The 72,089-nt window shown below is 34.5% G+C and overlaps 2 protein-coding genes across 3 annotated transcripts; one reads left to right on the forward strand and one right to left on the reverse strand.

Annotated features, from left to right (window-relative positions):
* Positions 1-14,618: 14,618 nt before the first annotated feature.
* CSN2 (casein beta) lies at positions 14,619-22,427 on the forward strand. Of its 2 annotated transcripts, none has more exons than XM_055315290.1 (9): positions 14,619-14,655; positions 16,523-16,585; positions 17,327-17,353; positions 17,457-17,483; positions 18,541-18,564; positions 18,661-18,705; positions 19,809-20,345; positions 21,138-21,179; positions 22,099-22,427. In XM_055315290.1, the coding sequence occupies exons 2-8, from the start codon at positions 16,535-16,537 to the stop codon at positions 21,141-21,143; spliced, it is 717 nt and encodes a 238-aa protein (XP_055171265.1). In that variant the 5' UTR covers positions 14,619-14,655; positions 16,523-16,534; the 3' UTR covers positions 21,144-21,179; positions 22,099-22,427. The 2 variants fall into 2 exon arrangements, with proteins under 2 accessions (XP_055171265.1, XP_055171266.1); XM_055315291.1 differs by having other exon boundaries at positions 18,664-18,705.
* Positions 22,428-31,923: 9,496 nt separating this feature from the next.
* Positions 31,924-45,519, reverse strand: CSN1S1 (casein alpha s1). Its single transcript, XM_055315293.1, has 16 exons — positions 45,487-45,519; positions 44,033-44,095; positions 43,463-43,495; positions 42,968-42,988; positions 42,515-42,553; positions 41,468-41,491; positions 40,274-40,297; positions 39,202-39,234; positions 38,378-38,401; positions 38,215-38,259; positions 36,927-36,965; positions 35,397-35,414; positions 34,878-34,919; positions 33,726-33,883; positions 33,077-33,118; positions 31,924-32,272 (listed from the first exon to the last, which is right to left on the reverse strand). Coding segments are annotated over exons 2-15 (552 nt in total). The 5' UTR covers positions 44,084-44,095; positions 45,487-45,519; the 3' UTR covers positions 31,924-32,272; positions 33,077-33,117.
* Positions 45,520-72,089: the final 26,570 nt, after the last annotated feature.

The following is a 72,089-nucleotide window of genomic DNA, read 5'->3' on the forward strand; positions in this document are numbered from 1 at the left end:
CACCTGCACCCCAATGTTCACAGAAGCAATGTCCACAATAGCCAAGCTATGGAAGGAGCTCAGTGTCCTTCAACAGATGAATGGATAAAGAAGAAATGGTATATTTTTATACAATGGAATATTACTCAGCCATCAGAAAGGATGAATACCCACCATTTACTTCTATGTGGAGGGAACTGGAGGGTATTTTGCTGAGTGAAATAAATCACTTGGAGAAAGACAATTATCATATGGCTTTGCTCATATGTGTAATATAAGAAATAGTAAAAGGGACCATAAGGGACGGAGGGGAAACTGAATGGGGAAAAATTAGAGAGGAAGACAAACCATGAGAGACTCTGAACTCTGGGAAACAAACTGAGGGTTGCTGAAGCATAAGTGGGGGGTGAAGAGGGGTGGGGTAACTGGGTGATGGGCAGTAAGAAGGGCACATGATGTGATGAACACTGAGTGCTATAGTATATGTTGGCAAATTGAATTTAACTAAAAAAAAAAGAAATAGGAAAAAATAACTTCATTACTACTTGTAATGGCAGAAATTTTGTCAGTTTGTGCACTTATAATGTCTGGCATGTAGTTTAGGCTCTATAAATATTTCTTACATGAACAAATAAATTTTACAAGATGGTTTTAGGCAACACACAAATAAATGGATTTTTTAATTTATATTAATGTGTATTAGAAAAATATTCATATAAGTACATAGTAAACCTGTGACTCAGGTTATGATTATATAAAGTTCCTATTTAAAAAAACTATTTAAATAGTGTTGTTTAAAATATTGAAATATATCCTAGATAAAAAATGCATACAGCAAACATTTGAAATGCCATGTTGGGGTAACAGAAGCTTACAATAATGCAGCACACTCGATAACAAGGTCTCTATTGCTTTAGAGAATTTGAGAAGTTAAATAATTAGTGGAGCTATGGAGGAATAAACCTGTTCATTTAATTATTCAAAAAATTAAACCAAAAGGAGTGGGTTTTTGTTTTGTTTTGTTTTGTTTTCATAGCTAAAAAATGTACTTGTTTTAAGATTACCCCTATTGTTTAGATGCCAGACTGTACTATAAAAGAAAAAAACTTAATTTTCAACTAGTATGTATTCAAACATATTATGCACTTTTTATATACAATAATTTATGTAAATACATACATTGGTACTATTGCTAAAAATAAGTATACCATTTTAGTTCTTCCCAATTGTTTTTTTTTTTTTTGGATATTTTTTATTGGAGTTCGATTTGCCAACATATAGCATAACACCCAGTGGTAATCCCATCAGGTGCCCCCCTCAGTGCCTGTCACCCAGTCACCCTATCCCTCCGCCCACCTCCCCTTCCACTACCCCTTGTTCGTTTCCCAGAGTTAGGAACCTCTAAGGTTCTGTCGCCTTCACTGATATTTCCCACTCATTTTCTCTCCTTTCCCCTATGATCACTTTCACTATTTTTATATTCCCCATATGAATGAAACCATATAATGATGTCCTTCTCCGATTGACTTACTTCACTCAGCATCATACCCTCCAGGTCCATCCACACTGAAGCAAATGGGGGTATTTGTCATTTCTAATGGCTGAATAATATTCTATTGTATACATAAACCACATCTTCTTTATCCATTCATCTTTCGATGGACACCAAGGCTCCTTCCACAGTTTGGCTACTGTGGACATTGTTGCTATAAATATTGGGGTGCAGGTGTCCTGCCTTTCCACTGCATCTGTATCTTTGGGGTAAATCCCCAGTAGTGCAATTGCTGGGTCGTAGGGCAGGCCTATTTTTAACCCTTTGAGGAACCTCCTCAGTTTTCCAGAGTGACTGCACCAGTTCACATTCCCACCAATAGTGCAAAAGGGTTCCCCTTTCTCCACATCCTCTCCAACATTTGTTGTTTCCTGTCTTGTTAATTTTCACCTTTCTCACTGGTGTGAGGTGGGATCTCAGTGTGGTTTTGATTTGTGTTTCCCTGATGGCCACTGATGCGGAGCATTTTCTCATGTGCTTGTTGGCCATGTCTCTGTCTTCCTTTGTGAGATTTCTGTTCATGTCTTCTGGCCATTTCATGACTGGATTATTTCTTGGGTGTTGGGTTTAAAAAGTTCTTTATAGATCTTAGATACTAGCCCTTTATCTGATACGTCATTTGCAAATACCTTCTCACATTCTGTAGGTTGTCTTTTAGGTTTACTGACTGTTTCTTTTGCTGTGCAGACCTTTTTATCTTGGTTAAGTCACAATAGTTCATTGTTGCTTTTGTTTCTCTTGCCTTCATAGATGTATCTTGCAAGAAGTTGCAGTGGCCAAGTTCAAAAAGGGTGTTGCCTGTGTTCTTCTCTGCGATTTTGATGGATTCTTGTCTCACATTGAGATCTTTTTGAGTTTATCTTTGTGTATGGTGAAAGAGAGTGGTCTAGTTTCATTCTTCTGCATGTGGATGTCCAATTTTCCCAGCAACATTTATTGAAGAGGCTGCCTTTCTTCCAGTGGATAGTCTTTCCTCCTTTATCGAATATTAGTTGACCATAAAGTTCAGGGTCCACTTCTGGGTTCTCTATTCTGTTCCATTGATCCATGTGTCTGTTTTTGTGCCAGTACCACACTGTCCTGATGACCACAGCTTTGTAGTACAACCTGAAATCTGGCATTGTGATGCTTCCAGCTCTGGTTTTCTTTTTCAATATTCCCCTGGCTATTTGGGGTCTTTTCTGATTCCACACACATCTTTAGATGAATTGTTCCAACTCTCTGAAGAAAGTCCATGGTATTTTGATAGGGTTTGCATTAAACGTGTACATTGCCCTGGGCAACAATGTCATTTTCACTATATTAATTCTTCCAATCCATGAGCATGGAAATTTTTCCATCTCTTTGTGTCTTCCTCCATTTCTTTCAGAAGTGTTCTGTAGTTTTTAGGGTATAGATCCTTTACTCTTTGGTTAGGTTTATTCCTAGGTATCTTATGCTTTTGGGTACAATTGTAAATGGGATTGACTCCTTAATTGCTCTTTCTTCAGCCTCGAACTCCAATGAAAAATATATATATATAAAAACAAAAAAGAGATAATGATGTCTGAACAGTTGAATATTAACAATAAAAAGCCACTGTATTATAAAAAAATGAGAATGATATTTTTAATTCATGTTATGATGATATGAGTTAAGGTGTTGTACCTCATGGAATGTGGAGTAAATGTCCTTCTGAAAAGAAAAGAAAGATAAGTCAGTTCATTGGTTTAACTCTTGATTTAAGAACAAACTATCAGAGACAGAAATGCCAGGATAGTGTTCTTCAGTATAAAATAAAATAGTAGGTAGGAAAACACAAAATTGAGACAAAAAGTACAGAATTGTGAAAAACAAGTGAAGTTAGTGGACATTTAACAACCTTTTTTTTTTATGAAAGTCACAGAGAGAGAGAGAGAGAGGCAGAGACACAGGCAGAGGGAGAAGCAGGCTCCATGCACCGGGAGCCCGACGTGGGATTCGATTCCGGGTCTCCAGGATCGCGCCCTAGGCCAAAGGCAGGCGCCAAACCGCTGCACCACCCAGGGATCCCCATTTAACAACCTTTTGAAGAAGTTTTGCTGTGACAGAGTGGCTCTTGTGTGGCCAAGAGGTACTTTCTAGCCTTTGATCCTTCCACATAGGTCTATGGTTGGTAAAACAATGAAACAATCACACTTTCATACTCAAATACAAAAATCAACACTCATTCTGAGTGACTGAGAAAGTCAGTTCTGTTTACTGGAATAAGATACATTTCATCAAATCAAAAATTATCAGAATAATGAAAGCAAGTTTTACCTGTCTGGGAAGAAATGTCCATATTCCCGACCCACTTATGTTTCTGCAAAATATATTTAGTACAATAATGCTGAAACTACAAACAAATGAACAAACAAAAAAACAACTACTCTAAATTCTTATGTAATTTAAATATGTTATGACTTACTTCCTAGAAGATATTAGCAGATTCCTCAGGGAAAAAAATTTGTATGATTTATTTTCTTATTATTTTTCCATATATCCAAAAGAAACACAGAACCACGATCATTTTCCGGAAACTCCAGGTACAACATTTTGCCTATTTCATGTAAATATGAACATACTATAAAGTCAATGTTTTTAATAGCATAAAGTCAATTTTTTTCTATGTATCTAATGAGTAAGGGACAGGAGGGGCTACATAGGAAGAGATAGATAGGGAGCTATGTGATCAAGCTCATGGAAATCTAAAAAATGCTGGGGTGTAAGGAAACCAGAGAAAAAGCAACAACCCAGACCACCCTGCCCTAGGTGTGGGCAGGGAGGCTGTCTTCTTTATGACAGTCATCTGTGACCAACAAAAAATAACCAGACCCTAAAAAGAAGTAGGCCAATTAAGATGTTATCATCAGTCCTTACTTAAACCAAGATGTCACAAAAATAATAAGACCACATGCTCCCTGGTCAATTCTAAATAAAAGATTGTCAGTGGAGGCACATGTTTGGAACCCTATTGGGACTCCTCTCAGTCCTGGGATTTTTTTCTGTATCCTTGCTTAATAAACTCCTATTGCTTTGCTCACTCTCCCTTGTCCACAAGAGTCATTCTTCGACTCTGTGAAACAAGAACCAAACTCTTCTGCTTCACTAACTTGTTATATTCTGGAGAGCTGACTCATTTTCTTCTCAGGCTGAGCTAGAGTTGGAGTAACTACAAATTTTTTGCAAAAATCAACAGGATCTATGGGAGGAAATTTTTTTTCCCTCAAATTGCTTTCCTCTATTTTAGAGACAATGCATTTAAGCACAAAAATGAGACAAATCCTCCAGTGATACTGGGATTAACTCTTTAATGAAACCAGAAAGGAGTATTTTATACTTCATCTCTGTTTACAAGGTATATTTAACATGAAGGCTTGAGTGAAAAGATCACTACTATTAAATGACCTCCAAAAAATGAAAGGGGAAGATTTTGAGGATTCTGACAATGCACAAACTGCTCTGGTACATTTAGAAGCATGTGTTGTTGGCAAACCTCTCCAAATTTGCCATAGTCTATGACAATTGAGCATTGAATCTCACAGAATGTAGTATCTGTTACTTAGTTCCAGAATATTGTATTGCTAATGAAGCTCCTTATTTCAGTAGAGGTGAGGACCTCTATGTCCATCCAGATAGGAAAAAATAAAAAGAAAAAAATTTAATTTTTTGGGTTTATTCATAAAGCCAAATTGAATCTCTGGGCTTTATTTTGTTTTGTTTTTGTTTAATGGGAAAGACCTTCACTATATTTTACCAAGGGAAACATTAATTGATGAGAGTTCATTTGCAAAATTGTCTACTAAATATAAATATTCAAAATTCTGTATTTGGAGTAAATTATATTCTCCTTAATACATTTCTTATTTTTTCCAATTGTTTGGGCACTTGGGATTTTAATAAAGTCTATTAACTTGTCACATATTTTAAATAGAAAAGGGCATGTGTGAACTACTTTAGATAATACTAACTTCTTCAGTAGAAAAACGTGTTTCATCTAGTTTTTCTATTTACATTCCAGTTAATAACATGGAACACATATCTCCTCTTACACAAAGTCAAAATTGAAAGCTGAAATAATTTTCTTGGTGTGAATACTTGATATATAAATCCAACACTAAGTTCTTAGAAAATCATGGCAAAAATAGTTTTTACTTCCATTATCTTATACCTGTTAGTGGCTTCATTTTATTCTAGCTGAGTAAAAAATGTCATGAACATAAATGATAGAAGCCAATACTGGAATGAAAAGAAAGAAGAGAATAGTTATAGCATAACAGAGGGGAGAAAAGAGTAAACCAACAGATTGATGTGATAATTACTAATACTTTCTATTTTATTTTATTTTTTAATTATTTTTTAAAGATTTTATTTATTTATTCATGAGAGACACACACACACACACACACACAGAGAGAGAGAGAGAGAGAGTGGAAGAGACACAGGCAGAGGGAGAAGCAAGCTCTATGCAGGGAACCTGATGTGGGACTTGATCCCAAGACTCCAGGATCACGCCCTGGGCCAAAGGCAGGTGCTAAACTACTGAGCCACCCAGGGATCCCCTTTCTTTTTTTAAAGAAAATCTCTACACCCATTTTGGGGTTCAAACTCATGAATGTAAAATCAAGAATTGGATGCTCTACTAACTGAGCCAGTCAGGCACCTGAATACTTTAGGAATAATGTATTTTTCAAAAGAGGTATGTACATTGGTTTTTAGACATAATATTATTATAGTGTATAGTGTATTATAGTGTATAGTGTATAATATTATTATACACTTAATAGTCTACAAAATAGTGTAAATATAACTTTTATATGCACTGGGAAACCAAACAAGTCATTTGGTTCTCATTATTGCAATATTTGCTTTATTGTGTTGGTCTGGAACTGAACCTGCATTATCTCCAAGCTATGCCTGTAATTAGGAATTTCCTTTTTATTAATGAAATAAATGGTGTTTAAAAAAATTAAGTGTTATTGTTTTGATGAGAATTAGTTATTGTATGTATGTGTTGAATTACTAAATTGTACACCTGAAATCAATATTATACTATTTGTTAATGAACTGGAATTTAAATAAAAACTTTAAACAAACAAACAAATAAATAATAAAAAGAAGAAATAAAAGGAAAAGAAATATTCTTAAAATGTTGATTTAAAAAATAAAACAAAAGATTTACTAATCTCTGAGCATCTGCCATTCTTCTAGACATTGTACTAAACATGTTATGTGTATTATCTGAACAAGTATTATAAGGTAGATTTTCCCACTGTTTTACAGATGAATTACAGAATTACAGAAATTACTTAATTTCTAAAATCTTCATTTTGAATGCCCCACCATCAAAAAGCAAGATCTTGAAACATAATAATAAAACAAAATCAATACAATATAATCCCAGTTTCTATTTGTCAATTCTGTTAAAAAAAAACTGGTAAAAAATAGTACATAAGAGTACTGTGCTAATTAGAAAAAAAATATTACAAATACCGTATTTTAATATCTTTAAAAATATTGTTTGTATTTTTCTGCTAAGTAATATTATTTGGCTTTATAGACATTTTTCACAGGTAAAAGTAGGAGAGAAAAGATGTATGAAAATATACCTTATTTTCTAAAAGGAAGACAAAAAATCCAGGCAGTGGATAATGTCAATACTGTTTAAACCTTGTTTCTCCATAATATGGTAGTTGTGTGGTTTAAAATACCAGTAACTCATTTAGATTCTAAGAATTACTATGATCACCTATTATTTTCCTGCCCAATTTTTGTACCCACATATTCTAAGGAGTGCTTTATATGGTATGATTCAGAACGTGATAATAGGAAATGAAGATGCTAGTATGTGTATTGATTATTAACATTCTGTTTTTATATAGGCTTACCTCTGCCATGAGCTAGTTCTGTCCTTCAAGGAAGTTCTTAATTCTCTCTTGGCCTCAATTTCTTATATGTGTAAATTTAGGTGACTATAGGCAAAAAGAATTTCCCAGATGTATTTTCTAATTTTCTCTGAACATGTATCTGAAAAACATTTGGATATGTAATAAAATTGCATCCCTATAAAAATGAATGTGCTTCATTATTTGCATGAATGAAGAACTGAAACTTGGTAGCCATCTACCAATTATAAACACGTATCTGCCTGAATGATAAGCCACATAATATAATAGGACTCCTATCCACTACTTACTAGCACTGTAGATTGAAAAAATAATCTTGGTCTTCAATTTTTATGCCTTTAAGATGATGACAATATATATGTAATGTGTGTACATGTTATTGCAGTTCAGCAATAATGTTTGTAACAGAAAATATCATGTAGATGAAAGATGCTAAATTAGAAAATAAAAATTCAAGGAACTGTAGAGGCCAGGTAAGTGATTTAAATTAGTAAAATACAACTAGATCCAAAAGCTATAAAGAACTCATCAAATTCAATACCCCTAAACCAAATAATCTAGTTAAGAAAGGGGCAAAAGGCAGGAATAGACACTTTTTTGAAGAAGACATCCAGATGACTAACAGATACATGAAAAGATGCTCAACATTACTCATCATCAGGGAAAAAAAATCAAAGCCACAATGATGTACCACCTCATATCTATCGAAATGGCTAAAATTAACAATACAGGAAACAACAGATGTTGGGGAGGATGTGGAGAAAGGGGAACCCTTCCACACTGCTGATGGGAATGTAAACTGGTGTAGCAACTCTGGAGAAAAGTATGGAGGTTCCTCAAAATGTTAAAAATAGAACTACCCTATAATCCAGGAATTGCACTACTAGATATTTACCCAAAGGATACAAAAGTACTGGTTTGAGGGGGTACATGATCCCAATGTTTATAGCAGCATTGTCGACAACAGCTAAACTATGGAGACAGTCCAAATGTCCACAGACTGTCCACACAGTCCAGATGACCACAGTCCAATGTCCATATATATAAAGGAATATTACTCAGCCTCCAGAAAGCATGAAATATTGCCATTTGCAATGATGTGGAGGGAGCTAGAGTGTATTACACTAAGTGAAATAAGTCAATCAGAGAAAGACAATCACCATATAATTTCACTGATGTGTAGATTTAAGAAACAAAACAGATGAACATATGGGAATAGGAGAAGAAAAAGAAGAGGGAAACAAATCATGAGAGACTCTTAAGGGGTTAAGAACTCTAGATTGAGAAAACAGCAAACAGAAAGGTCTTGGGTGGTAGTTCACCTACAGAGCTCAAGGAATAGCAAAGTGGCCAGCAGAACAAGAGCAGGAAGTACGTGGAGCATAGAGAACAGGACTTAGAGTAGCATCAGAGGGCCTGATGAAGTTTTGTTTTGTTTTGTCTTGTTTTGTTTTGTTTTGTTTTTTGGTAATTTTAATGATTTTGGATTTTAACCTCGGAATGACAGGAAATCAATGGAAAAATGTATGGTAATACAGTGAAATACTATGAATTGCACTTAAGAATATCACCCTGTCTTGCCCTTTAAAAATAGCCTGAAGGGGAAAAAAATCAGTGCGACAAGCTGGAAGGCTATTCTTATATTTCAAGCAAGATATAATAGTGGTAGCAATGAAGGTAGCAAAAGCGTCAGATTCTGGATATCATTTGAAAATAGAGCCTAAGTGGGTACCTAGTACGTTAAGCACCTGACTGTTGGTTTTAGCTTAGGTCATGATCTCAGTCAGGAAGGAGATCCAGACCTGTGTCAGGCTAGGCATTCAGCACAGAGTCTGCTTGACTTTCTCTCTCCCTGTGCCTCTGCCCCTCCTTGCTCTCTAAAATAAATAAGTAAATCTTTAAATCTTTAAATATTTATTTATTTTGAGAGTGTGTGTGTGTGAGAGAGAGATAGAGCACACACAAGCAGGGGAAGGGGTAGAGGGCGAAGTGGACTCCCCACTAAGCGTGGCACCCAATGAACCAACTGAGCCACCCAGGCACCCGATAAGTAAATCTTTAAGAAACAAAAAAAGTAAAGGAAAATAGAGCCAAAAGGATCTGCTAATGGATAAAATGTGGGTGTAAAAAAAAGAGAAAGAAATCAAAGAGGACTAGTAGTTTTTGGCCTCAGCAATGACCGAAAGACAGTTTTTTATTTTGTTCAAATAATTTAATGGAAATAATTAAAATATTCCTTATAAATAAATAAATAATGCTATCTATTATTACCTAATAATTTGTTAGAGTTAACCAATTTTATGTTATATTGGTCATAAACCTAGATCATTATACAAATCCATGCTATTTGTTGTTTTATTTTCCTTCCCCCCATCCCCAACTGTGTTTTGGAAGTTATTAAACAGTTTCTCAAATATTACTTAGGAGAAAGGTTTTAGGATCAGCTCTATCTCTAAATAAATGTAGTATCTGAGCAAATAATGCAAATTCTCAGGTCCCAAAATTCCTTCTCTGTAAATTACATTTAAAACATTATATGAATGATATTTAGAATCTCTTCCAGTTCTTACTTTCTGAACATTTTTTGGTCCCTTTATTGTACTCTTTATACTGTTTTGTTTGTTTCAGTTTATCTATTTTCTTTCTTCAGGATATTATTCACATGGTTTTAGTTATTTATCTTTGTGCCTCACCCAAAACTCATGCTTGCATATTTCAGATTCAGTAGTCAATATAGGAAAGTACTTTGGCTGAACAAATTATGTTTATGACAAATAGTCCTAGAACATCTTGCATCTTGCTTTTGTTTTGTTTTGTTTAAGTTGCCCGATGTGGGGCTTGACCTCATAACCCTGAGATCAAGAATCGCACACTCTATGGATTGAGCCCACCAGGCACTCCACATCTTGCTTTGACTGTATCTTGCTCTTCACCCAGGGTTGTCACATAAAATTTCAATGGATGAAATTCTCATTTTACTTTATATAATTGGCAACTGTTAAGTTATGCACTAGAAAACCTTACGTTGCCCACATGATACTTTGCTCCTTACCTGTCATTGTGTTCTAATGCTTACCAGCTAGTGGTACCAGGTATGATCTTAAATCTCTGGTTTTTCCATTTTTTCTTGGACAAGCCTCTTTCTTTAGTGTATTTTTAGTGATTTCCTTGATCACTTGCCTACTTTTCTGGCCCAACTGAGTCCATAACTATACTAACTACTGTAACTCAAAATTGGTGAAGGAGTTTTACAAGGAAATGCTGTATTTATTGCACAATACAGACAGCATATTGCTGAGAAGACACAAAGGCAATATTGAGTGGGTATGGCATGCTTGCTTTTTTATTCCTTTCTTAGTAATTACACTCTTTTGCCAGTGGCCTTGGCAAACTGAGGGCTAATACATAAGAGCACCCTGGGCAGCCAAGGTCTTTTCTACTTGGACATATGGTTTTAGGGTCATTTCATCATTTATTTTCATAGCTTCTTCCTGGTTTAATATGAAAATAGTCTTAGAATGAATATTAGTTAAATAATTCAAATACACAGTAAATATTGATTTAAGTTTTCTAAGCAATATAAAACATAAGCAATAATCGGGAGTGTTCTCATCCCTCCTACATGTAGCATGATATGAATGCAAGTTACATAATCATTATGCTAATACCCTTCTTGTTTACTTGTAAAGGGCATCTATCTGTGCTTAAGGCCTGAATATATCTACCATCAGTAATGAGAAAAAAAGAACATTGTAAAAAGAAGTAGCTTTATACACAATTAGACAATTACATTATGAACATCAACCACTAAGGAGGTAAAGAAATTTGAGGACTTCTTTTCTAAGTAGGTACATATTAAGTGCTTTTGAGGTTTGCCGCAGACTCTATATTGTAGCACTTCTGGCAAATCCTGCTCCTCTCTGCGCTTCTGTTTCCTGTCTTCCTTCCATCTTCTGCTCTTTCACAAGCATTAGCTGATAAACTTTGACTTACTGCAAAAGATATGAACCCAAACCTGAGCAATCCCGTATTAATAAAAGTGTACAGCTAGCATTCGTTCTCTAGAAGTAGGTACTCTCTTACTGTTATCTCCAACCTAAAACCCTTCAACAAATCCCCATTGTCTACAGAATAGATAATAGGTAATACCTAGGTGATATTAGATATCAAATTGTTTTCTTTACCCACGTAGATGTATGGCAAGATGGTTGCAGTATAATATCAATAGGTCAAGAGAATTGTTTGGGTGAAGGGGGGGGTTGATTGTGTTTGGGCTGAAATGACTAACCATCAAGTATTGGTTGAGCTAGGAAGCAGAGAGGCCAGTAGTTGAGTAGTAATAAACCAAAACACTAAAAAGGGTTTGAATGAATGTATTACTGATATGGATACTTTGTCCATTTTAAAAATGAACAATGAAAATTAAATTTTCACATTAACCAGAATTTTCTTCTTTTTTAAATATCCCAAACCCATAACCGCTTACCTCACTGTCTGTTGAGAACCACATCCTAAAATTGAGATCAACCACATCTTAAAATTAAAATTAACCACATCTAAAAATTAAAATCATTTAATTTGAAATTCTGTGCCCTATATTTCAAAGTATGTATTATATTGACTTCTTTTCCACTTCTTCTGTGTCAGGAAAACTGGTGCATTTTGTGCAGGCCTAATTCTTTTGGCTGTGGCCCCAAATCTATCAGAATTTGCTTCATCAATTTATTCCCACACCTTTGGTGTGTTTCAGCTTTCTCACCATTGATCTCTTTATTTTGAACCACAAATCTTGATCCTAAAACTACCTTCCTGTGTTTCTGGTTGTCCCTATTGTTTTAGATACCATTCCACAGGTGTCTTTACTTCCTCTTCTAAAATCTCAGAAGAGTAGTGTTGCTTTGAATCCCTCCCACATTACTTGTTTTTTAACCACTTGCAGTGCATCCCAGTGGTTTCAATGATAATGACTCTGTGTCCAAAAACCTCCTCCTTGTTTCCACCTTAGTTCCACCTGTGTGGTATTTTCTTCTTAATTCCACTTGTTTCTTCTAGCTATTTCCTCCCATGGCTTCCATGATTTTCAGTCTCTTCTCCTCGATACTTTGTATTTCTCCTATTTGCTTTTGTTCTACCAGCCCCTGAATAACAGGGGGCGCTTGAGTTCTAGTCTTAGACAGTTTCTTTTCTCACTTGCACACTTTCCCTAGGGAAGTTCATTTATTCCTTTGGAAAAACATTTCTATAACGTACTTATGACTACTCTAAGCATCACATTTAAGCGGCAAAGCCTTCTGGATACCTTCAAACTTACCGTATACAAGATTTAATCCTTTCTAATTTCAGCCTGGCTTCTTATCTTGGTTTACAACATGATTAACTTTTCAAAACCCAGGCATATGTTATTCATTCATTTCCCTGATTTCTTGCATTTCTCATATTTTAATGACATATTTGTCTTCTCAGTGCTTAAGATGCCCAGTACCATCTTTCTAGTTGATGTCATCATAATGTCTGTCTTCAACTACTATAGTATGTTACTAACATGTCACTATAATAACTCCTTTACTAGGCTACCCTAAGATAGTGTCATAAAGTCATAAAATTCAAGAAATTTCACAATCCCTCCTTATTTCAAATCTCTAGTATCTTTCCTTATTTCCAGTGAACTATGTCACCCTGCATAATTGAAATTCAAAGGCATTATGATCTGACTCCATCAAACCCTTGCAATAGTAGTTTTATACTCTCTGCCTTCTACATATCCTGAAGCACAAATCCCACCAAATGTGGTATTTTTCTCTTCAATTCCTATCTTTCCTTCAGCCAAAATACTTTATTCACATTTTATCATTTCTTAAAATACTACTTATTCTTTTCAGGTCTAACTAAAAGCACAGCTCTTTAATAACCAATTCCCCTGCCCACACTCAGCACCAATGCCCCACTCCTCCAATTCAAGCATAATTAAATCCTACACATTTAAGCACAAATGCTACATTAAGAACAAGTTTTATAACAGTTTATAAAAGGAGTTAAAACATGGACACTGCATATGATCAAACAGAAATACATGTAGTCAGACAGATCTAGTTTTAAGTGGTATCTTTGCAATTAATGAAAATATGATTTGAGCAAGTTACTCAATCTCTTGTCTCAATTTCTTCAACCAAAATATGGAGAGGACAACTACCTCATGATATTTTTGTAAAGATTATACAAGATAATGTCTGTAAAACACATAGTGCCTGGAATAGGGGTGTAGTAAGCATAAAAATAAAGGTTATTATGCCTGAATTAGAAAAAGATAATATGGGATCCCTGGGTGGCGCAGCGGTTTGGCGCCTGCCTTTGGCCCAGGGCGCGATCCTGGAGACCCGGGATCGAATCCCACGTCGGGCTCCCGGTGCATGGAGCCTGCTTCTTCCTCTGCCTGTGTCTCTGCCTCTCTCTCTTAAGAAAAAAAAAAAAAAAAAAAGAAAAAAGAAAAAGATAATATTTATCAGGTTAATAAGTCTGCATGACATTTTATAAAATTTTTGTTACAGATTTACCAAGAATTTTAACTATACCAGCTATCCAGATAGATTCCTTTCATGAGATGTTTCATTACAGAGGAAGATTTATTCCTCTTGTGTACAGAATGTTGAAGTGAGAAATTTATTCTTCCCAAATCAAGTAGTCCTGGGAGCTTAGCAATTAGCCTTACATGACTAAACTATCATCATGGACTTGTTATCTTGTTATTTTCTCCACTGCAGCATGAAACACCAACAACTGCTTAGGTTGGCGTGAAGTTGTGGCCTCTGGTGAAGTCCCTCGTATGTCTGATATTCATATAGAAATCCCCTCACAGTTAATATCTTGAGGAGCCACCAAGGGCTGTAGAGACTTAACTGCATCCACAATAAGTTGTGGATTGGGCCAGAGCCTCAATGTCTTCCAGTTATTAGACAATTACATTTCCTGGACAGATTTCCTTTATTGGCTTGTGATTTGCTTTCTTGTTAAAATGCTCCTCAGAATTTCTGGGGACAGATAATAGGCAGAAATCATATTCTAATCATGTGGACCTCTTGGAATTGAAGCTCACCGTTGATTTTATCTCAAACCGCAAAATTAGCATACCACCAAATACAGTATATAAACCACCACAAAAGCAGACAGACCATCATCCACTTAGCTTCCCCTTCACTTTCTGTACTCCACCTTGGAGAAAAGGTAAGAATTTCATATATAAATTTTATGTATTCTCTCTTCACTTTTATTTCAAGTAGGCTGAATTATATGAAGAAAATAATTGCTTAAAATAGGATCTTTGAAATAAGAGTATTTAAAATAGCACTGACACTATTTTCAACACCTGGGTTAAAAAAATAGGAAGATCTAAGAAGATTTGATAAAAATTATGACTGCAAATGTTTTATGAGTCTAAAAAATGTAGTAATAATGATAACTATTTTTAATACAAAGCCAATGAATAAGCTATATTAAAAAATCTACTTCTTGAATTAATAAATCTTCCAAGTTGGTTAAACATACTAAAGCAATAAAAGAAAATATACTTAAATTATTGGATTGGGATATGAATAATTAATGGGAAACTTTTATTCAAAAGTAGTTTTAGAGGTAGCATATTGAGTCAAGAAACTGCAGAACTTGTTTGGGGATGTGCACTAGAAATGTTTATAAATATTTTTACAGAAGTATGTATTCAAATTTATTTAGTGTATCCAACCTCCCCCTTTATCATTTGGTTTATAATAGCTCAAAATATTGTTAAAATAGACATAAAATACAGAATTAAGTTAAAAGGAAAATGTTTTACTTTGGAAAAAAATTCTAGATGATACAGAGATGGCTTGAAGCTAAAGCAAAAGAAAGAGAAGATTTGAAAGAAAGAGTACTATAGAATACATTGGTAAAAAATGAGGTTCTGGCTAAAAAATTAATATATAAAATGTTAATTAGAAAATATAGAAAATGAAATGAGATTCTTCCTACACGTTATGATCTCTAATAGAATACTATATTCTTTTTTGGGGGTCCTGACAATGAGAAATTATTTGGAAACTTCTGAAGCTCTTAAGCAAAGTAAAATTAAAGTTTATATAGTACCCATGAGAAAGATATAGAAAAGAAAATCTTTTCCTGAAGTAAGAATAATTTTCAGACTTCAAATATTGGAAGGGATATTTCGCAGATGAATTAGGGACTTTTTTCATGAGACATTTTTAGTTTAGAAATTTGTTTAAATATCTGAGATTGAAGATTGTATGCCAAATGATATTAGTGGTACAAACATTATTTTGTATAAGCAATTACAGAAATGCAACAAAATCAAGCATTTAGTACATTTTGGTTAGAAACTTTAACATATATATCATGTTATACTACAAGAAGAGGTTGTTTGGAGTGGGAATTGGGCAAGGGGACCTGACACTTTGGTAAATCATCAAGAAATCAGAAAAAAAAAAATACAGTGTACGATCTCTAAAGTTATGTGCGCAAAAGAGAGGAGGCATTATTATATGGAAATGATTAAACAAATATTCATGGAAACCATTAGTTTAGTAAAAAGAAAAAAAAATAAAAGAAAATATAATCTGCATATACATTTTCTTTGATCAGTTACCTCCTGATAGAACTGAGGCTTTACCAAGGCTGAGACATTTGTTTGCTGCTATCAACCCAGTACCTAGAATAGTGTCTGGCAATAAAAGATGTTAAATAAATATTTTTGAACAAATGAATCAATTAGTAAATATTTCTGTAAATATTTATAACTTTTTTTCTGTCCTTCCAAAAACCCAACTATAGTGCTGTGAATGAGATGAGAAAGAGTGAGGTAGGGTAGTGGTAATGGATGAAAAAATCTGAATGGTATGAAAATGACATGTAAGAGTAAAGAGCCATAGTAGATTTTGACCTTGACCATATGATAAAACATCTATTAGTATTTTTTCCTAAAATACAGTTTTTTTTATTACATATTATCTTTAGTTTCTTTAAAAGGAAAGTAATCCTAGATAAATTAAGAAAATAGCTTGAGCAAGGTATTACCATTCTTTCATTTTCTCATTGACAGGACTTGATAACCATGAAGGTTTTCATCCTTGCCTGCCTTGTGGCTCTTGCTCTTGCAACAGAGGTAAGCAAATGTCTAATTAGGATAGAATGGAGTATCTACCCATGTGGAGAGAAGAATATCCTCAACATATTTAAAGTACAAATAAAGCAGAATTTCAACAGATTTATTTTGACTTCCTGGAAAATGATTTGCATGACACATTATTTTGACAGTGTGCAATAGGAGCACAGATTTGGGTCAAATGGTATACAGTGGTATATACTGTGCTACCAGTCCCAAAAAGAAAAGCAAATGGACAGATAAGCAAACAGACGAAACAAAAATAAATGGATATAAACATGACAATAATAATATTGCACAAATATGATTGCAGGCATGTGCAACCTAGATAAATATATCTTATTCCAGTAATAAAATATATGTATCTTTACCTTATGGCCCTGGGCCCAATTCTACCCGTGTTTGTCCAAAGACATTTAGAGAGAGGATGGAGTATCACACGATAATCATAATCATAAATATATTTGTAATAATAATAAACTGTTTAAAACAAATTATAATAACTTTTTTCTATTAGCCATTAGAAACGTTTATTCACATAAGAAGAAAATATATCGATAAAGTTACTAAATATAAAAGACATAAAAATAACTACCTTTCAAGTCTTTCGATATAGCATTTTTTATTTCTCAAGTTTGTGAAACACATAGCTCTGCATATAGAAGATAAAAATCATATAGGGAAAATGTTTAAGAATGAGTTAGCCTTGGAAACTAAAATGGTATTTTTTTTCTGTTACAGAAGGAAGAACTCACTCTATCCAATGAGGTAGGATATTTTTATTCACAAAAAATTTTCAACCATAAAATATTAACATTCTTCAATGATCTAGGAAAAGCTGGTTGTTGATAGATTTGTTTTTTCTTTACAGACTGTGGAAAGCCTTTCAAGCAGTGAGGTAAGAAAATGTTTTCAGAGGCAATTCCCCAGTTTGAGAAGAGTAAAATGCTGTGCTATCTTTCTATTGTGTTACATTAGGACAATTACTTCAATGCAGCTCTGTTTGACATAAGTTTTGATGTAAATTTCCATTGTATATGTTTTGTTTCCATTGCATATGCATAAAGATAGAATAAATATCTGGTGAATTCACTATTTTAGCACTTTCTAAATTGTCTCACTACTTGAAATTGTCATCGTGACCCCCTCTTTTTTTTTTTTAATGAACTGTACAGTCCTGTTCTCTGTCTTGGGCTGTTTTTACCCTGGCCTCATTTCCCTATTCTGATATTTATTGGGCACTGTCTGTGGGTCAGACATTGAATAGGAGCTGTGGTACAAAGGGAAAAGAGGGATGCCCAGAGTAAAGAGCTTGCAATATAATACGTGAGCAGACATGCAAATAGACACCTTTTATAATTACAATAGTCACTTTAGTAAATAAGAGATGGTGAGAGGTAGTATAGTCTTAATCTGCCTGGGAGAATAAGGTAGGTATTTACCTTGGCACCACTCTTTATGGATATGTTATTACCTGTTAGTTAAATAGTATGTCAGTATACTTTGCCTCTCTACAAGGTTATCAGCCCCTAAGAGAGGTATTTATTTCTTATAATTAATTTGAAGTGTAAACACAGTAAGTAAACTAAGAATGATTAAAAGAATTAAAAGATAAAATTCATATCATCAACAAATATTATTCTTTAGAATCAGATAGAATATAAGTAATCATTTGTTGACCTAGGAAGACAGCATGGTGATAGAAATTAACATCTATTAAATACCTCTTTTTGTTACTGTGTTCACTATTTTCTTATAAAACTGCATTCGTTTTTCTTTTATATGGTAAGTTTATGCAGAACAGTGCAACATATAAGTTTCAGCAATTATCCTGAGTTTAGAATATCATCAAAGAGTCCACATTAACCTATTACATGCCTTCATTTCTTGACTTATATTGATAAATAAGAAGCATTCATAAAACTAAACCTAATTTTATTTTTATTTTTCTTAAGGAATCTATTACACACATCAACAAGGTAACATCTTTGTATTTAAATGTACTTATTTTCAAAACTTCCTACGTTTAATTTTTATAGGTGGTAACATTTCTTTACATGTGATTTGGTTTTTAGCAGAAACTTGAGAATTTTAAACACGAGGAGCAACAGCAAAGAGAGGTAATTTATGCTTGAGAATTATATTTCTAACATTATTATGAAATATAATACATACAAAATATGTATGTATTCACTCTAAAGAATGATAATAAAACAAATGCCACTGAGGAAATTAAGTTTTGACAAAGTCAAAATATTTTTAAGACAAGGATGCTTGGGTGGCTCAGCCATTGAACATCTCCCTTAGCTCAGGGCATGATCCTGGGGTCCTGGGATCAAGTCCCGCATTGAGCTCCCTGCGGGAACCCTGCTTAGTATCTCTTCTTCTGCCTATGTCTCTGCCTCTCTCTCTGTCCCTCATGAAAAAATAAATAAAATATTTTAAAAATATATATTGAAGACATAAGTGCAATTGTTTGACAATATCACAGTTATTAAGTAGTAGAGCTTGCTTAAAATTAAGGATTTTCTTAGACAACATAAAATTCTTCATTTAATCAAATTACATTTGTGGTAACATATTTATCTAATTGTAATATTTCAACTTCCCTATTTTATCAGTGAAGTATTTTTTTGGAACTTATGCCCAATATTTCCTAAATCAAAATGAATTTACAAACTGATGACTCTCAAAAGACCTTCTACCAAGGGAAGTAGGGCTAGAAGGTGGCTGGTGTTAAGTCCTTGAATTAAGCTGTAAATTAAGAGTTAATTTTCATTAAAACAACAGCAGCAGCAACAAATAAACCTTGGAGTTCTCCTTTAACTCTTTTTAAATAGATCTTTATTATATGAACACAATTTGGTCCATTATCAAAACATTATGTTGAAAAGTTTATGCCTATGAAGACCAAAGTGGACAGCTACCACTATCTAGGCAATTCAGAAAAAGGTGAAACGAGTCTTGAAATCTCCAAACATTGATTTCAGTTTGGTCTGTAGATTCACCTATGAAGGGAGTGAGTTAATGAGAAATTCCTCAATGAGCATTTTACTCATTAGTCTTCACCTGACTGAAAATAATTTCTCAACCAAGATCAGAAAAAGATGTTCTTTCTCTCTTTTCATTCAATTATGATTGTTCAAAAGAGAGGAGGTTAATTCCTCACAAATGACTGTTATAGAGGAAGCATAGACTCAAAGATTCTTTTCCTTTTTTCCAGGATGAACGCCAGAATAAAATCCACCCCCTTTTCCAGCAACAGCCTCTAGTCTCTCCTTATGCTGATCCCATCCACTATGCTATCCTTCCACAGAACATCCTGCCTCTTGCTCAGCCTGCTGTGGTGGTGCCTTTCCTTCAGCCTGAAATAATGGAAGTCCCCAAAGTTAAGGAAAACATCTTTCCTAGGCACAAAGTAATGCCCTTTCTTAAATCTCCAGTGACACCCTTTTTGGACAGCCAAATCCTGAATGTGGCTGATCTTGAAAATATGCATTTTCCTCTGCCTCTATCTCTGCCTCTGCCTCTGCTCCAGCCTCTGATGCACCAGATCCCTCAGCCTCTTCCTCAGACTCCTATGCTTACTCCTCAGTCACTGCTGTCTATCCCACAGCCCAAAGTATTGCCTTTTCCTCAGCAAGTGGTGCCCTACCTCCAGAGAGATATGCCCCTACAAGCCTTTCTGCCATACCAGGAACCTACCCACCAGGCCCAACCTGTGACTCAACCACTTGCCCCACTTGTCAACTCTGCTCTTGTAAGTCCAAACTTATTAATTCTGCTGTCTCACTTATGACATGAATATGGTGATAGAGGAAGTGAGAGCTATAGAATGAAAGAGTAAATGAAAAACGAATGGGTCGTTTAGATCAGTGATTATCAATATTAGCAACATAATAGAAAAACCTGTAGAACTTTTTCTTTCCAAAATCCCAATATCTAGCCTACCCACAAAGATTCTGATATAATTGTTCTGATTTTCTATGTAGAAGTTACTATTGGGGGGATCCCTGGGTGGCGCAGCGGATTGGCGCCTGCCTTTGGCCCAGTGCGCGATCCTGGAGACCCGGGATCGAGTCCCACATCGTGCTCCCGGTGCATGGAGCCTGCTTCTCCCTCTGCCTGTGTCTCTGCCTCTCTCCCTCTCTCTGTGACTATCATAAATAAATAAAAATTAAAAAAAATTAAAAAAAAAGAAGTTACTATTGGGAAAATTCACTTCAGGAGATTCTGATTGATCTATTAAAAATCTAGATAAAGAGGATTAAAGCTTATTAAAGCTAGAATTAAATTTTATAGTCTGATTGGGCTTGGAATAAAGGTTTATTATTTTCTACATTTTTGAAATTTTTCTTGTGCTTATCTATTCTGCAAATGCTTTATTTCACATCTTACTTTTGACATATGTACATAAGTTGGTAAGCAATTGAGATAATTATTTCATTATTCAAAGAATTCTTAAGGAAAATGTCTTTGTGTTAATGTCTGTGTGCCAAAATGTGAATTGTATATTTATTTATTTTTATTTTTGTTTTTTTGAATTCTTAAGGTTTAAAAGAATTCCAAAGTTAATGTCCCCTCCTCACTTTTGGTAAGTTTTGAGAATTTGAAGATTAGATTGATCATTTTTATAGATATCTTTTCACATTTCATTCTCCTGGATAAGTCCAAGATAGTGACAAGTTTTATCAATATACCAACTTGTTTATTAATGATTAAAGTGTCATGGAGGTCTCAATGGTTGACTATTATCTGTTGACCTGAAATTATGTATCAAATTTTAATGATGTGCTGCTGACAGATTTGACTGGTCTGCATTCAAATGCTTATATTCTGATGCTTGATTATCATCATTTTTAGGAAAAACAAAATAATTTCTCCTACTTTTATATGAATATATTTGAGATTTTTAAAAAGATCACTTTCATTCTCATTTTGATTTAGGCCTCATATCTTCCATTGTTTTTTATCTCATTTAAAATTTACATATGGGATGCCTGGGTGGCTCAGTGGTTGAGCATCTGCCTTCAGCTTAGGGCTTGATCCTGAGGTCCTGAGATCAAGTCCTGCATTGGGCTCCCTGCAGAAATCCTGCATCTCCCTCTGCCTCTGCCTCCCTCTCTGTCTCTCATGAATAAATAAATAAAATCTAAAAATTTACATATTATCCTTTAATTCATGAGTCAAAATAAAATTAATTATTCCAGGTATGAGATTTAAAAAGAGGAGAGGAAATAGCTTTAGGATTCATAAAAACCTGTCTGTGATCATGATGGACTAGACATTTTACATTTTACTAAAAACTATCAGTTAAGCTGATATTTAATAAAACAGGAATTTTTATATTCTTTTAAGGTTGGTTTAAACATTTTGCATTTCTAACAAATTTTGCTTTGTAAATCAATCACACCAAAATTACAAATGAGGAGGATGAATAGATTTATCATATAACACAACAAATTCTATTTTTTTAACATAACTAATTTCTTTATGTGCTTTATATTCTACAGAATTGACTGTGACTGGAAACGTGGCATCTTTTCACTTGGCATCATGTTACCAAAAATTAATAATTTTTAAATGAACCTACATGGAAAGAAATGAAAATTTGTTCTTTTATTTATTTTATGTATCATCTGGCATTCATCTTAATCTGAATTTGGCTCATAAACTCTACATTTTCCAAACTTTAATTCAATTATACCATAGAAATTTAATTTTGAGTTGGAAATACCCGTAAGCATGGGAAAAATATGTATAGTTTTTGCAATCATGTTTGTTGTTATTTAAATATCTATTTCCTAACCAGTCATTTCAATAAATTAATCCTTTAGGCATATTTAAGTTTTTCTGTCGTTATTTTAATTTTTCAAACCTAAATTAGCCTTAAGATTATTGGTGTTAAAAATAGCCATGGAAGAATTGAAATTGAATAGAATGCTTTGAATTGAATGGTAAAGAATATCAAAAAGTGGAAGAAAATATAGGGTGATCATACACAGTGTTTGCTCTAGAAAGTCTTAGTTTACACCCATTGCCCAGTACGCCTGTGCCTTTCACTTTCAAACATACCACCATTGGATGTTAAATTTCATGGTTACTGTAGAAAAAAAAAAAAGCATCTAATGTGAAAGCTGATTCACAGCTCAGCAACGTGGTAGCTAAGTGGTGTTGTGAAAGTTACTCAGTCCTTCAGAGCTTTAATTTCCACATCTATAAAATAGGCAATTCAAGGGTTTCATTGAAGTTTTAAGATGATATTTCATTGCACAGTTACAGGATAATTGCTCCCTATTGCTCCACATTATTGACTTCACTTACACCAGAGCAATAAGAGACAGTGTCACAATCAGAATGAACTAGATTATGTGGTTTTAGCTGGTAATGCCCAAGAGATAAGACTTATATGAGGGTCTGATATCCAATTTCTCTGATCTCAGAATAATTGTTTCCTTGTGATGAATTATCCCTCTACCAGTTTCACCTGTACATTCAATCTCATCCCCTTGAGTTTACACAGTGACTCATTCTTAGCAATTATTCCATCTTTCTTGCCATCCCCCAGAATTTCCTCACCTAAGAATCAAGTGTAAGTCAAACTTATAATATCTTTCATTTTTAGAGAGTATTCCATCTTGTGACAGTACACCTCCAAACCCCTCCCAGTCCTTTAGGCTATCTTATGGCAACTGTTACAAAATAACTATCCAAAAAAAAAAAAAAAACCCAACTATCCATACTAAATATATTATGCTTTCATTAACCTGCTTCCATCAAGGTTATACCCTATGGAAATCACTTTTTTTCCAAGGTTACCAACAACTTTTATCTTGCTAATCTGTGTTCATTTTACCCAACCTCTCAGAACTTTTTGGTAGAGATGATCACCCCCTTTTTTTGCAAATATCATACTTCTCTTCATTTTAAGTCTTAAACCTACTAAAACCCTTGGCTTCTCTTTGAACACACGAGCCATTTCTTTGCAGTCTCCTTTCTGGTATTCTTTTTTCCAACCTTTAAGTGTTGGAGTACCCTAAGGGTTTAGCCTTACTCTGACTGGCAGTGTTTAGTCCCATGTTGTTAAGTCCATTTGTGGGTTGAAAGCTTTCAAATATATATCTCCAAACTCATTCTTTCCTGACACCAAATTCACATACTCAACTTGCCTTCTAGGCCTCCACGTCCAAGTACCTAATTAATATCCCAAATCTGGCATGGCCAAACCTAATTCTTCATTTGATCCGTCTCTAACTTGCTCAAATTTAATTGGGCATATTTCAGTAAGAGAAAAAAGTGATGCAATAGTACAGAGGCAATAGGGCTTTACTTGTATAAGGACTTCACCAAAGGCCTTTTCTTAGTGGCCAATAAACATGTGAAAAGGTACTCAACATCATTAATCCTCAGGAAAATGCAAATTAAAGCTACCATACAATATCATGACACATCACCAGAATGATTAAAATGAAAAAAAAAATTGGCCATACTGAGTGCTGGCAAAAACAAACAATAAGAAGGCTAAGCAATGCTAATGTAAATATAAACCGGAACAAACCCCTTGGAAACTCCGTCAGTCTTTGTCAGAGATAAACATTGGCATATTTTGTGACTAGAGGTTTTAGTCTTTGGTATACAGCTGACAGAAATAACATATTCTGTGCACTAAAAATAAGTACTTAAGCTCCTGGCAGCATTATTTTTAATATCCAAAATTAAAATCAACGCTAATGTGAATCAACAGTATTTTGTGTAAGTAAATTGTAATATACAATAGAGTGGAATGTTATACTGTAATTAATATGAATGAGTTATACCACAGATGCACAACATGGATGAATTTTATATAAATAAAATCGAATGATGGTAGCCAGAGACACATTCAATACAAGATAGTACAACCCCATAAATATTATATATTAGAATCTATGAAAAATTAATTTATAGTACAGTAAGTCAGACTAGTCGTTATCTGAGGGGTGGAGGGAACATGAAGTGATGAAGTGGTGCTTTTAGATTCTAGTGATCTTCTTTCCCTTAACCTGTATGATGGGTACTTTGTGATAATACATTTTGATGTGTGTGCTTTTCTATTGCCTGTTTGTTGCTTTCAAAATTTAAGTGTATATTACATGTAAAATCATGTATTCCTTCATTAGTGTCTTCCTACCTTCTGTTTCCCTGAAAGTGGAGCTTCCTCAATGTATAAATAATCACCTCTCTGCCTCTGGACTTAAATATAATTCCATACTAGGCCAATGGGCCTCATTTCCTCAGAAGCCATGGAGTGGCTGCATCATGCTACTGTAAAATGTATGATTTTATCCCCTAATGGGGTGAAATTTGAAAAATGGAAAAGAAGAGGGGGAGGAGCAAGATGGCGGAAGAGCAGGGTCCCCAAATCACCTGTCCCCACCAAATTACCTAGATAACCTTCAAACCATCCTGAAAATCTACGAATTCGGCCTGAGATGTAAAGAGAGACCAGCTGGAATGCTACAGTGAGGAGAGTCCGCACTTCTATCAAGGTAGGAAGACGGGGAAAAAGAAATAAAGGAACAAAAGGCCTCCGAGGGGGAGGGGCCCCGGAGGAGCCGGGCTGAGGCCGGGGCGAGTGTCCCAGGACAGGAGAGCCCCGTCCCGGAGGAGCAGGAGCTGCACCAACCTTCCCGGGCGGGCGGAAAGGGGCTCGCAGGGAGGTGGAACAGGACCCAGGAGGGCGGGGATGCCCTCGGGCTCCCGGGGACACTAACAGACACCTGCGCCCCGGGAGAGTGCGCCGAGCTCCCTAAGGGCTGCAGCGCGCACGGCGGGACCCGGAGCAGCTCGGAGGGGCTCGGGAGCGGCTCCGCGGAGGGGGCTGCGGGGAGGGAGCGCGAATCCAACAGCGCAGGCCCCGGAGCACAGGGCGCCGGGACACAGCCCAGGATCCGGCCTCCCCCGGGACAGGCAGAGGCCGGGAGGGCCCAGGACAGCGAGGACGCTCCTGCCCCGAGCTGAGCAGATCAGCGGCCCCGCCCCGGAGCCTCCAGGCCCTGCGGACGGAGAGCCGAGAGCCCCGAGCCCCGTAGTTCCTGCGGAGGCTGAATCCAGGCTTCCAGAGTTGCCATAGCAACTGCGGCTGATCCTCCTGGGGCCTCACGGGGTAAACAACCCCCGCTGAGCCCGGCAGCAGGCAGGGGCAGAGCAGCTCCCCCAAGTGCTAACACCTGAGAATCAGCACAGCAGGCCCCTCCCCCAGAAGACCAGCTGGACGGACCAGTGATACTCCCCCGTGTTCCAATACAACTTGTTTTTGGCCACTCCGCACTGAGCAAAATGACTAGAAGGAAAACCTCACCTCAAAAGAAAGAATCAGAAACAGCCCTCTCTCCCACAGAGTTACAAAATCTGGATTACACTTCAATGTCAGAAAGCCAATTCAGAAGCACTATTCTACAGCTACTGGTGGCTCTAGAAAAAAGCATTAAGGACTCACGAGACTTCATGACTGCAGAATTTAGATCCAATCAGGCAGAAATTAAAAATCAATTGAATGAGATGCAATCCAAACTAGAAGTCCTAACGACGAGGGTTAACGAGGTGGAAGAAAGAGTGAGTGACATAGAAGACAAGTTAATGGCAAAGAGGGAAACTGAGGAAAAAAGAGACAATCAATTAAGGGACCATGAAGACAGATTAAGGGAAATAAATGACAACCTAAGGAAGAAAAACCTACCCTTAATTGGGGTTCCCGAGGGCGCCGAAAGGGACAGAGCGCCAGAATATGTATTTGAACAAATCCTAGCTGAAAACTTTCCCAATCTGGGAAGGGAAACAGGCATTCAGATCCAGGAAATAGAGAGATCCCCCCTAAAATCAATAAAAACCGTTCAACACCTCGACATCTAATAGTGAAGCTTGCAAATTCCAAAGATAAAGAGAAGATCCTTAAAGCAGCAAGAGACAAGAAGTCCCTGACTTTCATGGGGAGGAATATTAGGGTAACAGCAGACCTCTCCACAGAGACGTGGCAGGCCAGAAAGGGCTGGCAGGATATATTCAGGGTCCTAAATGAGAAGAACATGCAACCAAGAATACTTTATTCAGCAAGGCTCTCATTCAAAATGGAAGGAGAGATAAAGAGCTTCCAAGACAGGCAGGAACTGAAAGAATATGTGACCTCCAAACCAGCTCTGCAAGAAATTTTAAGGGGGACTCTTAAAATTCCCCTTTAAGAAGAAGTTCAGTGGAACAATCCACAAAAACAAGGACTAAATAGATATCATGATGACACTAAACTCATATCTGTCAATAGTAACTCTGAACGTGAATGGGCTTAATGACCCCATCAAAAGGCGCAGGGTTTCAGACTGGATAAAAAAGCAGGACCCATCTATTTGCTGTCTACAAGAGACTCATTTTAGACAGAAGGACACCTACAACCTGAAAATGAAAGGTTGGAGAACCATTTACCATTCAAATGGTTCTCAAAATATACCCTAAAAACTATAGAACACTTCTGAAAGAAATTGAGGAAGACACAAAGAGATGGAAAAATATTCCATGCTCATGGATTGGCAGAATTAATATTGTGAAAATGTCAATGCTACCCAGGGCAATTTACACGTATAATGCAATCCCTATCAAAATACCATGGACTTTCTTCAGAGACTTAGAACAAATTATTTTAAGATTTGTGTGGAATCAGAAAAGACCCCAAACAGCCAGGGGAATTTTAAAAAAGAAAACCATATCTGGGGGCATCACAATGCCAGATTTCAGGTTGTACTACAAAGCTGTGTTCATCAAGACAGTGTGGTACTGGCACAAAAACAGACACATAGATCAATGGAACAGAATAGAGAACCCAGAAGTGGACCCTGAACTTTATGGTCAACTAATATACGATAAAGGAGGAAAGACGATCCACTGGAAGAAAGACAGTCTCTTCAATAAATGGTGCTGGGAAAATTGGACATCCACATGCAGAAGAATGAAACTGGACCACTCTCTTGCACCATACACAAAGATAAACTCAAAATAGATGAAAGATCTAAATGTGAGACAAGATCCCATCAAAATCCCAGAGGAGAACTCAGGCAACACCCTTTTGAACTTGGCCACAGTAACCGGAGAAGGACAAACAGTGTATGTTCTCATTCATTTGGGGAATATGAATAATAATGAAAGGGAATATAAGGGAAGGGAGAAGAAATGTGTGAGAAATATCAGAAAGGGAGACAGAACATAAAGACTTCTAACTCTGGGAAAAGAACTAGGGGTGGTGGAGGGGGAGGAGGGCGGGGGGTGGGGGTGAATGGGTGCCGGGCACTGAGGGGTACACTTGACGGGATGAGCACTGGGTGTTATTCTGTATGTTGGTAAATTGAACACCAATAAAAATTAATTTATAAAAAAAATAAAAATGGAAAAGAAGAGATGGGAGAGAACTTGCAAATTAATTCCTGCTTTATATTTTTTTCTGTATGTTCTTCAGAGGTGCAGTACTTCCGTGCAGCCTCTGTTAATTACATGCAATCATCTTAAGTTTCTTATTGCTGAAAGGATTCAGAAGACCAAGCAGTTTATAGGGTGATAAAAACAGCTTTATGACAGGCAAAAAACACAGGACAGCAACAGCAGGCGAAGGATACACAGTACAAAAGTTGCTAAGATCTCAGGAGCAACTTATTTGTCCTCCCACTGCTTGGTAGCACAGGATATACTTTATCTCCAGCTCTTAAACTTGTTTAAGAACAAGTCGACTCTAGTCTTGCACCACAGTTTAGTCTGCAGGAAACATGACTATTTTATTCCATCGATCATTATGCATTCATTAAATTGATGACTTTATTTTTTCTTTAAAGATTATTTACTTGAGAGAGGGAAAGAGCAAAGGAAAAGGCAGAGAGAGGATCTTCAAGTAGACTCTTCACTGAGTGCAGAGCCTGACATGGGACTTGATCTCACAATCTATGAGATCATGACCTAAGTGGAAACCAAGAGTTGAAAGCTCAACAGACTGAGCCACCCAGGTGCCCTTTGATGACCTTATTTCTATAGAACTCATGACACCAGAAAAATCAGTATCCTTGAGGGCTTGGGAAACGGCATAATGACAGAAATTGGTAGATGAATTTTATGAAGACACAGGGGCCTGTACTCTCCATTAACTTCCTGCAGGTCCAGTACTCTGAGTATGTTGACACATCTTCCCTAGATAAAAAAACAACTTGTTTCAGCATGTACTTCTTAACCCCGAGAAAAGGGAGAAGACCCAGTCTCTAAATGGCTTTCTTTTCATTTTCAAGGCAAAAAATTTATGTTTGGGTGTTACGTGTATATAATATATATTATAGGTAGGATTCAGAGCAGTTTATGGCTTAGGCCATGGTACAGAAGGCCTTCTCTCTTGTATGTTATCACTTGGTAAATACAGTGGTTCTTAAAGGGTCATGGCATGTTGGGTTAGTTGGGAATCTGGAGTATACCCCCAAAAGTATATCTCACGTGGAGCTTTTAGGATAATAGAGCAAGTAACAATTGTCATTTTGAGAAAGAGCTCTTCAATGGGCTCTGGAGGCTACTGAACAGCCCAACTTAGCTAATAGGTGACTGTGTACTTAGGTAACTCTTTAAATGATTATGACTAACCTTCCTACCTATAAATTCAGCTATAATCAGGCAGGTTGGTCCCAAATAGGTCCTAATGGTGTAAATAAGTTGTATAACTAGGTCTTTCGAATTCCCAGTATACCCACAAATGCCACACTGCTATCCTCTCTGCAGCCACACTCATGGGAAATATTCTACAAACAACTGACTTGGACCATGTTTATAATTTGCCAGCATCAGTCAGAAGTGACATTTTAATGTTCACTAAAATGTGATTGAAAGTATCATAAAATTTAGTGAAAACAAAATGCTATATATTCTTTTTTTTTTTAAAGCATGAACATTTATATTTAATTTACATTTTGACAATTTGCACATAAATAACAATGTAAACCAGTACGTAAACATAAGATAGTTTGTTGTTTTAGCAAAGTAAAAAGCCAATAACTTTGGTCAGTTTTAACTTTGATTAGAGGAAAAAAAATAAAACCACTGTTGATTGTGGGCTCAATATTCACATGTAAGAGGCCTACGAGGGAAAGTCAAATGGTGAAGAGAATCAAGACGTCTCAAGCCGTGCAGGTCTTGGTAAAAATACCCACAAATAAGAAAGCATAAAAGGGGAAAGAAGAGAACAAATGAGCAGAACTGAGAGTATTTGGTGTCGATGTCAGTGTGTGATGCTTTGGTTTACCTACAATTAAGGACGGTGTTTGTCAAGCACTGATCCATAAAAAAAAAATTAAATTGTCAGTTTTGCAACTTGTAGGAACAGATCAGTAAGGCTCTGAGGTTTCCCTGGATTATCCTAAGTTTGTTCTTTGCTGCAGGTTGACATTAGTGGCCATCAATAGAAGGCTGACTATATAAACCAGGCTGATTAGTGATGCATCAGTTATTTAGGAAGGAAGGAGAGGTAGAGAAAAGTTAACCGTGGTAAAGGGAGTAATGGGACTTTACTTCCGTGACTTGGGTGTGACCACATAATCATAATGTGGCAAAACAAAAATCAAGCCATCTCCGACTGCCCTTACTGGTGAAAGATGATGAATCTCTCGCTCTCCCTGGTTGTTACACAGTCCCCACCTTTGCACCAAGGTTTTGGGGTCTCTTACAATAATAGCAAAGGGGTGCCCAAGCTCACCAATGTGATTGTGAGGTCAAGTGTTAAGCAAAGCCTCAGAAAGGATGGTTTTTTCCTTTTTTGCCCTTAGGAAAAAGTAGGTTCTTTTACATGGTTTGGCTCACAATTTAAGTGGTTATAAATATATTATATATACACATGGTATAGTGGTATAAATAGATTTATAAATATACATCACTCTTCGCTACACCTTGAATGCTGACTTGTCATCTTTGGGCTTAGCAGAGGAAAAGACAGACGGCACACATTCTATCTTTCGGGAGCACACTTGGTTTCTCCTCTAGAGTAGCGAATCATTAGATAAGACATCACTTCCTGCACTACTGGACACACTCAATGAGGTAATTGTTGTTGAACAGCTTTGCAATGCCCTTTCATCTTTAATTAAATTAACCATAAAATGTAAAAACACAAATACTGAGGAAAATCTGGGTTTTACAGAAAAAAAATACAATTGATGTGTTGGGGATGGGAATGTGCATTGCCTGCTTTTACCCTAAGACAACAAGAATACCCGTTTCTCGTTTTTTTTTGTTTTGTTTTGTTTTGTTTTTAAAGAGTGGCCTGAGCCTATCTACCTCAAATCCTTCCTGGTAGAGCACCATGTTTGTGCAATTTTGACATAACAACAACAAAAAATCCCAATAACAAAACAACACCCAGACTCAAGCCCCCAAACCTCACACATACAAAACCACCTGTGCTTTGGGAAAATTTTGCGGTGGTTTTAAACATGGCATTTTTGTCTTATTCACATTGTCAGATAATACATTGAGATGGAAAGGTCACGTGACCACGCCGAATGGTCACATGCTTTGGGATGGGGTGACCCTGCTTTTTTGGAGAGGAAGACGGGTTGGCGAAGCCTTCCTGTCTCCTTTCTGATAAATCCTTGGCAAGGGGGAAAAGACTCGGAACTATCTACAGAAACACACAAGATTCCCTTTCTTAATTCTTCTACTGAAGTTATTATTGGGTAACTGCACACATTCCCCCCATTACACAATGCTGTTCAAATGACAGATCTTATGAGTTAACACATCAACTGTCTAACTTTGGCAATACCAAACCTCATTTTCAAACCATTATTACAGAGGGAGGTCAACCGAAGTAATGTATTTGTTTACTAAATTGCAGGTACTTAAACAGATGTGCAGAAATTATCTACAAAGAATGGCCACAAGACAAAACTATAACATTTATAACTCAAATTACAAGGAATTTTTCCAGTCATTGTAAACTTTTTTAATTATTGCTTTTTGAACGATAAATTGTATAATAAATTACGAAGGATTATCATTGAAAAAGTAATTATGGCTAGGCAATAGTCTTAGCAATGGGAAGGCTATGCAAACATATCCACACAAATATTCAAAATACACAGGTTCAAATATATAGATTGGGGTGTAAATAAGTATATATAATATGTATATATATTGTCTTTTTCTCATTTATGCCCTGAGATTTCAGTAACTTTGGAGTTCCTGACAGCAGATGGTTTCCCCTCACCTCTCTGGAATTAAAAAATGCTATATATTCTTAAAAGGATTATGTAAACAGGTGAATAGGAATAAAGACAGAAAATGTGGACTGTGCCTTAAAATTGTAATTTATTGAAAAGAAAAGGAAAAAATCTCAGTCACTGCACACAATTACATGGAATGATGACACAGAAGAAGCAATTCAAAGAGTTTTGAACAAAATTTCCGTAATAGAAACTTAGTAAAGACTTCAATACCCTCTGATTCAGTGGCCTTCATATGTCATGACAATAAACTGTTAGGAAATTTTGGTTTTAAGGAAAATAATGATATTCTGTTTAATACACAGTAAAGACCTCAAAAATTTGGGATTATCTTTTTCTAAAATAATAGTCTAAATGTTTGGATAAGATGGTTTTACATGGAAGACAGGAAAATTTTAGAGAATGGAATTTTCAGTCACATCTGTAAATAGAAAAACAAATATGTGGTTAGGTTTACTACATATTTTGAGTTGAAGAGACACTTTTATGATATGCACATTTTAACTGTCATTTTCTCTTCATTTTAAGATAAAATTCACAATGTTATTTGTGCTTTCCTGTTGCTAATAAATATATCCATTTCTCTTGATTTTTAAGTTTTGAAAAGAATTTATTAGTAGATAGTATTTTCCTTTGCAGTAATATAAAATATATGGCAGGCTATTAGAAGATAAAATTTTCATGTGGGTCAGAATTTATCATTTACTTTAGTTTGATCTGTTGAAAAAGAAGTTTCCACCATTGAGAAAGGAAACACAATTAAAAGCTCCAATATGGTGGATGACGGTAATTTTAAAAAATCTGTTGATATTACAGTCTATTTGCCTGTTGAGAGATGATCATTTGGTTTCACTATGTCACTTGCTAAGGATTTCTACTGCAGTGATTTCTACTGGATACAACTGTTGGGTTCACCTGAGTCTTAAGGTCACATCTTCATAGAAAATTAGTAACATCCACACTTCTATATTTGTATAGGCATTTCAATATTATAAATTATATTAGTTAAAATTAGATATTTTTAAGTTGCTGTTTAAATATAGTATGACTAGGAAACAAAAAAATTGTAAATTTCTAAGCTAATGTAATTATTTAAGTGCTACTGTGTTCACAAGTAGCTACACTTCAACAAAAAGAAAAAAAATATATAGCCTACAATCATCTTTGTACTTTGCCTTCAAATGTAAATAAAATTAATGGTTAGACAGAAAATTTCCAAACTTACCAACAGCCATAATTGTGGAGTTCCTGAGAATTCTTAATTTTTCTGAAAGAACAAAAATTTTTAAAATTATTTGATCAAAATAGTCAGCAATAAAATTTTATTAGCTCAAAAAAATGACTGCTACTTATTTCCTGTGTCTATTATCCCAGAACTATACTTTGCAAAGATGACTATATTTAATCACCTTTAGAGATATGAAAAATAAGCATTGTTTTATTATTTTAAGTAAGCAAAAAGTTGGAACTTGAATTTAGGACTACTGGATACCAAAACCTGTGCTCTATTCTTATGTATATCATGGGTATAACCAAAAGAAAGGCATTTAAAGATTAATAGAAGTGCAAGGAGAAGAAAACTGAATTCTAAAATGGAACTCTTCATATTCTTTTTTGGAGAAAAGCTTATTTTCCCACCTCGTCAAGAATGAATTTCACTCATAGAATAGATAGCACTGCTCCACCTATTCTATTGGATTAACGTTAGCCATAGATGCCACAGAAGGTATTATCAATTTTCCGATTCAGAATGAGGCACTAAACACTGCTTTGCCATGTTGATTCTACATCTGTTTCTGTGGTACATTCTGTAAGTGATTTTGTTTTATGTCTTTTGGAGGAACATCAATATGCAGTAATTTAAATGAACTTACCACCACTGGGGCACAACATCAGCATTTTCAGTGTTCTCAGAGGCAATGGGTTTAGTGATGTCCAAGGATGGTGGATAAGCAATATATTGCATGATTTGTGCAGGAAAATACCAAGCAGCATAGGGATAAGCATCAAGTTGGTAGAATTGTTGGAAAGGCTAGAAGGAAAGACCATTGAAAAGCAACAGGGTATGAATAATTGCTGTTTTGAATCTCTGAAAATGAACTGTTTCATTAATTTCTGACATGGCTATTAGCAATACAAGAGATGATTACTCTGTGAAATCTCTGGAAAGAAAAAGAGTCAGAGTTACTTTTGAAGGTTGAATGAAGCTTCAAAATCAGAAGAAGCAACCTATTTGAAATACTTTTCATGTTAGAGACTTGGGCAGTGACACTGATTTTGCCAATCATATTACCTGGAGTCAATTTCTTCTAAAACACGTGAAACATTTTCAGCAACCTTTATAAGATTCACTAAATGGCAAGTAATGGTTGGAGAGCTCCATAACTAGTATGGAATTGACCTGCTTGTTCACAGGAATCAGAACCGTTATGGCAGCACATAGTACATAGTACCTACTTCTTGCCTTAAAAATGAAATCAGAATCCCTAGGAACACTGTGGAATCAATGGAATTTAGGGCAGGGGAAAAACTGGCATCTGTTATGTATTACTGACAATTTCATTTCATAGATGAGGAAACAAGATCAGAGAGTATTTTTACAGAGATGTTCAGTATCTCTCCAGATGGTTTCTTTAAAACAAAAGTATGTCTACCAGTTTGAGAGTTCAAGATTCCTAATAGAAACTGAGTTTTAGAAACAGATTATGAGCATAAAGATATAAAATTAAGAAATAAGTTAAAAGAGAAATTAATGTACCAAGGAGATTAACACTCTAATGCTTATGACTATAATACAGTGCTCTCACATCAACTAAAACAGACTAGAACAGATCCCATCCAAAGAATAGTGACAAGTAATTCTAATCTCTCAGATCAATGAATATAAATTATTGTGGAAATTGGGAGTGAAAAGTAACCATTGGAGAAGAAAACAATCACTTCCAAAGTGTGAGGCTATTTAAAAACAAACACATTTAAACTTTGCAGGATATTATTACTGTGCAATTTATTAAGCAAAATATTACCAATTGGAGGAGGTTGTTTTCATTCACTCTGCGAAGTTGTTGCTGTATAATAGTGAATAAAGCACATTTTGAGTTACTTATACATCTGGTACAATACATTCATTTTACAAAAAAATGAAATTTTAAAAAATTCACGGCCATGAATATAGCATCATCCATGAAATTTAGGAGAAACTGTATTCTATGTCAGAATTATGAAAAAGTTTCAAAACACTTCTTATTTTGCAACTTTAGAAAAAAAATTCAAACTATAGTTTGGAAAAATAAAGAATTTGTACAGTTCACATACTGAGGGAAAATAACCTACCAATTTTCTGTGTACATATTTTCTCTTCATGGCTATTTATTAATCATTTATTTAAATTTGATCTTTGGTAATTTTTTAAATATTATCAAATATGATTAGCAGAACAATTTTTCTTTTGGGATATATTTGTTAAAAAAAGAGAAGCACATATTATAAAAACATAACACATGAAGAAAATATTAAGATATTTTAGATTTAATAAATAATCTTACCTGGTCATGGATAGCTCCCTAAGGAAGAGAAAACATTTTGTTTTAGTCTACTGATTTTATTTATGTATGAATAATGAACATTTCCTAGGTGCTTTCATATATTTGGGGATGACTATGCTTAGCACTCAGGACTCAACCATGAAATACAATGAACACTTTTGCAAGACCAATATAATAATAATACTTGCTTATAGGCTTATAGCTTAGTCATATCATAGCTAAAATAATAAAATATATTATTCTGGTAATTTCTTAGATCAGTAAGGAAAAATTCAGTGGGGTACTGATATATTTAAATTTATTGGACTTTATTTTAAACACAAACAACTTGGACACTGATATCAGAGTAACAATTGGGGTCCAAATTAAGTTAATTATTGACTTTTCCTACATTGGTAACAGAAGAAAATGAAAAATGTCATTTTGCTAAATTAGGACAGGGCTTTTTCCCTAAAGTCCTAATTAAGTTGATTTATGTAACTAAAATAAGGGTTTTTTTCTCCTCCCAAGTGAATGACTTTATAATAACCAAAAAGATTAAAACTAAATGGTTGTGCTGATTTATGTTTTTAGTCTATCCATACACTGATCATAAAAAGAGCTTATGGTACTGTAGTTCAAATGCACTTCTTGATAAAAGACCTTCGTAATGTCAGAAGTTCATGAGCACAGTAAACTTTATAGAGACTGAGAGGGACCCCTGGGTGGCTCAAGAGTTGAGCATCTGCCTCGGCTCAGCTAGTGTCCAGGAGTCCTGGTATTGAGTCCTGCGTCAGGCTCCCCAGTAGAGAGCCTGTTTCTCCCTCTGCCTATGTCTCTGCCTCTCTCTCTCATGTCGCTCATAAATAAATTTAAAAAATCTATAGAGACTGAGAAATAAGGACAGGAGGAGAAGGAATGAACATTTTATTGGACTTGCTACAAGCCCCACTCAGGGCTAGCTGAGTAGGAGATTGTTAATTCAGTATTCAAATAACACCGGGAAGCAAGAATAACTATATTTCCATTTCACATACATAAGGAAACAAGTCCAGAGACAAGTTCAACTTGACCATTCTTTCTTACAGAGCTTGACAGAAACGTTTTGAAAGTTTAGGACTCCTGGTTCCTCCTATTTCCTTAAATGGAAAGTTTATTTGACACATCTGTGCTTTCATGAGCAGGAATGTTTATAGAATTCTCAACCAGGGCTGGACGTGGGAAAAGTCCTAAATATATGATAAAGTCCTAAATATAATGCATCATCAGAGAGACTGTAAGAGGTTTTGATGTGGAATTTAGGCAAAGTAAATTTTTCCATGGTTAGTAATTATGGATATGATAGTATTAATCCAGGCATAAACAGAGAGAAATGGCTCTGATAGTAAATATATAGATAATCATATGAATAGTCTTTCAGTTGTTAACTACCAAGGCTAGAGTGATTTCTTGAGAAAGTTGAATACACCTTTCAAAGTGAATCCAACTTAAAATTTAATGTATTTTAGTTCTGCAGAATATGATTTTGTATTATAAATAAAATATTACTACCTGCAGTTGGTTGTATTGGCTCAGTCTACGAAGCTGTTCCTATTCAAAAGAAAAAACATTCTCAGTTGCTTGGGTTCCATTCAGTACAATCCCATGAAGCTAGAATTCTACAATGTTTTTCCCAGAAGTAAAGAATGAGGAACTATTAATTGTACTTTAGTGTTAATTCTATCACAAATAATTTGGACTAAGTCAATTATTTTTTAAGACATTACAAAAGCTACTTTCTGAACTTATTTTTAACTTGAAATACAGATATAAGTGAGTATTCAGGCAATTTTACTTATAAAGTATCTTGTGTCAGAATTACTAAGAAAATTAGAAATGATTTTTGCTTTCTGATCAAAGATTTAAAGTTGGTCAAATGAAATCAAAATATTAGATGAACTGAGGGAAAAAACGTTGATGTTTCTGGTGTTGGCCACATTTATTGATCATTTACTTTATGCATGGATTTTTTAAACTGCTCTCACATCATTTAATATTTATTATTATTGGTCATTTTAGAATTTAGATTAAGAATTATAGCAGATAAGTAAACTGTCTGGGATGCCTGCATGGCTCAGTGGTTGAGCATCTGCCTTTGGCTCAGGCCATGATCCCGGGATCCTGGGAATCGAGTCCCACATGGGGCTCCCTCCCTGTGGGGAACCTGCTTCTCCCTCTGCCTATGTCTCTGCATATCTCTCTGTGTCTCTCATGAATAAATAAATAAAATCTTTATTTTTAAAAAGATTTTATTTATTTATTCATTCATTCATACATTCATTCATTCATTCAAGACACAGAGAGAGAGAGGCAGAGACATAGGCAGAGGGAGAAGCAGGCTCCATGCAGGGAGCCTGATGTGGGACTCGATCTCAGAACTCCAGGATCACACCTGAGCCGAAGCCAGATGCTGAACTGCTGAGCCACCCAGGTGTCCCAATAAATAAAATCTTAAAAAAAAAAAAGTAAACTGTCTAACATCACACACTGGTAAAAGGTAAAACTTAGGGGCAAATTCAAGTCTGGTCAAATCTATAGACTGTCATTTAAATACTAGTCTATTCAGATCTAAAGCAGACTATGTAATACAAATATTCAGCTGAAAATATGATTTAAATACCTGAAATAAAAAAGTTGTTAGTGTTACTTTCAGAGAGGGATCAGTCAATAACTAGAGTCCATCAGACAACTCATTATGGATTAGATTTTAGCAGGTAATGAGATGGAGAAATAATTTACCAATATAACATTCGTATTCCTTGGTACATTTGCCTTTGATAAACTTTTAATGAAATTTTACCAGATAGCGTTGATAGAGTATGTCTTCTCTTGGAATCTGCCTCTGCTAAAAAACAAACAAACAAACAAACAAACAAACAAACAAAACATATACATATATGTTGTTTAAGTAAATTGTAACATATCTTAGGATACTAGTATTTTTTAAATTTAATATATCTCACCTCAGTATTATTGGGAACAACTTCCTTCAAAAAAAAAAAACAGAAAGAAGCACACTTTTAATTTTGTGACTTATTAATTTATATTTAAGGTAAGAATACTATTAACTAGACACTATTACTAAATAACTGGTTAACTGATTTTTAGCCACAAAATAATGCATTACTGAGACAAAATAAATAATTTGATATAACATGTTATATCCAGATTTCCTTTTCCCTTCTTCCTGCTGTCACCAGGCAGATTATTCAGAATGTTGAAGGTGGTTATAAAATATTCACCTTTATTGAATTTACAGAAACCCCACATAACTGGATTGGTTTTATTTTATAATTTGCATGCAGGTCTCCCAAAGTTAATAAAAGGACTTCATCACCTTCTATGCCTGCTACTGTTTTTCTTTAGGCTAACAAGGGACAAGGAATTTGTGATTAATTAACCTAAAATTGGTTGATTTTTACACAGGATATAACATGTTTACATTATTTAGAAGCACAGTCATTATTATACTTTTTAATGACAAGATTGAGTTCTACTAAAATCTGTTAAGGGCAAGATAACTAAGAAAAAAAAAACATGTTTGGACACCACAGATGGCCAGATAATGATTGTCCAAAAACAATTCTGTAATTTTGTCTCTGATAAATAGTTCTTTTCTTACTTCTGTTGGGTTGATACTCACATGTGATAGAATTTTGAAAGAAAGCCACATACGTAGCACCTTGTGCAATGAGACCTTATAAAATATGTAACCTTCATGGTACAATAAGCTTTCATAATGTTTCTTAAGTAATTGGGATATTGAATTAACATCAAAATCATTTACCTCGCTTGATGAACTGCTGCTGGATTGCCTTTGCTAAGAAAAAGAAAACCAATGTTACTGACCATGAGACTTTTAGAATTGGAAGGAAACAAGTTCTACACTTTCATACTGGATTGGTAAGTCTTGGTTTCAGGTTTGAAAAAAGTGATGTGAAAAGCTTAGGGCCAATGTAATGCATTTTTTTGGATTGTCAATTTTATTTAAAATAGATGGTGGGAAGAGGATAATAACTTACCCAATATTTTAAAATGTTTTTATTAAAATAAACACAGATATATGATGGAGTAGGATGCAAAATACATATGGATTTTTGTGATAAAAAATGAAACTTGGGGAAAAAGCGCTATTGAGCAGAGCTACTCAGAGTTCTGGGTTCAGTGTTTATTCTCATCTACCTTTGGAACTACTTTGATGTGAATAAACTGGAAACATTAAAATACTACAACCAATTTCAGTATTGAGCTAAAATGACATTAGCTCTAAAAGCATCTACCCTTTGGAATATGCAGTTTTCCTTCTAAGCCATGTGTGTTATAATTTATATATGGATATAATTTTTGTTCCCAAATACAATTTTAAAAGATTGATTTTAATACTCAAATGACTGTTCATCTCTTGGGAGAGTCGATTAACCATATATTATGGACTAACAGATGTTTTTTCCCTATTTTTAGATTGGGTAGCATAGCCCATCGATCCCAGGTGATTGCTGTAATAGATTTTTTCTGCCCAAGGACTACCCTCAACATTGAATGAGCTCATACTCTGGAAGGCAGAGGCAAGCTTTTGTTGGAACCTCATGGTTCATTTTTGAACATCCATGCACATTTTGCTTTTTACTCTTATTTTAATAAATAAGCAATGTTTTCATTGATTAGCATTCAAGTGCCATATTCCCTCTTTCAATTTTAACTTTATCCAGCATGGCATTGTACATTTTTGGATATAATAGGACTGTTTGAGAAATTAAATCTCAATCACTTTGAGAAAATAGTTTTGCTAAGATAAAGCATACAGAATACACTACATATGATATGTAAGTGTGGTGTTTATTGAAATAAAGGTGTCTTACCTCAGGGTCTTCCATGACCTGTACCTTAGGAAAAGAGAAGTAATTTTATGTTTCATGATAAATATTCAAATGTAACATAATAGTTACTAAATAAAATAGCCAAGAAATTAGAAAATTGAGGCAATAGCCAAGTGATCAGAAAAACAAAAAACACCTGTGTCATCTCTTAATACCAAATCTATTAAAAACCTAGTAGACAATCCAGATTTTAAAAATCATGTTTAAATAAACTGAATAATCAACTGTGACTACGTAAAACATTCTTGGAGCAGATATATTCCTTTATGTAATGTCCCAAATGAGGCATTTCTTCAGCTTTAGCAACAAGTGCAAACAATTGGCCAGCACATAGCTGTATTCATACATGCACACATTCCTTCCTTCCTTCATCCATCCATCCATCCATCCATCCTAATGTTTTGTCTCCTCGTAGCTATAAAGTAATGGCAATAAAGTCAGTATTCTTTATAATTCTCAGTAGAATTCATTAGTTATTTTGAATTTCTGACTGAAATGTTCAAGTAAACTATAAATGCCATGGAAAAATTAAATTTTTTCTGAATTAAAACAGTTTTCCTACTTCAAGACTACATTTTTTTTGCCACACTATTTTAAGAAAATTTTTGATACCTTGATTCCTTCATTCTGTTTTTCTCTCAGAAGTTCACTCTATTGAAGCTAAAAAAGTATTGCTTATAAGCAATACTTTATAAAATCTATTTTTGAAAGGATAAACTTTTAAAATCATTTAAATATCATTGGTGTTCCTAACCCTGCTCAGTTCACTGAAGTATTCCTTAGGGATAGAAAAGAAAAGAACAATGTTGTGAACAGGGACATAAATGAATGAACATCTATAAGAAAATGTACCTTGCATGGTGATGCTGTAAGTTAAAAAATAAATGTTTTTATGAATGTACTAATATTTCTTGCTATATCACTTCCAACATTAGTTTCTCTTTGCTAAGTGTCCTTTGCTTAAGCTGTATGAAAATATTCACTTAAAATAATTTTTAAAAATTGTCCCACTACATTTTACTGTTATCTTTCATCTTGTTTTAGTTATAGTTCTGAGTTCTCTTGATCTCGTTTCTGTCTGGTTCAATAAGCCGAGCATCTATTTCCATAAAAAGGCAATAAATGCACAGCACAACACTTGCTTCTCTACAGTATATTTTGTGGAGATCTTCTTACCTCTCTTAGTTCTCTTGGTGTAGGCTAGAAAGAAAGAGAGAGAAGGAAGAAAAGTTACATTAAAAATCACTCAAGCAAAGTTGGGCTGCCTATCAAACTTAAAATAGTGGTCTTCAGCAATTGCACTGCTGGGGATTTACCCTAAAGATACAGATGCAGTGAAACGCCAAAACACCTGCACCCGATGTTTCTAGCAGCAATGTCCACAATAGCCAAACTGTGGAAGGAGCCTCGGTGTCCATGGAAAGATGATGGATAAAGAAGATGTGGTCTATGTATACAATGGAATATTCCTCAGCCATCAGAAATGACAAATACCCACCATTTGCTTCAACGTGGATGGAACTGGAGGGTATTATGCTGAGTGAAGTAAGTCAGTCGGAGAAGGACAAACATTATATGGTCTCATTCATTTGGGGAATATAAAAAAATAGTGAAAGGGATTAAAGGAGAAAGGAGAGAAAATGAGTGGGAAATATCAGTGAGGATGACAGAAATGAGAGGCTCTTAACTCTGGGAAAAGAACAAGGGGTGGTGGAAGGGGTGGTGGAAGGGGTTTTGGGGTGACTGGATGATGGGCACTGAGGGGGGCACTTGACAGGATGAGCACTGGGTGATATGCTTTATGTTGGCAAATCGAACTCCAATAAAAAAATACAAAAAATAGTGGTCTTGAAGTAAAATTTCTATTTGTGTTTTTTATTTGGCAATTAAGTCACAAAACTATACAAAATACAACACATAAAGGGATATCATTTTAGAGATAAAAAATGTTCCATCGTTATGTTTTTGGAAGTTGTGTGTTCTACCTAGGTTATGCAAAAAAAAACCATGAGTGTTTTGCAAAGAAGCAAATGCATAAGGTACAAACTAAAACAGCTCTTTAATATTTGAATATCTGGTTTTAATATTCTTTGTGGGTGCCTGGGTGACTGAACGAAAGGAAGATTTGATCAAGCCAAGTGAAAAATCATTTATAAACTAAAATTAAAGTAAATTTCCCAGAAAAATGCTTGTCTTTAAGAAGGATAAAAAGATAATACTCACCAGAGCAAATCTGAGAAACTGTCTTTCTCTGAGAACTTCCTGTCAAATTAAATTGTGAGTGATAAAAAATGAAAGATACCAAAAAAGGAGCATGTTTGTCCATTTGAACACGTTATCAATTTTAATTAGATAAAGTAACATATTTCTTATGGTAGAAGAAAAGGTAAATAGTTCTAGTTTTATGATCTAATTTTTAAAACTAAAGAGACATTCTATTTGGTTCCTTTTTTTACGAGGCCTAGAGATTTAGTAAGTCTATGCTTAAAATCTTAAAGGAGGAATTGAATGAAGATTTAATCAAAAGAGAGATTTGAGTGAGTAATCCAAGTAACTGAGTACTTGGACACATATGAAGATAAATAAAATTGGAGTGAAAAAGACATTCATTATCATTCACAGCTAACAGAAAAGTTTGGGGACTGGGGTGGGGGTCGGGGTGGAGCAAAACCTTACCTCTCTGCTATCTAGCTCATTCTGCAAAGAATATAAAATAAATAAATAAATAAATAAATAAATAAAAAGGGTATTAGTTCAATCAGTGGACAGAGTGGAGAATTAATGGCTCATGCAGAAATGTGTGGTAGAGGTATCTAATTCAAGATCCAGTGTGTAAAATGAAACCAAATCATCAATCACATGTTAAAGTACAAGTAGAAGAGAAAGAAGCAAGAATACATTAAAATAAATCATGTTAACATATTCTGTTTATTTCTCTTGAATATTAAGGTTTTTATTTACTATAAACATTATGTAAGTCCATGTGCCCTCTTCTCTAAGAAAGTTTGTGAAAACAAATAAAAACTTGTGGGCACTTGAACTGAAGATATTGTAACTCAGTGAATGTGAAACTGTTTTATAGAGAAGAGAAGAACAGGCCTAGAATCTACCAATACATTATCACTTAAATTCCATAGTTAGAGTTCTTAGAACATAGAATAGAATACTCACTTGAGTGAGTTCTGGGTGTCTAAGAGGAAGTTTCTGTGAAAAACAAAAGAGAATTGTAAAACAAAGCAAAACAAAAAAAGCAATTAGAATGCAATAATAATAATAATGTCACAATATACATACACTATGAATTTAAACATGGCTATTTAAGAAAGGTTCATATTTTAATAGCAAAATTTATCTGAAACCAAGTTTCCCTGGTTTGTTTATTTGGTAAGGAATACTGAGACCTGTTATATGTCTACAAATTTGCTAATTCTGTAATGGATCCAGGGAAAGAGTCTAAGTCTATTCTTTGATCTTATTTATTGTGTTGTGCAATATCTTGTTTTTTTCTTTTTGTGCTTTTCATTTTTTAAATTTTTTTTATTGAATAGTGCTTATATTTCAAGCCAGACATTTTATTTAGAGTTGAGGCTTGTGAAGCATTATCATAGTTTTAATATCAAGACTTTAATTAGAGATCTTCCCATGCTTTAAGATTATTATTCTCCATATTTTATGTTTGATAAGATATCAGGTCATTTCTAACAAGAATCTACAACCTTCTAAATTCTTTGCTGTACTCACAGGCCTGGCAAGAGCAACAGCCACAAGGCAGGTAAGGATGAGAAACTTCATGATTGTCAACGCCTATGTAAGAGAAATAAAAAGAAGTTAGATCTTATACAAAATGAAAAAGGAATCCTTGATTTTCCAGCAAAGGAAATTTTACGCTAAAATAAGTTCATTTGAGAAGTGGTATTTTAATTAACATGATTTTTAAAATTTTGCTATTCAATATATATTTAGTTTATGATTCTAGTTATCTTGCTCAGTGCTTGCTTTAAGAAATATCAATTTCTTACCAATAATTTTATCTACTAACATTCTAAAACAAAACATTTGATTCTTGAATATGGTAATATGGTTTTGTCAGAGAAATAGAGAATAATCAATATTTAAATATAATTTTAAAAAAACCCAAGCTTTCCCATCTAGAGCATCAGATTTGCAAAATGGATAATAAATGAAAATCCCCTAAGAGCTAGTATTTAATTTTATCTGAAAATTTTGGAAAATGTCTTCCTCCTTTAAACCTATTTCAGAGCATCTTGCTCTTTCAGAATCTTCATAAGAAATGATATCAGTGCATTATGTAGAAACTATTAACCTCTATCAATTTTTTTAAAAGAATCTTCATATTTAGCTACACTGATAATATCCATGACTTGGCTGTATGAAGATGACTGGATAGAATCATATGATTCAGGTGCCTTGTTGTGTTTGATTTCCGGAGTTCCATCAAATTGCAGTAATCTATAATTGCTGATATTTATATGCGGTAGAAAAATAGTTTACAGATAATTTTTTTAAGATCATATGTGCAATTTGTTTATGCCTTAGTCAACAAGCTAATACTGACATTTTTATGTATACTGAGCAGTATATATAAAATGTAATATCTAAACATACTAGTAAAGAAAGTATATTTATAAACCCAAAATGAATTTACTATCTTTATCCATTTGTATCCTTCCAAATATTCAAATTTAACCATCTTTACAAAAGTTGTCTTTTATATCTATCTTTGACATAACCTTTATATAATTAATTTTATTAACAAAATGCTATGAAATAAAACTGGTCTTGAAATATTCTACCCGAAATAGTCTTTGTTACAGTAATTAAAAAGACCAGAAAGTATTTTGCCTAACAAGTTTCTATTGAATTGGGCGAAATAATTCAAAATACTTCACCATAGTTTCTACTGAAATTATGTATCTACTTTTTCAATATACAAGGTTTTAGTTACTGTCACTAAAAAATAATTTGGCCTTTACAAAACTATATTAATTTCTCACCTAAAGATCTGATATGAATGGTGTCAAAATTTGCAAATGCATTTTTAAGCTACCAGTATATCATAAGAAGGTATCAATATTTGCAAACACACAGAAAAGTTTCAGATGCATCTTAATGAAGAGTGAAAGAGATTAGACAATGTGAGATCAAAGTAGTTTTGCTAAATGTAAAGACAATACCTTGAACCCAAGACTGGAAAGAAGCAACCTTGGTTGATGATCAAGGTGATGGCAGATGTCTTTGCTCCACAGCTATTTAAATCTAGTGATTAGTAAAATGCTAATTTTGTGGTTTCAGTTCAACCAATAGGTTAATTTAAATTCTAAGAATTCTCCTAGAAATAGGAAATTAATTTTCAGTCCAAATTCTCTCTCTATAAATTCTGAGGAATGTTTCCAACAAAGGAGTGATTCATGCTATAATAGATCATACAGATTATATAGGAAATGGAATAGCATTATTCAGAATTAAATTACAAAAATTTCAAGATTTATGGTTATGATAGGAACATGATTTTATATTAAATGCATAATTAGAAAGACTAATATATCAATAAAATTCTCTTTTTTTATCTTTTGAAAAATCCAATGCCTATAAAGAAAATTCTTGGGACAAATTAGGGTCTTTAAAATTTTTCAATTTTTACCAACATACTAGATCATGAGAAAAATTCATTATTTATTTTGTCTCTTAAAACTCAATTTATCATATATTATTTTTTTTAATTATTCACTTTATGGGGTAACTTACATTGTATGTGCTCAGATCTTTTTATCCAAAAAAGAAATAAAATTATCCTATAAATTTTGGTTGCATTTTAAGTACATCACATAATGTTTTGTTTGCCTTGTTTGTGGAGTATTAGTTGGGATAGCATTCATTAATTTAGTTATTAGATTGTTTAATTAAAAGCAATAATTATTTTTTTAAAAAGCAATAATTATTCAAGAATTAAATTTTAAGTGTTGCAAAAAAAAAAACCCATACCTCTGATTTGTCCATCTTTTAAAATAAATAAAAGGAAAAAAATATAAAAGTCCCTATATCTAATCACTAATTCTATTCCTAGAATGAACTGGCATCATACATTTTACAAAAAATATCATATGCTAAAGAAAATATCCATACATAAATTTTAAAAGTTATTAATGTTAACTATATGTGCATTTTTACCAGAAAGGAATCATCCCGTATATTTTAATTTTTTTAAATAAAGCTATAATGATGTTTACAGCCTATTCACAATCATAACAGGAACATTATTCTGAGTTAAAAGAAATACCAGAGTGGTTTAGGCTCTCTACAACAGGAATCAGAAGAGACTGTGGTTTTCCATATTGAAGTTCTTATATCTTATATCTTCCTTGCTGACTACATCCTATCAACTTTAACAACTTACTAGTGTTTCCTATTTATAGGCATACCTTGGAGATATAACAGGTCGGGGTCCTGATCATTGTGATAAAGTGAATATTGTAATAAATTGAGTCAAATAAATTTTTGGTTTTCCAATCCATGTAGAAGCTATGTTTACACTATGCTGTTGCCTGTTAAGTGTGCAATAGCATTATGTCTACCAACCAATGTACATACCTTAATTTAAAAAATACTTACTTACTAAAAAATACTAACCATCATCGATCAGCGAGTCATCATCCTTTGGCTGGTGAAGAGTTTTGCCTCGATATTGATGGCTGCTAACAGATCAAGGTGGTGGTTGCAAAGATAGGAGGGTCTGTAGCAGTCTCTTAAAATAACACAGTGAAACTTGCCACATCAATTGACTTTTCCTTTCAGATATGATTTTTCTGTTGTGTGCAATGCTGTTTGATGGCATTTTACCCACAGTAGCACTTCTTTCAAATTTGGAATCTATCCTCTCAATCCCTGTTGCTGCTTTATAAGCTAAGTTTATTAATATTCTAAGCACACTGTTGTCATTTCAACAATCTCACAGTATCTTCACTGTGAGCAGATCCCATTTCAGGAAACCACTCTCTTTGCTCATCCATTGGAAGCAATTCTTTGTATAAATTTTATCACAAGATTGCAGTAATTCAAATAGAATAATAATGAAAAAGCTTGAATTATTGTGAGAATTACCAAAATGTGACATAGAAACACAAAGCGAACAAAAGCTGTTAGAAAAATGGTGCTGATAGACACTGCACTCAGGATTACCACAAACCTTCAATTTGTAAAATATGCAATATCTGCAAAATGCAATAAAATGAAGTATGCCTGTACGCTGATTCATTCAAGGGGCTGAGAACAAGCATCCTCAGCTGCATTATAATGCCTTATTTTTGTCTTTTCTCAGTGGTGTATCCGGAATGACTGAATTATTTATGCCTTACTCAGAATCACACTGTAGCAAAATGTACTGTAATTTATAAAAAGCTATCATATCTTCATTTGTTCATTTATTTTTATTTGCTTATTTATTCATGGAGTTGAAGAAACTGGACAAGGTACTAGGGACATAAAGCTGAGCAAAACAAAATCACTGGCCTAGTACTATGGTGGTAATTAACACACAAAAAGCAAATAATATAATTTTTGAGAGCCCCAAAATAGAGATTTGAACAGAACCTCCAGAGTACCCATGGACAGTTCAGTCTGGGGGCCATACTTTTTGGAGACATTTGATAATAATAAGGCTTGTCATCAAAAGGAAACAATCAGACTTTTAGAAGTGTCTAATCTGCATAATAAGAGCAGCCATCTCTCAATGAATTTGTGTGTCTACCATGGGATTTCTCATGAACTCAAAATTGAAATTTTTCTATCTATAATCTGCGTGGATAAGGACTAATTTCCACTTTGTCTGAATTAGGTATTGAAGATAGTTGATTGGGCTATAATTTTTAATAAACATTCTTATCATTGTAAAATATAACTGTTTACTAAATTTTGAGAAAACATGGTTTCATGAGTTCATTGTAGATTTGTACAATGCCAAATCCTATGAAATTTTAGCCTAAATTCACTTATCTTTATTGATATTTTTCATTTGCTTTATCAGTTAAATTTGATCTATTCCAGCCAGTAAAGCAAAGCTTAGATTTGAAATACATATTTGGTCCATTTATAGTCCAATTGGCTTTTGCCCCATGAGTAAAGGAAAAATGAGATTATTACCTGAATATCAATTTTCTGTTGTAACAGAGTCATAAGTAAGATGAACATGTAATTAACCATTCAACAATGAATATTCTTAATAATGAAATGGTCTGCTCTTAGTAATTACAGTAGAAAAACAACATAAGCTAGGACTATTTCAGGCACACCATGGCATGGCCACTCTAATGATACACCACAATTGGTTTTGAAAATCTAGGAATCCCTCAACAAATGAAAGTGGAAATAGGTTAGTTAAGGGACAACTAAATAGAAGGCTTTTTTGCTTTTTAGTTTTTTGGTATTGGAAAAATAATTTCTTCCTTGAATTCATATTTGTTAGTAAAACTAGCACAAAAATGAAAAGAAGTATCATAGCAATAGACATAGATTTTGCAAACTTACTAAGTGGTAAATTTACTATGTGAGATTGTTGCTACATGTTCTGGTCCAGACTCACACTTCCTTTGGTGGACTTACTTTGTATGAGACAATCAATAATTCAGAACATAAAGTTTCAAAATTAGTTTGTCATGATTCTCTCATTTGGCTTTATGGCTGGTGAGTCTTCTAGGAAAGTGTCCTTTAGTTATGTGATAAACAGCTAACCTTCCAGAAGGAAATCTACTGGGAAATGTGAAAGATAACTTTGTTTTTCTCCAGAAACCCACATGTCATTTGGAACCTACCAGAGGATTAACAATAGATGCTTAGTAACTACTCTCAGGTACTGTATGAACAGAACCTTGGTACCCAGAAATCAAATAGAGTTCTTTTCAGGAAGTTATTGGTTAGTATGAATATATGACATCACTGGAAATATGGAACATGTTTACTTTTGCGTTTGTATTTTTTAAAAGCTTCTTTTTAATTCTTCAGCGGCTTCTCAATAGATCTCTGGAGATCTAAAATAAAACACATAATCTGAGTAAGGTGGCTGAGTAAGTAGTGGTTGCAAGGTAGGGCTTTGGAGTCATATTGTAAGTTTAAATCTTGGCACTCATTAACCTGCTGTTATCTTGAATAAATCACCATGCCTCAATGTTCTCATCTGCTCAATAACATCCACTTCCTACGTGAGAGAAAAAAAAATGAGTTACACACTTTGAAGTGTGCAGTAACTGAAACAAGGTACTCGTTTAAAATTATCCATTATTAGAACATGATTTTTTAAAGATTTCAACTAATTATTTTGTGCTCAAATTGTCTTCCTACCTCATAGATTTGTAAACTTCTGAGAATTTATGAATTACATTTTTATATTTGTATGTTCATAGAAAATGTGTAGAAGGTAAAGACAAAATTTCTAATAATGACCACAAACCAGGGAACATTCGAGTTGCAATATGAGAAGGGACTAGAAAAGAGAGTTTAGAATTTTTATTAATGAAATCCTGTACTATTTGATATTTTCACAGAACAGTGAATTAGAACGTGCTTCTCAAATTTTAATGTACTTATGAATCACTAGGATGTCTTGTTAAATTTCAGATTCACGCTCAGTAGGTCTGAGATGTGTCTGAGATCCTGCATTCTTAACAAGTTTTCTGGTGATGTCATTGCTGATCTGTGAGACACACCTTGAGTAGCAAGGAACTAGGAGATTTGAAAATGTAATGTATAGTCTCCTTTAAACTTACCCATGGTGAAGTTGGCATATTAAAAAAGTTAAAAAAAATACTTGACAGCATGTAAAAATTGTAAAAACATGTAACATACATAGCAAAGACATGTTTAAAAGTGTTGAATCATATTTCCATGACATTGTTTACCTTCATGACGAAGTCTAGAATAAAGCATTTTCTTACTCAACCTTGTATTCTTCATGTGGGTAGGATATTCTATTAGTAACTTTTTGTCTGTGTGTTACCAATACTACCACCTTCTTGCCACCTCCAACCAAAATTTATTCATTTTGCCATTAATGAGGCGTTTAAACAGTATGTTGTACACTTGAGACTAATATAACATTGTATGTCAACTATATATCAGTAATAAATGATACAAAAGACCTTCACCTTACTTAACTAGTTGGCCTCTTTCTGGCAAGGGCTTCTTTACCTAATTTTTTCAATTCTAAAATTTTCCTTTCTGCTCTAATTTTTACTTTTAGGTACTTCAGTACTTCCAAATGACAAATATTCTTACTAGCTCTTAAAGGCCAGCTAACCTATGAAGAAACATTAATACTGATGAAGGTGTGGTTACTAAAAGGAAAAAGGATCAGAAGAATGTGGTTGGATAATGTTGGAGTGAGGAAATTTGGTATCTGACAGTCTGCAGACTTCTCCAAAAGTAAGTGAAGTTTGTTTGTAGTAACACTGTGACTTTTTTATTCTGCTAGTTCCTCTTACTCTCCCACAATCTTCTGATGGCTTAAATCAGTTCATCTTACATGGGTGTCAGACATTCTTCTCCTGCTAGAATTTTACTTCCTCTATCACCTATCTAAGAATACAATACTTTGTATACATTAAGTTCTCTTATTGAGTGGTATATTAGTAAGAACACAGGCTCACATGTTGGTAGCCACCATTTACTCATTAGTTGATGCATGACCTTGTATGGAAATAAATTTACTTAACTTAGGGACGGTTTGGTTTCCTTGCCCTGCTTTCCCTACATTGCATGGTTCTTGTGAGGACAAAAGAGAATAATAACTAAGACTTTAAGAATTGTTAAGAACCATATAAATTAATAAATGAATATATTCCATTCTATTGGTGGATGGCTTATTATTCTGTCTGGGAAACTACAGTTGATTCTGGTAGGTAATACCTTTTGTCAAGACCATTATATGTAATAATAACATTGTTAAACAAGGACATCCAATGATTAGATCCAGGAAAGAATATCCACTATGAAAACCATGTTCCATCAAGTCAGAGGAAGATATATTTCTGATAGGTAAAACTCCCTTGACACATCAAATTTCATGGCCTTTTAGAAAGAACTCACTAGGTAGCATTTCATAATTAAATTTTAACTCAGGTTTCTCAAATGTCTTGAGTAAGTTGTTTTTTCGATTCTACATATAAGTAAAGACACAAGGACTTTCTTTCTCTGACTTATTTCCAGGTGAGGGTCTTTTAAGTTACATAGGTCAGGAGTTCAGTTGGACTATTTGCGTGGGTACTAATATAGTCCAGCATCCTGACAGGTTTCAAGATGGAATGAGGAAGAAACCTCTGAACAAGGATAGAGTTAGGGACTCTGAAGGACAGTAAGTGGCAGCTGTGAGACAAGAAAGAGGCCTGAGGAGAGTAAGACTTCAAGGTCTGGGGGCCCCTGGTACACAGTCATGCAGAAGGTCCTCCGGAAGTGGTGGGGGTGGAATGACACTTCCACCTCCTCTTTTGGACCTTCGGATAGAAGTGGCAATAGGGGAGGGGCACCTTTTCCGACTTGGGAGAGTTATAGGGTATTTTTATCTGGGAAAATTCAAGTTCAAAATTCTGTGTTTCTCGGAAGTGAGAGATGGAGTTTCTAGTAATATAACCGAATTTTTGCAGACATATGCAAGGGACTATGCGGAGGCCGTGGAGCTGGAGTAATTCAGCAGAGGGATAGCTCTGAGGTAAGTAAGGAGGAGCAGAGAGCAGGCAGGGGGTTTTTGACATGGCAGGTGACTAAGTCACAGCAATGAAGGGTGTACTGGGGTGGAAAAGATTTCACAGAGGCACGTGGAAAGTCGTAAAAACTTAACAAGTAGAACTTATTTTAGGATTTAATTTCTAGATGGCTGATGCAATAAGTGAAGTACAAGAGAAGTACAGAAGACAGCAGATGATGGGATGAGATGATCAAAAATTTGAAACCACCAGTCATATTTGGGTGAGATTTGGAAAGTTGAGAAGCGAGGGAGGTTTATAGATGAGGGCAGTGCTAGTGACTCGCGGACAGAGGAATTAAAATTCTAAAATATTATTCTGTTGGGGAAGCAAGCATAAATAATTAAATTTTATATATTGAAAAGTGCTATCATTGGTGAGGAACACAAGAACTTTGAAGGCACAAAAGAGAATGTGTTATGTTTCCCATGAAAAGGGCAAGAAAGGAGTCTTGGAAGATGAGATGTGAGTTGAGGAAGCAAGGGAAGAGGAGAGGGGAATTACAGGAGGAGGCGGGAAGGTGCGTCAGTAGTTCAGGTGTGCAGTGACTGCACCACAGGCAGAACCCTAGGAAGACTACACAGTACAAACAGGAGTTTGGACTTCATGTTGAGAACTGGAGTTTTTCCTTCTTATGAGGAAGGCAGAAGCCTGAAAGGCTGGCACTCTCTCCCCAGGGTCTGGCGGTGAAGCTCTGCAGTGTTCTTCACCTTTGCCCAGCCCTTCCCACTCCAGCTCTTTCCAGGATGTCATTAACTTCCTCTTGTGTCAGATCAAGAAGGTCATGGACTGTCCCAGCCAAAGTACCTCCAGGCCTTCCTCTTCCTCTGCCTACAAGCTCTCTGAAAAGGACAGAGGAGTTCATACTCAGCCCCCCAACAATTCCCATGCCATATTGCTGTCCTTCAGATCTTCTCCTTTCTAAGCCCTTTGCTGAGGAGACAAGGGAAGACATCCACTACCATCTACTTCCTGTTCATTATAGTGCCAGTCTTCTAATGCAATCAGGTTCTTCCAACAGTAACAGCCTAACATTTCTTTTCCTGAGCACGTTTAACAAGCCAAGTGCTCAGCATTGTGTTAGCACTTTTTAAAAAACGTTTTTAAGCTTTTATTTAAATTCCAGTCAGTTAACCTACAGTGTGTGTTAGCATTTTTTAAAGATTTGCTCATTATAAAGATCTTTCTTGTGACAACCCAAGGAAGTAAATACTATTTTTATTTCAATGCTAGAGTTGGGGAAACTAAGGTTTATAATAGTTTTACAGCTTTCTTGGGTTAAGACAAAATGGCTCAAGTTATTTGAACCAAGTTATTTTCTACCTAAATGCCCCCCTCTTAAGCCTTGTGCTTTATTTTTAAAAATACACCCCCTTTTGGGACTTTTTGTGCTCTAGATAAGAATCCAAACAAATAACTTTATCGTATTCTGTGCTGTATTATTTAAATTTTCATAATCAAGTAGATTAAATGAAACACTGAAGTCAGTTTTATAGGTTTCTAACATTCAATTTGTAAGGTGAGATACAGCGTTTGAGTGACAGCTTTCACTTTTGTAGGACAGTTGCAAATTTGAGTTTAGTGGCTAAACATTTACAAAATTTTAAGAAATCAATAAGAGAAAAGAGAAAATTTGTTAACCCACAACCCAGAGATAACCAATCATTGGTAAAAAAAAAAAATGTGGAGTATGTTTTTGGCTATATATGAGTGTTGTGTACAGTAAATTTCATTGATTTTATAAACGGCTTTTTCCACTGCCATATCATCATTTTCTCATATTGTCCTAGATTTATAGATTACTAATATTTAACACATTTTGAGCAATGATCCGGTTCTTCAAAATTCAAAACGAAAGTTAGATAAACGTGTACTTACTTGATTGGAATAGTTCCCCACGTGATGGAATATTCTCCTTTTCTTTCCCTGGGACTCTTAAGGCTATATGGACCACAGATGGGAAAACCATAGTTCTATGTAATCTTCTATAATGGCTCCACAATATTTCATCTTATTGACATGTTACAGTTTATTTAGCTGCCTTAAAGGGGATTTATATTTTCAGAGTTTAGTTTTTGCTTTCTGCTATTATATGTATGGTTGTAACATGCATACTATGTCTACTTGTTTGCATTATTTCATATCCTTTTCCAAGGGGAATGCTTTTATGTTTTTGTATATTTTTATTTAATCATAAATATATTTTTGTTTTGTCATTAACTTTGTGGACATGCAGCTTGCCTTTCAGTGTTATGATAGGTTTGATATTGAAGAGTTTTCAATGTTCAGATAACCGAACAAATTAAATTTTTGTTATTTGGTGTTTCTTTTTTTCTGTATTTATTGCCTCTAAAATTAAAAGAATATATTTATTATAATTTCATATTGTATTTACTGAGTTGATATAATAAATATAGATTGTTGTAATGGATTTTTAAAAAACCTCATATTTTTATGGTAAAATTATTTTTTCTTGATTCCTAGGGAAAAAATCCTAAGCATCCAAACTTTCAGAGGGAGATATTTGGCCTCAAACCCAGTTTTGATCCTAGCTTTCTTATTTTCTAAATTGCTACTTGTAATATCAGTTTCTTGTCCCTTTTGTCCTTCTTTATATTTAATTCTCAGTTACTAATTGTTTAAATTTTATTAATTTATTCATGAAGGACCGAGAGAGAGAGAAAGAAGAGAGACAGAGGTACAGAGGTAGAAGCAGAAACAAGCTCCCTGCAGAGAGGGGAGACTGATGTGGGACTCGATCCCAGACCCTGAGATCAAGACCTGAGCCAAAGCCAGACACTTAAAAGATTGAGCCACCCAAGTGCCTCTGAGTTACTAATTTTTAAGACAAAACAGGAAGTCAAAATAGCTCTATTTTTGTTTAAGGCAACATTAAAGACATAGGTCAAGGACATTTCTTTTGTCATCTTGGATAGTATTAAGATGAGTCACTAAAGATAAGAGAAGCATCCATCATCTATTATACAATGGCTCTTCCCATGAACACTGAAAAATGTTTAGAATTGTTTAATTATTATATTGTGCACCTGAAACTAATATAACACTTTTTGTTAATTATACTTCTATTAAAAAACAAAAACAATATCTCTTCTGTGGTACATCCAGTATGGCTCTTAAAAATGTCTTTGTCTCCATTAGGCAGGCTGCATAGTTTGCCAGTCCTTCAAAACAACGAACTATCTAATGGCTGGACAGTTTCTGCTTTATGATATAAAATTAGAAATATGTCCTTTATTAAGTCAGAAAGGGAATAACTACCAAATGTCTCTATTACAGCATATAAATTTTACAAAAACATCCAATAATTTTGGGCAATTTTTATCTAAATTATCATTCATACATAACGTGTTACATACGAATATTTTAAAAATGTAACTGTATATATTATTTAAATTTATTAAACATTAATAATTTTTAAGTGTAATAGTCATTTACAAGGGCTTATTTTAATGTCATGTTCACATTCTGGGAGAGGATAACATAGGATATAATCTTTATCTTGTGAAAAAAAAAAATCACAGGCCCATGATGGAGTTACTTAAGGTAAGTCTCCGTGTATTAGCGAACCACGACTTAATACCCAATCTAACTGTAGTTTCAACCCCCAACTAGGAATGCAACCACTAACAAGTCAACATGGAATTTCCTGATCACTACTGAGAAATTTACTGATAGACCCATCCTATTCCCCTGAGGAGGGCAATTTTGCCTAAACAATGCATTCCTTGCTAATAAATTACTTTTTTTTCTTCTTTTTTTTTTAAGCCCTCTCTTTACCTTTAAAAGCCTTTCTTTTGTTTAGCTCAGCGGAGCTCCTTTCTGCTCCCTAGATGGGATACTGCCCATTCATGAATCACTTTATAAAGTCAATTAGATTTTCAAATCCACTTGGTTAAATTTGTTGTTTAACAACTTATAAACAGTGTAAGAACAATGATTTTTCCATGCTTCCATTTCCTTTCTCTTAAAAAAAAAAACAAAACAAAAACGCAACAGTATTCCTTTGTTGCCTTTTATTTATTGGTTTGTTTATTTATTTATCTATCTATCTATTTATTTATTTTTACCCTTCTTATATTACAGAAGAAGGGTTAAGAGTCAGGGCTGTATGTCTAACAAACAACTCCCTCTAAATATTTCTCATCAAGCAGTATTAAAATTCAGATTTCATTTTGGAGAGTAGATATAAAGTTAAAAATAAGCTCTAATTAAAAAATGAGGAGGGCTGCCTGGGTGGCTGAATTGGTTACTTGCCTAACTCTTGATTTTGGCTCAGGTCATGCATGATCTCAGGGTTGTGGGGTCAAGGCCTGCGTGAGGCTCTGCAGTCAGCTAGAGTCTACTTGTCCCTCTCCCTCTACTCTTCACCCCTTGCTCCTCCACTGTACTTTCTCTCTCTAAAATAAATAAATAAAGTCTTTAAGGAAAAAAATGAGTAAAAAATCATGGGGTGCCTGGGTGGCTCAGTTGGTGAAGCATTCAACTCCATTTTGGCTCAGGTCATGATCTCAGGGTCCTGAAACTGAGCCCCACTTCAGGCTCTGTAGCATGGAAACTGCTTAGGATTCTCTCTCTTTCTCTCTGCTTCTCTCTCTCCTCTAAAAAAAAAAAAAAAAAAAAAAGTAAAGAAAAATCATAAATGAGTCTGTTTTCCTAGAAGATTGAAGGACAGTCCCCATGGATCTCTTGTTTTTCTGAATGTCTTGTGAGTAGAGACACTGGCTGCCTTTGTTCTAAATTATCTTTTCAAGAATGTTTTTATAGCAAACATCCTAGGAACAGTCTTCTTTCAGAATAAAGGGCAGGCTTGCTTACTGTCCAGTTATAATAAAGATAATGGCTCTCTCCAGAGTAAATATCAGGTAAGTTTCATTATGGAAAAATTGAGTTCCTGAAGTTTGTGGAATTTCTTCCCTATAACACAGCCTGCTGTGTATGCAGGTATCACCTGCCCCTTTTCACAAAGCACAGTAAAAACTGGGACGAGGAACTAGTGCAGATGCTGAGACTCTACGGTGACTGCTGTGTGTAATAAAAGTTTTGTCTTGTGTTCAGGAGTCTAGTGCCTTCTGCTGGTATTTCTGTGGCAGGCTGTCTCATTATCTTACAAGAAGAATAAAATCACAGGCCCTTTGAAGTTTCTGAAACCAAAGTTCTGAGACATTTTGAAGTACTTAGGAGTTCACTCAATGGGAATCTTTTTAAGCAAGAGAAGTTTGCAGATCTTGTTTTGGGCTCTTGATTTTGGGAAAGAAGAAACTAAGGAAGGAGACAAATATTAGAGAGACCACCAAAAATGAGGTTAAGCTTTTCTCTGATGAATGACTCTTGAAAAAAAAAAATAAACAAAAGGAAAATAATGAGAGTGATAGCAAACACAAGACTGAAGGGGACACTTGGCTAAAATGCCAAAGCAGTTTGTCATTGACTAAAGTCAATTTACCTTGCAAAATGATAATTTTCATATGAACTATTTCCATGAGTGTTTTGGAATATTATGGATATTACAGCATCAAATTAATAAACAGGGTAAAGGGATTTTTCAATACAACTCGAGATATTATCAATCTCTTGGCATCTAGAAATCAATATGATAAATGTAACAATTTAATTAAATTTTAAACAGGAAATCACTCAAAAAAGTCATCAAAACTCTTCAAAAAGCTGTGAATCAAGACTTTGTTTTATTCGTAATTATATCACATTTTGGTCAGAGTTAAGTTTTAGAGACCACATGACCTTTTGGGCTTAATTGTTTTATACATTAGTATCAACAGAAATAAGAAAGGAAAATTCTTAAAATGAAGTCTAGAAAGAAGCAATAAAAAAACGGATAGAAATACTCCAAGGAGACATTTTTAAAGTATTAAATGGGTTATGAACTTATATTTGTGAAAAGACTCTCCTTTTTAGTTTCTTTAGCTGTATTTTTTTTTCTCCTATTCTACTATTGGTTAACCGATAGTCCATGCTTTTTTGCATTACTTTCAGTTACTTTGCTTAAGTTTGTGACTTAATTCTCTCTTTTTTAAAGATTTTATTTATTTATTCATGAAAGACACAGAGAGAAGGCAGAGACATAGGCAGAGGGAGAAGCAGGCTCCCCACAGGAAGCCCGATGTGGGACTTGATCTCGGAACTCCAGGATCATGCCCTGAACCCAAGGCAGACGTTCAACCACTGAGACATCCAGGCATCCCGACTTTATTCACTTTAATCTAAAATTCTGAATGAAGGGAAATGTAAATATAGAAATGTTAAGATTAGTACTGAAAATATATAAAAATCCCAAATTTCTTAAACAAACAAAAGACATATAATAAAGAAATAAGCCCTATGAGCTATAATAATGTGTCATAATAAAGGATTCCCACCTACAACTTTATCTGTTTTAAATTCTGAATTTTGGTAAAGGTAGTACATTTCACCTAATCTCTCCTATTAAGATATAGATTAATTTTTTATATGCAGTAAATTTTGTTTTGCTTTTTAGACTAGGTAATTTAGAAGAAATTAGAATTATACCAGTGAGAGTCTTAGGACACCTTGAATGTGGCAGACAGGGAAAGACTTTGAAAGGTTAGTAGCAGAAGTGGCTGGATTGTGTGGATTTGTAGGAGGTGTACTGCTATGGGAGGTCCTGGGGTAACAAAGTTATTAAGTATTTGGTGATATTGGCAAAATAATGCCACCTATGTGATCACAGAAAGACTAGAAATGTGTCTAACTTAAAACTTCATCATTTTGTTTAATTCCAGGACCAGTGTCATCATTTCTCTCTTTGCATCTAAATTTCCCTCTATTTGTTATAGCACTAGGGAGTCAGGAATTTTTCAAACACCAGGAAGATTTGGTTCTTGGTTGCAAACCCCTGAAACTAACACTGGCTACTTCAAGTAAAAAATTATTGAAGAGGAGGATTCAGAATTAAAGAATACTTTAATATTAAGTGATCAAGATAACTCTAAGGGTAGAAGATAGAACAGCAAGTCCATCTAGCTGGAATAGTCTGAGCTCTATACAGCAGCTGAATGAAAATATATAGACTTGTCTTCACTTTTGAATTATTCAATCAGGATTCACAATTGCAGATGAGAAGTTCTGATTATCCAGCTTGGTCATGTTGCATAAAACAAAACATAAAGAATTAGGATCTGGTGCTTTGAGCTTCCATAGTGCGAATGTATGTGCGCATACTCTCACACTAAGACTACACACCATTGAGAAAAGAAGAATCTCCAAAAGGAATTCAGAAAGCTATTTAAAAGTGGAAGTTCGAAGATTTACATAATATAAACCCTACTCAAGCATGAATGGAAATGATCTCAACTGTACTGATAAATCACATAATCAGTAGCTTTATATTTCTATAATCATTTATATTTGATGCATTGTAGCAAATCTAGATATCTACAATATAGCTAGAATTGCATTTATTGGTAAAGGGAGTAATTAGTCCATAAGGAAATTTTAATATAGATAACATATATCTGCATGCTATTTTATAATCTCTTAATAATGATATATATTTATTTGCTTTTTTTTTTTCTGGATTCTCCATTAGAATGTAGGCAGGAATCTTTTTTGTCTTAGTCTTAGTACCTAGCAACATACTTGAAAGTGTATGTGCCAGATACAGAGGTAATATAACTCCCCATATGGTTAGGAAATGAATAACAAGTTCTTTGAATTTCATTTTCTGAGTTCTTCTCATATTATACAATAACACTCTCACTCTAATTAGTTTAATTAACTTGAAAGAAACTGGAAGTCCCCACAAGTCATATATGGTTTTCTGGATTTCTGGCTTTCTGGCTTTTGATCACATAAAAAAACACTGCTCAGGAAGTGCTCTGATTTGAATAAATGTGGCTGCTTTTCAAATCTATGAAAAGAAATCACTAGAATAGTATTTATATGATGTATTTGTTATGGATATGCTTATAACTGTGAGAGTAATTGCTGTAAGATGAGGTTTTCTTCAAATTCCAAGAAGATTACAAAAGAAAATACAACCCTTGAGAAATTTATAAGGTTTGACACAAGGACCATCTTTCTTGGTAGTCAGGGTTATTTCACTTTAAGAATCCTGCATAAAATAAGTAAAATTGTGGAACAGTTAGTGGTTTTATAACAAGCTTGAGGAAGTTACATTTTTCTATGCAGAATTCAACTGATAACTCTGAATCTGCATTTTGTAAACTAAATAGCACTTTGCAAAATATTACCAGGACAAAAGCATCCATGATCAAATATATTTGGTAAATATTGGTTAAAGACTATCAAAGTCTTTTTTTTTCTGCAAAAGTTTTCAGATCCTTTAATTTACTAATCCGCCTTACAATTTTTCAAGAGAAAGGTTATACAGTACAGTATTTCCAAAATATATTTGATAAAAGAACTCTTTCTTTTTTGAGATTACAATTACAAGCCCTTGAAAATCTGTGGAAATACCAGGACAAATAATTAGAAAGAGGCCTTGTTGATACATCTTAGTTTTTTTTAAATAAGTTATTTGCTGTGATTATTACCATTCTCACCTGTTGTTACAAGTTGTCCATTCCCAGGTTGTCAAATTCATTTCCACTGGCTATTCTGAAATAAAATGATGATTCCTGCAGTGCTATAAAAATGTTTTAGTTAGCAAGTTGAGTGGTTCTAAGATATAGAGTATTCTTTGGCCGTGTTGTAATCCAAATGTAGTATGGACCACAGAATAAGAGCTTTGACAATTTGTATAATGTGATATAGAACTTTACTTTTCCAGGATCTGTTGAGGTCTATAGGCTGTATTATCTCATAGCTGAGAGAAATTGTAATTCTGATGGTAATAAAAACAAATCAGTAATTTATCAGTAGATGTCAATTACTGTAAAGGTAGATTCAACTAATATGTTATTGTTGAATAAATGAATAAACACATGAATAGAATACTGAGATCATAGTCCCTGAGGACAGAAAGGTCAAGACAACATATATGATAGAATTGGCTGCTTATAGAGATTTAATGTCCTAGTACTCATATTTGGTTCCTTAAATTTAGTTAGTATTCAGAAGAACATTCCAGCTCTAATATTCTAACTAACAGAATTTTATGTAGCATTATCACAGTAACAGAATTGTTCTATATTATAATCATATAATATAGTGAAATTATGTTTCATAGGCAAAAAGAGTATAGGTTATTAATCCACTTTATAGAATATTCTATAATTTATAAAACAAAATTTTATGGCAAATATTGCATAGATAATGCTGACCTTCTTTGCAAAAGTAATATCCATAAACTTTTACAATATATAAAACATTGTACACTGATCATATTTTTCTTTTTTTTTTTAATTTTTTTTTTATTTACTTAGGATAGTCACAGCGAGAGAGAGAGAGGCAGAGACATAGGCAGAGGGAGAAGCAGGCTCCATGCACCGGGAGCCTGATGTGGGATTCGATCCCGGGTCTCTAGGATCGCGCCCTGGGCCAAAGGCAGGCGCCAAACCGCTGCGCCACCCAGGGATCCCCTGATCATATTTTTCTTATAAAAAAATTTGTAATCTGTCAAAGGTACCTGGATCACTAAAATGCTAAGTTTCGCACATTTGAATTAATTTTTTTAGATGTGGAATTTAGATCATTTTCCAATCTCTTGAACTGGAAAATCTTATAAAAATCAAGGACCAAGAACATTTATGTCTAAGCTTACTCGTAGGGCCCTAATACTTCCCTTTTCACAAAGACAACTAAGAAAAAATATATAATCTCTTTTAGAAAGGTAATTTAGCAATACCTGAATAAGTATTTCTAATCTAATCCATATTTTTTTATTATATTGGTAATTTGTTTGTTTGTTTTTAACAAAGCAACAATGGCAGAGGCTTCATTGAAGTTTTGGATGATATTGAGATGAGGACCATGTTGTCATATACGCTGGGAAGGGAAAAGTAGAAAAGTTAATCCTGACTTTTTGTGCTATTGCGTACATAATGCTGAATTAAAAGAATGCAATTTCATCTCCAAATTTTTGTGTTATAGGTAAGAGATCTAAAAGAACTAGAACAGCGAGGTGGAGAACTTAAAATTATAAGCAAAAATGGATATATATCTATGCTTGAGCCCAGTTCATTCAATAGTTAAAGTAGGTAGAGAGACTGGATAAAAAATATAATGAAACAATGTAACCACACATAACCATTCTGAGGAAAACTAGAAGCCATTGTTAAAAAAATTTTAGAAAAAAAGTTTTTAAAAATTAAAGAGATAAAATATTTTTTTAAAAATTTAGCTGAACATTAAAACATACTGATTTAACATAACTTTTCTAAAATGAAAGCATACTGTGTCATTTGTTACTTGATTTTCTGTCCAAGGTTACTCAGTAGGTAGTCTGGGCCAATCTTGGGAAGCAAAGGATAGTCTGGATCCTCCATTCTACTATAGCAACGATAGAATAGGTACTAAATCCATAAAGAGAATATTGTGCAAGTGTCTAGACAATATATAAACTATTGGCTCAAAAGTTGGAATGAAGGCAATAGGATAGGCGTACAGTTACACTGGATGCTGTGGACGAACAGATATTGGTTCCAAGTTGGCGGTTTGGACACAACTGATACAGCTCCATATTCTACATTAGGCAGTGGAACTTTTCCATCTAACTTCTTTTATCTTCCCAAGTTTCCATTTTGTTGGCTGCATGGCACTTGGTGAATTATGTCCAAATACCTTAGTTTGAATTATTCATATATGGAGTGAAACTTTCCAACCAATTCTCACAATATTGTTTTTAACATAACCTGTTCTTCTTTAAACTGACCAATTGCATTTCTCAAACTTACCTTTAGGGTTTTTTTTTTTTTTCACCTCTGCCTTTGTGACTCCTTCCCAAATTATTGAAATATACTTACCTTTATGTGAAAGAAGTAACTTAATGGAAAAAGAATGAGATCTGAAATAGCATAGACTTCAGTTCAGCATCAAGCTCCATAGAATAGCATAGTTAGGCAAACAGAAAAGGTGTTTTTATTAATATAAAATTAAAGGCAGACATTTCTTCTTTCCTTTTTTTTTCATTTCTTCTTTCCTTTGTCATTCCTAAAAATATGTTTAGTTTCATTTAGTTTTGTAGAATCTTAGCAAAACCTTGACTGGTAAAGCTTAGGTTAAAGAGGTGTTGAACTATTTTGTAAAATGATGTAAAAGAACATCTGTTAAAGATGAAAAAGATATTAACATGCTAGTTCATTTTTGGCTTCCATTAGGTACCTTAGGACAAGGATTTAGGAGGCTTGAATCTAGCTAAGTGTGATAGGTTATGAATAACTGATTTCAGAAGAGGCAAACAACAGCATATGACAGCTAGTTGGTGTCAAGAAGAATGAAGTCCTGTGAAAGACTTTCTTTTGGAGCTTAGCTAATGGATGTCAGGGTCATTTATGATCATTTAGTTTCAGAGTTGTTGTTGTTGTTTTTTTCCTTTCCACTGCACTATAGTCCCCCTTGACATTAAGTGGTAAGGGAATTCTGACAAAGTCAACACCTTGTATAATTTATATCTCTGAAAGCAGAGGAAGCATGTGTTCATGCTTGTATGAAAATAAAACACGAAGAAGAATCCAATATGAAGACATTTTGATGGAGTCACCAGAGTTGATGCCAGGAGCAACAGCTCAGAATGAAGACTTTAAAGTGTTTAGAAAAAACAAAGCAATATCCTGGAGGGGTCTCAATTTCCTTTGGTGACACAGGAAGGGATTCTATGGTGTTTCATTAAGATATTTTGAGAAAACAATAGTCTCTGAAAAAGAGAAAACTCACTGTGTGACTTTAGGAAGTTAGAGTTTATGAATCTCCACTGTAACGTGGAGATGATGATAATATGACACCTAGTGTTATTATAAAGAAGGAGAATAAAAAAAGAAAGATCTGGAAATATATTATGAATAGAGGGGTTCAATAACTTTAAATTCATTATTCCTCACTCCTCTTTTCCCCTCGAAGAATGCTGTGTTCTCATCTCCCTGAATGCTTCAGTAGGAAGTAGTTTATGCTCACTTTCAACTTTTATAGTACATTGAACTCCTATTAAAGTATTTAAAAGCCATAACATCCATAATGATAAAGTTTGTGTAGTCTCTGTTCATACTTTCTCTTTTCTCCCTTCCTCTCTCCCTTCCTCTCCTCCTCTTCCTGCTGCTCCTTCTTTTTCTTTTCCTCTTTCTTTCCATGAAAGGTAAAGCATTATTATTTATTATTGTAACCCTCAAAGTATGTTGTATCTAATAGAGATGCAATATTTCTAAACAGATATGGGAGTAAATATATTAAAAACTGGGAAGTATTACATTTCTTGGATTGAAATATACCATGATTTTTGTGTCTTAGAGACAGCAACTACCAACCTATAATTATGGATTTGAGCTTTTAGGTGTAAAATAAATATGATAATACTGTGCAAACAATAGCTATTCACATATTTTACCCTCTAGTGTATTTCATTTTTATCAATTAGAATTATTCAATGATTCAATCATTTAATGATGAACAATCTGAAACTTGGTATGCTTGTTAGCCAATGAAGAGACAGAGCAGGAAAATAAGGTAAGAAACACAAAGAATAATAAAAATATAATCCATGGTAATGTTTGAAAGATCTAGGCAGCTTTCTATGAAAGCCATTTAACTATTTTCTTATAAAAAGTTGAGCTGCAGAGATGAACCCAACTGGTGATATCATAATTAAAATTTGAATTATTGGCCAAAAAATTTGCCACTTGGAATTAAGTTCTAGACTTTGTTAGGGTGGTAGATAAATAGGAATAGCCTTTTAATATTCATCTAAAACCAAACAGATACTATTTCACATGCATGTACTTAATCCTGGAACTTGAAATAAAATAAAAATGATAACCTTCGAAATATGATTATCAAAATAAAAGTGATATCACTTCTAAGTGAAAAAATTTATTCTTTCAGAAAACATTGTTTACCCTGATGTTAAGTAGATCTGATTTTATAGAAATGCTCTGTTACTTGAAGTCATAAATAAATTGGTAGCAAAGGGAATTACAGTTGTCATTTGGCAAGTGCCTTCTGTGTGGCAAGCAACTTATTCTCACAGCTTTAGTCTTTGTATCCTACCATACTGATTCCTGTCAGCCTGCTTTGTTCTTTTTTTATATTGAGAGAAGGAGAGAGAGAGCACATGCAGGTGTGCCTGTGTGAGAGCATGTACAAGAGAGGAGAGGGGTGGAGGGAGAGGGAGAGAAAGAATCTCATGCAGACTGAGCAGGGAACCCAACATGGGACTTGAGGTGGACCCCATCTCACAATTCTGAGATCATGACCTGAGCCAAAATCAAGAGTTGGCCATGCCTCCCAAGTTCTTTTCTTTTCTGTGCCATATTCTAATGTAATGTATACTTTTTGTTATTTCTATTAAAAGTTTATGTTCCACTACATTCCTTTAGAATCCAAGTGCCACAAGATAGCCATCCTTGCCAGCACTGTTCACTAATGTATGCTAAGCACCTAAAAATGTGCCTGACCCATATACACAGCCAATAAGTAGAATTTCAACAGTTAAAAGAAATAAAACGTGGCTACCAAATGGTAATTTAGAGTTTCTTGAATAACAAAGAAGTTATTTTGCTCTGTATTGATATGCCATACCTTACAAGGCTGTTTTTATTCCAAGAAATCAAATTTAGTTCTTTTTATGGTTTCTGCTATTGGTTTAAATAGTGTTTAGCACTGGGGAATGCATGGAAGTGTTGAATCATGATATTGTACACCTGAAACTAATATATGCTGTATGTTAACTAAATGGAATTTATACGAAAACTTAAAAAAATTAAGTTAGTGTTTAGATAAATACAATTTCAGGAGTACATTAATTACTTTATGATCTCTAAATATGTTATGTTTATGGATATTTATTTATAAAATTATATGAGTTATATTTTTAAAAGAGTTAAAATATATACAAACGATGAGGAAAATATTGTGTTTGGGGCATATAATCATTCATGAATCTGAAATAATAAAAAAAGTTAAAATGAGGCATTGTGAAATTAGGATGTCATAGATAAAGTACTTGGAAAATCAACACAATGCACTTCCTAGAAATGTTCTGAACTAACTGGCCAACTATTTAAGTAAAGGTAAACACAGAATCAGGAAATTCTTTGCTAAGGATATTTCAGTGACATGAGATCTACAGTGTCAATATCTTCAGCCAAGACTAATGTATAAATGTGAAGAAGAACACGCTACTCTTTGACTCTATAACAGGCTAATTATACTGGAATCTAGAGGCGAACTGTAATCACTTCACACATGCTTTTTAAATTTGGAATCTCAGAATTTGGGAGAGGAAAGGGCTAAAAAATTGTTACCTACTTGAATGATACAGTGTAATAGAATTTAGTTCTGTTACTGATCTGCTAATATTGATATATCAGTTCTTACCATTTAAAATATAATTTGGCAAAATTTATAAATACTTATCCTCAGGATCTGAAGCCATATTGAGCTCAGGAAAAAAAAAGTTAATCCTTTAATATTTGAAAAAGAAAAAGATGTACAGAAAAATGTTGATCATCAAAGATAATACTATTATGCCTCATGATATGAATATGGGCACTGATCAATGGCTTAGGTAATGAGAAGAAAGACATACTTTGAAAATGAAATTCTAAAAGTGATATTTATATTTAATATTCATAAAACAAATATGGTTACTAAATATGGTTGAAATTTCTAATTAGCAACCCTAGATCATTATCTAGCCAGTAAATATCAAACCAGTAAATGGCTCGCATAAAACCACAGCAGTTACTGAGGTCCCTGACAGTCTCAATCAGAAATCAGTTTCACCCAGTTTTTGCTTTTGGACTTCGTTCTTTCTTACAATGTATTTTGGCCTGATCTCATCGTTTGGTCCATGAGGTTCAAACCTATTTTTTCCCCTTACTAACCAGATGAAATTTGTACTATGCTTCATCCCCCCAATTCAGCTGATGATTCCAAGTCTTCCTTGATCCCTTGAGACTTCATCTTCAAATTCCCCTCTGTAACCACCTGTTTACAGATGAGGCATTTGCTTTTGTGAGTAGCTAAATGGTCATAACGATCCTAAAGAGGCTTACCTATGCCTTTGGGCTCAAACTCAAACATATCAAAGATGAGAATAGAAGTGAATTTACTGTGTGACAGGATGTGGGAATTTAGAAGAAAAGAACATCAGGAATAGGAGTCATGAGGAGAAAGCAGAAGGGAGAGGAAATAGGGAAGATAAATTTTTGAACCTCTGGCTTACTCAGCACATTTACAGTATCTGAGATGGGTTATCTAGTATCCCAAAGGCTGAGTATTTTCTTTTGCTTGAAACATTCAAATGTTAAAGACATCAAAAATCTTTCATACATAATTCAGTAATTGTAGCCTCTCTTGATATAGCAGGTAACTTGACAAATCCAGGTCTATCATACTACAGGGCTATATTGACAGCTCAGGTTGTAAGGAATTGCTATATAGGGTATGCACTTTCATTTAACACACTTTCAACTAGACCCTTTCAACTTATATGCAGCCTGCTTTGTTCATTTCCTTTTGCTGTTAACTGCCTAGTCCCATAGAAATTTGAGTCTACACAAAGCCCAACGACTAAACTGTTATTTATTTACTTATCTATTCAAAAATACTTATTAATGATTTAGGCTGTGCAGATTAGTGTACAAATGATACTAAGATACTTTAAAATATGGGCCTTCTCTTTGTGGAGACTAGAGTATAGGAAGGGAAATAAATGAGTGCAACATCAACTATAATAAAAGTAGAAGAAGGTAAGTCTTCCAAGAGATCTTATCACTATAAAGAAAAGAGAGAATGTATTTCCAGTTGGAATATTTGGGAAAGCTTGATGAACGGGGTAGAATCAGAACAGAAACTTGATAGATAACTGGTAGGTAAATATTATGGAGTTATGTTGAGAGGGTAAATATTATGTCTCTGTAAGACTGTCAATATTAGGCATTAGATGAAACTAATTTAGGTTTATTTATATTTATATGTATATATGTATATGCATATGTATGTAATTTATATGTGTGTGTTATATTTATATTATTTATGTGACATATTTGTATGGTCTATATAGATGTAGAGATAATATCAATATTAATCACTTGTGTTTGTGTGTATCAGAAATTTTATTGGAAAGTCTCCAAGGTTTTTAATGATTATATTCTATATTTTACTCTTTTCTATGCACCTAGAAAATCACCATTAGATTGTTTAGCATAATCATAATAATTCACATTTATTGAATAATTAAAGTTCCAAGTACTTTATATAAATTATGCCTTTTATTCCTTAAACAACCTATAAAATTATGTGTAGTTTATAGATGTGGAGTCTGAGTCTAAGAGAGGTCGAACAATTTATCCATGGCAAGGTAGAAAGTGGCAAAGCCAGGATCTGAACCTAGATATTCAACCTCAGAGCTAATACTACCATGATATATAATGACTGATTCTGCAATAGCAACTTCTTTTATCAGTAGAAAAGAGTAAACATTCAAATCACAACTCAACAATTCACACAACTCAACAACTCTGATACTTTTTTTCATCTGGTTTGTTAGTATCTTGAGCCGCCTTCTAGAAATGAATAGCACTACCCTCCCCTGAATTCTCAGGTGACTGTGATAAAAAAAAAAAAAAATACAAGAATTTGAAATATTCTGGAACCTGTCCTGTTAAACATTAAATTATTCTCTTGAAATTAAAGAAATTACATCTTAATACAATATAATATGACATTGTTAAATAAATGGGAATTTAAAGAAAAAATCATGTATTATATTAATCAGCTGGGTTAACAAAACTATCTCCTTAAATGATACTATTTTTAATTTAGTTTTTTATTTTAAGTAATCTTTACACACAATGTGGGACCTGAACTCATGACCCTGAGATTAAGAATCACATGCTCCTGCAACTGAGCCAGCCAAGTGTCCTCTTTATGATACTAATATTAACAATGAATGTCCTCAGGAACCAGGGATCTAGGCTAAGGGTTCTTTGACTTGTCACTTTTCAGTAACCCCTACATTCAATTAAATACAAATTAATCAGAACTACCCTTTAAGTCTCTTGCAAATCAGCCTCCTCTCCATTCCCTTCAATGCAATCTTCCCACCTTCACACCAACTCCATCTCTCTCCATTTGCTAGTCACCTCCTGACTGGACTTGACTTTTTCATATTGCAGCTTCAGTGAAGTTTCTGAAGCTTAAATATGAAAATGTTGCTCTCCTGCCTTAACCCCTAAACCTTCCATAATCTCTAAGGCTATTTAGGTATCTCTCCTCTATACTCTTAACCTCTCATGCCTATCCTTAGCACAACACTTATCTCACTATATTGGCCATTTACTTATTTTTTTCCAGGACTGTGAATTTCTTCGGAAGAAACAATAACAATAAAGGCTCGTTTAATCCCCTATTCTACTGCTAGGCTTCCAAAAGTTTCTTGTAATAATGTCCTACACTTAGGCTGCTTACATTCTTCCCATTCACTTCCTTATGTACTATAAATTTGAACTTTGCCTCATTATTGCCAGAAACTGCCTCTCCCAGGGTTACTAATGACCTTCTCTGGTGGGTTCCCAGTGGATACTCCTAGTCTATCCTGCTAAACTTCTGTGCAGCATTGGTGTCACTGATCTCCTATTTTCAAAGAACACTCTCTTAAAAAAAACAAAAACAAAAACAAAAACAAAAAAAAAAAACACTCTCTTCAGATGTCATCCCTAAGAACACATCCTTCTGATTTTCCTCTTTTCCCTCTTGTTTCCTTAGCTAGCTCTATTTCCTTAGCCATCCCTTATATATTGATATTTTCAGTTTTTTTTTTCTGAGGCATTGTAGTATATATTTCTTATGTGCAGTGGTACTCAATTTCTTTAGAATGCCATCTCTGCATTTTGCTAATTTCTCATATTATGACTCATCTTCTCATGGTGGAAATCTAAAATTTTACTTTGTGAGCCTCCCTCACTACTACAGTAAGACATGTGACCTGGGTTCTGCTCATTAGATTCATTCTCAAGGTACTACATATGGAAATTCAGTGAACATAAAGAAGCAGGTATCTAGGGAATTAACCTCTTAGTGAGTATGATGGTTGAGGGCACTAGTTTTTTTGCTCGTTAGAGTGGTAGACTTTCTGGTGCTTTTTCTCTAGTATTATTTATATGAACTATAAGTCCTCAGGGAACTGGCATAATCTGGGTGAGCTTCAGTATTTCCCTAGAAATGCTTTGTTTTAAGGTTTTAGCACTGTTCCTGTCTAGTGCTAGGCCTGGATCTCTGAACTAAATTTTGCAAACTACTAAATATCTTTTGATGCATTCTTTTCCTGCTTAAACACAGAATAGACTTTTATGTCAGCAACTGAGAGTAGTGATCAATATAGCCTTGCTTTTCTTCCTTCTTCCCTCCCTTCCTATTTTCCTTCTTTTCTACTCGCATGCATTCCTTGAGTGACCTGATTCACTTCTATGATTATAATGATTATTAGTTTTTATTTGAAAAGACACCTGATTCATATGACCTGTGCAGACTGGTTTCTTAAGCTTCATATCCATATATAAAATATGCTCTGTACCTCTCTGCTTCATTTCTTTATTCAACAAGTAAAAAGTATGTGTTCACTATCTGCCAACATCAGACTAGGCTCTTCAAACACCAAAATGAGTTAAGATAAGACTGAGTCTGGTCCTCATGAAAGCTGACTTAGTGGGTCAGGAGACACAATCAGCATAAACATATGCAAAAGTGCAGTTTTGACAAGTTCAGCAATAGAGAGGTGCATGGTGGTCTGGATGCTGTGAAAGAGGTGCTTGATCTAGACAGGTCAGTTAAAGTGTTTTTCCTGAGGAACTGGCTTTTAAAGCTGCAGTCAGTCAATAGAATGAGAGAGCTGAAATGAGTATTGAAGGGAAACTCTGGAAAAAATAGAGCATGACGTGCAAAGCCTATTGAAGAAAGATCAAGATGCAATTGAGGACTGGGAGGACCTGCTGTTTGTTGGGGTGATATATGATATATGAGCTTGGCCATTCAGGGATTTGTAGGCCAATTTAAGGATTTGGCCTTAATCCTGAGAACAACAGGGAGCTATTGAAAGGTTTTAAGTGGGATTATGATTGGAAGCAACAAGATCAGAAATATGTACTTAAAAGCTCACTCTGGCTTCAGAGAGGAGTGAAAACAGGTAGACCAGTTCAGAACCTTTTGAAGTTATCCAAATAATAGATGATAATGTTAAAATAAGAAGGTTGGTGGGGATGGAAAAAAACTGGACAGATTAAAGAGACCTTGAGCATGTAATGAACTTCACAGCAAGGATATAAGGGAAAATAAGGGAAGGGAGATAACACACAGGTGTTAGACCTTTTCACTTGACATAGTCAATTCTGTAGAAAAGATCAGGAAAGCCTTACAGGCATGTCAAACTCAGTAAGTCTAAAAGGAACATACCACCTTCTGCCTGAGCCTAGCTCTTGTTTCTCTAGATCTCCCCTCGATTGTTCAGTTCAGACAGCTCTCTCTTTCCCCAACTGCCAGTGTAGTACTTGATGGTTTTTTGAGTCTACCTACCAAATGTCCGATGTCTAGGTATCAAGAGCATATTATGAAGGTGCACACATGAGCTGTGTCTTTCCACAATGTCCGCTTTATTCAATCATAAAGCAAGGTTAATCACAATTATAAAGCAGGTGCAGGATTCCAAATTCAATGGCATTTCACCAGGTGATTAAACTTGGCTTCTTACACAGCACACAGAGCAGGGCATAAGAGAAACTACACAACAAACAAGGTAACAGAAGGGTGTAGAAAGAACAAACCACACACAAAGTCAGTCTGTGGGTGCGCAGTTGAGATAAGGCCTCAGTCGGAGGTACCAGTCAGCTGTTAGCACTTACTACTTCTTATGTTCAAGCAGTGAAGGATTTTGGTTCTTTTTGGAG

Source organism: Nyctereutes procyonoides, unplaced genomic scaffold, assembly GCF_905146905.1.
Source record: "Nyctereutes procyonoides isolate TBG_1078 unplaced genomic scaffold, NYPRO_anot_genome, whole genome shotgun sequence".
In the NCBI taxonomy this organism is placed as follows: Eukaryota; Metazoa; Chordata; class Mammalia; order Carnivora; family Canidae; genus Nyctereutes; species Nyctereutes procyonoides.

Coding starts and splice junctions, on each gene's coding strand:
- CSN1S1 (XM_055315293.1), bottom strand. CDS start 44,083: ATGAAGTTTCTCATCCTTACCTGCCTTGTGGCTGTTGCTCTTGCCAGG. Junction 42,989..43,462: donor GACACCCAGAACTCACTCAA/GTGAGTATTCTA, acceptor TATTCTTTGCAG/AATGAGCTAGATAGCAGAGA. Junction 42,554..42,967: donor ATGAGCTAGATAGCAGAGAG/GTAAGGTTTTGC, acceptor TTAATTTGACAG/GAAGTTCTCAGAGAAAGACA.
- CSN2 (XM_055315290.1), top strand. CDS start 16,535: ATGAAGGTTTTCATCCTTGCCTGCCTTGTGGCTCTTGCTCTTGCAACA. Junction 16,586..17,326: donor CTCTTGCTCTTGCAACAGAG/GTAAGCAAATGT, acceptor TTTCTGTTACAG/AAGGAAGAACTCACTCTATC. Junction 18,565..18,660: donor CTATTACACACATCAACAAG/GTAACATCTTTG, acceptor TTTGGTTTTTAG/CAGAAACTTGAGAATTTTAA.